We start from the raw sequence: 72,089 nt of genomic DNA, 5'->3' as shown, positions 1-72,089 counted from the left end.
TAAAAAGGATCTCACCATCATGAACAATGAAGAGTTGAACAGGCACATAAGAAGGCCAGGCTGCTAAAATAAGTACATACTTATTGGAGTCTTACAAAATACTATATCACAGAAATATTTTTTAAGTATTCTCAACTAGAAGTATATAATAAAAAAGGAATTGGTTAAAATAATGGAGTAATATATAATGTATAAGAGTATAATAAAACATTAGACATTTGCTTTGCTTCTTATCTGTGAAAGATAATGATTGTTTTTAATTTTTTAAATTTTTATATGAACATATAATGTATTATTAGCCCCAGGGGTATAGGTCTATGAATTGCCAGGTTTACACACTTCACAGCACTCACAATAGCACATACCCTCCCCAACATCCATAACCCCACCACCCTCTCCCCACCCCCCTCCCCCCAGCAACCATCAGTTTGTTTTGTGTGATTAAGAGTCTCTTATGGTTTGTCTCCCTCCAGAACCCATCTTGTTTCATTTATTCTTTTCCTACCACAAAAACCCCCACCTTGCATCTCCACTTCCTCATATCAGGGAGATCTTATGATAGTTGTCTTTCTCTGATTGATTATTTCGCTAAGCATAATGCCCTCTAGTTCCATCCACATCATTGCTAATGGCAAGATTTCATTTCTTTTGATGGCTGCATAATATTCATTATATATATATATATTTTTTTTTTCACTTATTCTTTATCCATTCCTCTGTTAATGGACATATAGGTTCTTTCCCTGGTTTGGCTGTTGTGGACATTGCTGCTATAAACATTTAGGTGCACGTGCCCTTCAGATCACTACGTTTGTATCTTTAGAGTAAATACCCAGTAGTGCAATTGCTGAGTCATAGGGTAGCTCTATTTTCAACTTTTTGGGGAACTTCCATGCTGTTTTCCAGAGTGGTTGTACCAGCGTGCATTCCCACCAACAGCATAGGAGGGTTCCCCTTTCTCCGCATCCTTGCCAGCATCTGTCATTTCCTGACTTGTTAATTTTAGCCATTCTGACTGGTGTGAGATGGTATCTCATTGTGGTTTTGATTTGTATTTGCCTGATGTTGAGTGATGTGCAGCATTTGTTCATGTGACTGTTGGCCATCTGGATGTCTTCTTTACAGAAATGTCTGTTCATGTCCTCTGCCCATTTCTTGACTGGATCATTTATTCTTTGGGTTTTGAGCTTGCTAAGCTCTTTATAGACTTTGGATACTAGCCCTTTATCTGGTATGTCCTTTGTAAATATCTTCTCCCATTCTGTCAGTTGTCCTTTGATTTTGTTAACTGTTTCCTTTGCTGTACAAAAGCTTTTGATCTTGATGAAATCCCAATAGTTCATTTTTGCCCTTGCTTCCCTTGCCTTTGTCGATGTTCCTAGGAAGAATTTGCTGTGGCTGAGGTCGAAGAAGTTGCTGCCTGTGTTCTCCTCAAGGATTTTGATGGACTTCTTTCTCACACTGAGGTCCTTCATCCATTTTGAGTCTGTTTTTGTGTGTGGTGTAAGGAAATGATCCAATTTCATTTTTCTGCATGTGGCTGTCCAATTTTCCCAACACCATTTGTTGAAGAGACTGTCTTTTTTCTGTCACGGCCAGCGCGACGAATCAACCAGGGTAACCATGGGGGCTAAGAGGATAATGAAAAAAAGTTAAGAGACAAAGAGATGGGGGCAGGAGGGACACTGAAGATGATGTCCAACAGTGCCAAATTTATTCCATGTCTTACAAGCATTTATAAGGCAGACCAGAATAGGAGGAGCATTACATCAGTACCTAGTCAGATGACCGCAAGTTCTTATAACAAGTTTACATCAACTATAAGCAAACCTCATGATGTCAGGTAGTTTTGGCTAAAGCCATTAACAATCAACTAGGGAGTGGATCATGGGAGGTACAGAACAACAAGGATTAACTAGGAACTCAGGACTCTGGCCACATTGTTCCCTACTGCAAGGAAAGTGTGTGGGAAGTCACGTAAGCGAGTGCACGACCCTTTCTCAGTGCACTCAACTTTCCCATCCTTAACCTTGTCAAGGTATCTGGATTTTGAAAAAGACACAAGTCAGGGCCTGGTTTGGTCCTCAACTCCGACCATGCCATGGCCTCCAACATTTTTCCATTGGACATTCTTTTCTGCTTTATTAAAGATTAGTTGACCATAGAGATGAAGGTCTATTTCTGGGCTCTCTCTCTATTCTGTTCCATTGATCTGTGTGTCTGTTTTTGTGCCAGTACCATACTATCTTGATGATGACAACTTTGTAACAGAGCTTGAAGTCCGGAATTGTGATGCCACCAACTTTGGCTTTCTTTATCAATATTCCTTTGGTTATTTGAGGTCTTTTCTGATTCATATAAATTTTAAGATTATCTGTTCCATTTCTTTGAAAAAAATGGATGGGATTTTGATAGGGATTGCATTAAATGTGTAACTTGCTCTAGGTAGCATAGACATTCTCACAATATGTGTTCTTCCAATCCAGTAGCATGGAACATTTTTCCATTTCTTTGTGTCTTCCTCAATTTCTTTCATTAGTACTTTATAGTTTTCTGCGTATAGATTCTTAGCCTCTTGGTTAGGTTTATTTCTAGGTATCTTGTGGTTTGGGGTGCAATTATAAATGGGATTGACTCCTTAATTTCTTTTTCTTCTGTCTTGTTATTGGTGTAAAGAAATGCAACTGATTTCTGTGCATTGATTTTATATCCTGGCACTTTACTGAATTTCTGTACAAGTTCTAGAAGTTTTAGAGTGGAGGCTTTTGGGTTTTCCACAAATAGTATATCATCTGCAAAGAGTGGTAGTTTGAGTTCTTTGCTGATATGGATGCCATTAATTTCTTTTTGTTGTCTGATTGCTGAGGCTAGAACTTCCAGTACTATGTTGAATAGCAGTGGTGATAATGGACATCCCTGCCGTGTTCCTGACCTTAGCGGAAAAGCTTTCAGTTTTTCTCCATTGAGAATGATATTTGTGGTGGGTTTTTCATAGATGGCTTTGATAATATTGAGGTATGTGCCCTCTATCCCTCCACTTTGAAGAGTTTTGATCAGGCAGGGATGCTGTACTTTGTCAAATGCTTTTTCAGCATCTAGTGAGAGTATCATATGGTTCTTGTTCTTTCTTTTATTAATGTATTGTATCACATTGATTGGCATATGTTGAACCAAACTTGCAGCCCTGGAATAAATCCCACTTGGTCGTGGTGAACAATCCTTTTAATGTACTGTTGGATCCTATTGGCTAGTATTTTGGTGAGAATTTTCGCATCTGTGTTCATCAAGGATGTTGGTCTATAATTCTTTTTTTTTATGGGATCCTTGTCTGGTTTTGGGATCAAGGTGATGCTGGCCTCATAAAATGAGTTTGGAAGTTTTCCTTCCATTTCTACTTTTTGGAACAGTTTCAGGAGAATAGGAATTAGTTCTTCTTTAAATGTTTGGTAGAATTCCCCTGGGAGGCCATCTGACCCTGGGCTTTTGTTTGTTTGGAGATTTTTGAGGACTGTTTCAATCTCCTTATTGCTTATGGGTCTGTTCAGGTTTTCTATTTCTTCCTGGTTCCGGAAATAATGATTCTTAAACCAAGAACTCCATGTCATTGCAATTATAAAGACACTGAATCTAAGGAGCAGTGAGAAACTAAAATATATCAAATATGTATAAGTCTCTTCTGGAGCCAATGAAATTCCATTTTATGACAACCAAAGTACTTATATATGTAAATTCCAAATCAGTACTGTTAAATGTGGATAAACTGTGCATAATGGTAGAGATTCCAGAGCATGTGTATTGGCAATGTTCAATCTTTCATTCTCCAGCATATACACATACAAATATAATGCACATTTATAATCATACCACATATAGTTTTATAAGTCTTACACTTTTCTTCTTTTAATTTTTTTTAAATTTTATGTCTTTTCAGTGTTCTAGAATTCATCATTTATGTACCACACCCAATGCTTCTTGCAATATGTGCCTGCCATAATACCCACCACCAGGCTCACCCAACTCCCCACTCCCTCCCCTCCAAAACCCTCAGTTTGTTTCTCAGAGTCCAAAGTCTCTCATGGTTTGTCTCCCCCTCCAATTTCCCTTAATTCATTCTCCTCTCCATCTCCCAATGTCCTCTGTGTTATTCCTTATGATCCAGAAGTAAGTGAAACCATATGACAATTGACTCTCTTTGCTTGACTTATTTCACTCAGCATAATCTCTTCCACTCCCATCCATGTTGATACAAAAATTGGGTATTCATCCTTTCTGATGGCTGAATAATATTCCATTGTAAATGTGGACCATATCTTATTTATCCATTCATCCATTGAAGAGCATCTTGGTTCTTTCCACAGTTTTGTGGCTGTAGCCATTGCTACTATGAACATTGGGGTACAGATGGCCCTTCATTTCACTACATCAATATCTTTGGGGTAAATACCCAGTAGTGCAACTGCAGGATCATAGGGAAGTTCTATTTTTAATTTTTTGAGGAATCCCCACACTGTTTTCCAAAGTGGCTGCACCAACTTGCATTCCCGCCAACAGTTTAAGAAGGTTCCCCTTGCTCCACATCCTCTCCAACACATGTTGTTTACTGTCTTGTTCATTTTGGTCATTCTAACTGGTGTAAGGTGGTATCTCATTGTCGTTTTGATTTGAATCTTCCTGATGGCTAACGATGAACATTTTTTTATGTGTCTGTTAGCCATTTGTATGTCTTCTTTGGAGAAATGTCTGTCCATGTCTTCTCCACATTTTTTGATGTGATTATCTGTTTTGGCTGATATCTAAGATCTATAAAGAACTTTCTTTTCATGTGCATTTCTCTATGCCATTCAAATTCTTCAAAAGCATTGCATTAAACTCTGCATTTTTGTATTTGAATATTCACAATTTATTTACCAAAGTGGATCCTGTGGTGTGTCACCCAGATCACTCCTTCAAGCCTAAGTACTTACTTCTCCATATCTGCCCATGTTAATGACTGATTGCTCTGGGCTGTATTACACTCTGGATGGTACCTTCAACCTAAGAGATTTGTTCCATCAAAATTCAACTTTCCCTACATCAACTTTTCTTCATCTAATGACAGTTAATATGGAGTATAATGTACCTGCCCCTTGATATGGGACAATTTAAAGGATTATGCCAGTTTCAGAGTTGAGCATTGAATAATCTCATACCTCTGCTATGACCATCACAGTTCAAAATAACACAAACAAACAAAACAAAAACGTATCAGTTCTGCTTTCCTCACCACTCTACCCACATAGATATTGAAGAAATTGAACCAAAGGTAATATCTAATGAGTTTCTTGTACATAATTCCACCTTTCAAAATCTGTTCCTTAGTCTCAACCAAAGAAAATGACCTTTTCCCATGGAGTAGACATTAAGAGTTGGCAATCAAATATACATGAACACTATGAATCTCTCAAAGTTGGGTGTCTCTACTGTTTCCCAGACATTCTAGGTGTGGATATATGATAAAATACTTTCGCAGAAAGCTTTTGCATTATTAGTAGAAAAAAAAGCTTTTCTTTCTTGCTTTTCTTTTCTTTCCTAGAAAAATAATTCAAACCCTGGAACAATGATTCAACCCCATTAGCAATCACGTGGCAACATAATAATGACAGTCAAGGTGCTAAGGATGGAATTGCAGGAATACACAAATAGCTTGGGTCTCTTGCAAGACTGTTGAAGGGCTTACCTTTGGACCTTTAGTTAAGTTAGAAAAAATAAGTTTCCATTTTCTTAAGGCAATGCAGGAGAGGTATATGTTGCATACAGCTGTACACAATTATAATTGGAAATTAGCTTTTTAGATATTTGTTTTAAGCTTTCTCATGACTAGAATTAAAGTGTTGAATTAATTGTGGACTTGTTTCTGCAAATTTTGTTATTTCCTCATGATATACTATTATGTTTAAAATGACTAAGTTCAGGGGCACCTGGGTGGCTCAGTTGGTTAAGCAACTGCCTTCAGCTCTGGTCATGATCCTGGAGTCCCAGGATCAAGTCCCACATCAGGCTCCCTGCTTGGTAGGGAGTCTGCTTCTCCTGCTTCCCTCTCTCCTCTCATGTTCTCTCTCTCTCATTCTCTCTCTCAAATAAATAAAATCTTAAAAAAAATAATAAAATGACTAAGTGCAAAGCTATAAATGTTTTAATGTTTCCAGATAGGTACAGTAGTCCCTGCCTATGTACAATTTTGCTTTCTGCAGTTTCAGTTCCTCACAGTCAACTGCAGTCTGGAAACAGGTGATCCTCCTTTTTCTGATGCATGGTCAAAAGGTCAATAGTAGCCTAATGCTATGTCACAATGCCTGTATCATTCACCTCACTTCATCTAATCATGTAGGCATTTTATCAGCTCACATCATCATCATAAGAAGAAGGATAAGTGTAATAAGATCATATTTAATTACATATTTCAGAGAGAGCTCACATTTACTTAACTTTTTTAAAGAATATTGTTATAATTGTACTATTTTATTATCTATTGTTCATCTCTTACTATACCTAATTTATAAATTAAATTTTATAATAGGTATTTTGTGTAGGGAAAAAAACATAGTTTAAATAGTGTTTAGTACAACGTACAGTTTCAGGCATCCAGTGGGGGTCTTGGAACATATCCCCTATGAATAGGGGTGGTGGGGGGGCTATTGTACTGCCAGAGTTTCCATTGTAATAATTTATGATCATCCTAAAGTCCATTAGATTTCCCATATCACAAAACTATTGCCAGCACTATTACCATTTATCTTGCCAATTTAACAGAATAAAAAAAAAAATGCCTCAAATTTTCAAATGTGAAAGCCTGCTTGTTACTTGTTACTGAAATTGAGATTTATTTATTTATTTATTTATTTTTGAGAACAAACATTTTGTGCTTCAGAGTTCTTGGGAATGAATAAATGAATGCCACATGCATGTGCTGGGAACTATTTTTGTCTCTGGGGTTATAAAATATACAATACAAACACTGTCCTTTCATCACAAAGTTATATTTTGGTGAGAAAAAACAAACATAAGTAAAGAACACATCATACATCAAATAGACATAATAACTCTAACAATGAATAAGGTAGTTGAAGAGATAAAGAGGGATGAGGAAGCCACTTAAGTACAGCAATCATGGGGAGGTATAACTGAAGAAATGATATTTGGTTAGGGACAAAGGAACAAACAAAGTGAAGATATGGGAATCAAGTATTCCTGGCAAAGTAGGCATCATGTGTAAGATAATGAAATGGAAATGAACCCCCTGTTAGGAGAAACAATAGAGCCAGAAGCAACAAAGTTCATTATATCTAAAACAGAATGAGGAGACAGAAGGAATGTCATAAATTTCATAAGGCAGGCAAGGACTAGGTCATATAAAACCTTATATACATAACATGTGTTATGGGTTGAACTTTTTCTCCCCAAAAATGATATATTGGAGACTTAAACCCTAGTACCACAGAAATTGACCTTATTTGGTGATGGGGTCTTTACAAAGACAATCAAGCTGCAGTTTAGTCGTTAAGTTAGACCTGAATTAATTCAACATGACTGTTGTCCTTATAAAAAAGGAATTTGGATACCGAGGAAAACGTGCATCAAGGGAAGATGTTGGGAAGGGAGATAGGGAGGAGATGGCCATCAATAAGCCAGGGAGAGAGACCTGGAATATCTTCTCTTACAGCTTTCAGAAGGAACCAACCCTTAGCATCTCATTTTTACACTTCTAGCTTCCAGACCTATGAGACAATACTTATCTGTTGCTTAAGGTATGGAGTTTGTGGTGCTTTGTTGTCACAGCCCTAGCAAACTGACATATTACATAAAAACTTCTATTTATTAGATATGCAATAAAAAGCTATTGGATGATTTGAGGAGAGTTATATAATCCAATTTACAAGTTAAGAGTCATTTCTGTTTGCTATATGGAGGACTTTTTCAAAAACAAATCAGGTATCAAAGGAAGGGGATCATTTAAGAGAATTGTGATAATCTAGGTGGAAAATTATGAATTGCAAGAGTAGTAGAGTTGAGAATTTGAGAAATGGACACATTTGAAATCTATTTTTAAAGCTTGTTGATTGAGAGAATGTGAGCTGTGAAATAAAATAAGGATTCAAAAAATAAGAGCTATATTTTGTTCAAAGATGTTACTGGGTTAGGATTTTTTTTTTTTTTTTGAATTTACAAATGGATGGGACAAAAATCATTTTCAACATATTATATTTTTTAATATGTATTAGATGGCCAGTTGGAAATGTCAGGTGGGTAATCAGATAAAGAAGTCTAGAACTCAGTGACAAGGGCAAAGCTATAGAAAAAAATTTCAGAGTCATAACTGTACATAGATTTTAAAAGCCATTAGATTTATATGGAATTACTTAGAGAGTAATTATAGACAGGAAAAAAAATGAGAAAAGGAATGCTGTGAACTACATGTTAAAGCAACAAAACATAAAGATTGGTAGGGGGACAGAATAAAGGAAACTGAGAAGCCAAGTCATGCTTTAGCTCTTTTTTTTTTTTTTTAAAGATTTACTTATTTTATTTGAGAGAGAGAGAGAGAGAACGAGCATTAGCAGGGGGTGCAGAGAGTCTTACACAGATTCCACTGAGTGTGGAGTCCATCATGAGGCTTGATCTCAAGACCCTGAGATCATGACCTGAGATGAAACCAAGAGTCCAACACTTAACCAACTGCACCATCCAGGCGCTCCCATGCTTGAGCTTTTCAGCATATTGAGATGCGAAGTCAGTCCCAACAAGTGGTATGTCAGCAACTTAAAAAAGGTAGTCGTGAAAAAGTAAGAGAAAAAGAAACAATTTTTTATCAAGCAGGAAATGATTCGTGGAGGGTTCCAGAGAGTACAATGCTAGGGAAGTAAGTCAGAGAAAGACAAATACCACATGCTTTCACTCATAAGTGGGATTAAAACAAACAAACAAACAAGCGGGGTTGGGAATGGGTGAAATAGGTGATGGGGATTAAGGAGAGCACTTGTGATGGGCACCAGATGATTAAAATAAAAACTTAAAAAAAAAGGTTTCTGATTTACGGTGTCAGATCCTCAAGAGGTGTCAACAAGAATAAGCGCCAAAACAGACATTGGATTCAGCAATTAGGAAGTCATGTCTCACATAAAATAGAATAAAATCATCCAGATGATCAAGGCAGAAATCAGCCAGAATTCTGTCTACCATAGATTGTGTCAGTTATGAGAGAAGTGAGTGTGATTTATGATCACAAAACTTCCTCAGGAAAGGAAAAGAACAAATTAGAAAATGGGGTGTGTGTGTGTGTGTGTGTGTGTGTGTGTGAGACAATGTGAGCATCTTTGGAGACTGAAGATTTTAACAGAGAAGCACATTTACGTTTGTTTAATCTTGAAGGAAATATGATCTTATCTTTTTCTATGTGACATTCATACCTGGTTCACTTACTGATTGGTCAACAAGCATTTTAGACGCCCTGTTAAATGTCAAATATAGTTTGAGGGGTTGGGGATATAATAAAGGGAGATAACAAGCTTTAATTTCTATTCAAATTTGGTTGGGGGGTTATTTTTGCTTCTGGGTAAGATAGAAAAACATGTACGATATTTATCCTCTGGCACATAAAAAAAGAACTAGAAAAAATTGATATAACAGTTTATCAGGCTTAGGAAAAATGCAGTGAATGACAGTGGTCCATGAAATAGGGGAAACAAATGAAGGAAAGCTCCTTCTGGAGCTGGTATCTCTGTAGGGCCACAGAAGGGGAAACCTGGGTGGAGCCTGAAGTTCTCCCAAAGTTGAGGAGATAAAACTGGATTCCAGAGATGCCTGGGAAGCTAGAACTCACTAGGCAGGGTGCCAGGTAAGACAAAGCTGGAGAAAGGAAAGCTCTGAAATTCTGCACAAAGTTTTCTCCCAAGGCTCCAGCTAAATAAGGCTCCAGCTAAATAGTCTCCAAGAGGAAGAACTACCCCAGGCTAGGGAGAGCACCGCTTGGGAAAAAAAGCGGAGGCAAAAAGCCTCTGAGCTAAGACGCAGCTGGGAATAGTTTGTCTTTCCATCAGATAGAGTGGAAACACTTGTAATTCAAAAGGCATAGATTAGAGAAAAGAGAATGTCATTGCCTAAGTGTGGTGCAAAATCGACCCCTTTGTTGAGACTCTTCTGGTCTACACATTAAATACTAAAGCAAGAATTGGTAAAGAGGACAAAAACCAACCAAACAAACCAAAAAACAGTTATTTTAACTGTATCCCGCATGTTCCTGAAACTAGAGGAGAGACTGAATCTGGTGTCAAAGATCAAGGTGGACATTAGTAAAAGCAGGTGGAACAGATTTTAGTAGTAGAGAAATATATAGTAATACACTGTTGCAAAGGTAACAGGGTTCAGTATGGACTGAACTCAGCTTAGATTTGTAAAGAGGTGACTGGGCACTTTTTTTTTTTTTTTTTTTAGATTTTATTTATTCACTTGACAGACAGAGATCACAAGTATGGCAGAGAGAAAGAGAGAACTGTAGTGTCTCACACTGGGAATTAAATACTTAACCATGAAATGATTCAGCCCTTCCACATGCAACTCTTTTGTTCAAAACTGCCAGTAGAAAAGAACAATACACATTTAGTTACATGTGCAATGGCTGATTATTATTCCATGACCAATATGGTGTAAAGAATGCAGATGGCAGTATCCATAAGTAGGAGGTGGTAGCATTAGTTGTGACAACCTGGGTGATTTTCAATGTTTTCACTTTCCACAAAGTTGCATACATTATTTTTTCTTAAAATAAATCTTAATTACTTTAAAATGAGATTAAAGAACAGTAAACTTTACATCAAGCTGGCACATGTGTGAAAAAATATAAATATTTATATAATCATACTTATTTTTATGTAGACTATCTCTGGAAAGAAAAGAAAGTGTTACTAGTAGTCTTTGAGAGGGAACTCTGGTGTAAGATTTTTGGGGAGGAAATACTTCCTTTATACTGAATACTATTTTTAATGGTTTGAATGTTTTTCTTGAGTATATATTACTGTTATGGGTTGGACTGTGTCCCTCCAAAATTCATATGTTGAATTCCTAATCCCCAGTACCTCAGAATATGACCTTATTTACAAATAAGGTAATAGCAGATGTACACATGTACATATGTCTATGTCCAAATTTCCTCTTTTTTATAAGGATATAATTATTATGAGATTAGGGGCCATCTTGGGGTGTCTGGGTGGCTCAGTTGGTTAAACATCTCCTTTCGGCTCAGGTCATGCTCTCAGGGGCCTGGGATCCAGTCCAGTGTTGGGCTGTGTGGGAAGTCTGCTTCTCCCTCTCTTTCTGCACCTCCCTCCCTACTCATGCTCTCTCTCTCTTAAGTAAATAAATAAAATATCTTTTTTATAAAAAAATTAGATCCATCCTACTCCAGTATGACCTCATTTTGCGGTATTTTGTTATGATGGTCCTAGCAAACTAATACAATTAGTCATTAAAAAAATAAGCACTAAAAATAAAGAAACCAGGTGGATAATTAATGTGCAGTATGCAGCAGTACATTGGAGTGAATAGAACCAAAAGAACTTGTTGAGTTATTCTGGGGAAAGGGGAAGTGCTATAGACTTTCTGAGAGGAGAAGACTAAGAAAGGAGAAAGGCAACAATACAGTTACACCTAATTGAAATAATTTAGAGTTGAAATGAAGATACACATTTGTAGACTATCATATTGTTGTTGGATGTGTGCTTTGTGTTTGGCACGTAACTTGATTTTTTAAAAAAGATTTTCTTTATTTATTTGAGAGAAAGACAGAGCAAGTGAGGATGAGCAGTGGGGAGGAGGCAGAGCAAGAAGAGGCAGGGAGCCCAACAAAGGACTCCATCCTAAGACCCCAAGATCATGACCCAAGCTGAATGCAGAGGCTCAACCAACAGCCACCCAGGTGCCCCTGTAATTTGATTTCTAATTAAGCCTTCACAGAGGCCATCTCTGTTCTCAGAAGTGGCTCCATGCTTGACATTCATAATCTTCCAACAGAGTTCACTTATACAGATCACTCATCAGATTGATGCATGGCTGAAAGTAATGAACACTGGGACAGGAGTTCGAACACCTGGACTGTATCCTGACTTTTATTAGCTGGTTGAATTATTTAAGTGTTGGATAGTGGTAACTCTTTTTCAAACTGTTCAAAGCAATGCAAATACTTCTGCTTGATACAAAGGGATTAATATTTTCTGTATAACAGTCATTTCTTTATTGCTCTGAGTTATTAGCATTTTTAACATTATATCTATTATCTACATCTATGTTTGAAAGCCAGAATATAGGTATGGAGCTATTTGTTTATTTCATGACTCTAATAAAACATGCTCCTCAAATCAACATAAACTGCCTTTTTGTTGTTATATACTATAAAATTGCTAGTGCTTTTTTGGTATTAATACTTTAATATGCTTTGAAATAAAACAAGATATTTCACTTCATAGAGAAGTTGACTACAAGCTCTTTGGCATAATGATAATCTTACTGTCAACTGAATAAATATTCCAAAGCTTGCTTCATCTGTTGTTTGCTTTCCTCGACTGTTTTAAAATTACTTTCATGTCACAAAATTTGTGGCATGTCTCTGTTTTTGCCAAGTTATGCTTATGAAATATTTTTTGCAAAGAAGGAATGAAAGCAAAATACCCATTAATTTGGGGATTACTTCTCCAACTATTTATTATTTTACTAATAAATTACTTAGGTTATACATGGGAAATCACAACTTCATTTAATACAATGTCATAAAACACAGGGAATTGAAGCTCACTTACAGAAAAACTCAATGCAAGTATTGCCAACACTTCCCCCAACTACAGGTTTTAAGAATAATTTGAAGAGAGGAGGAGTCAAGATGGCGGAGAAGTAGCAAGCTGAGACTGCTTCAGCTAGCCGGAGATCAGCTAGATAGCTTATCTAAAGATTGCAAACATCTGAAAATCCATCGGCAGATCGAAGAGAAGAAGAACAGCAATTCTGGAAACAGAAAAACAACCACTTTCTGAAAGGTAGGACCGGCGGAGAAGTGAATCCAAAGCGACGGGAAGATAGACCCCGGGGGGGGGGGGGGCCGGCTCCCGGCAAGCAGCGGAGCAACCGTGCACAAAATCAGGACTTTTAAAAGTCTGTTCCGCTGAGGGACATCGCTCCAGAGGCTAAACCGGGGCGAAACCCACGCGGGGTCAGCGTGGCCTCAGGTCCCGCAGGGTCACAGAAGGATCGGGGGTGTCTGAGTGTCGCAGAGCTTGCGGGTATTGGAACGGGAAAGCCGGCTACAGAGACAGAGCCGACAGTAAGCTCGCAGCTCGGTGTTACCTTGAACCGGTCGCAGGCTCGGTGAGCTCGGAGCGCGGCCGGAGGTCAGGCAGACGGGAGTAACTGGGCGCTGTTCTCTGAGGGTGCACTGAGGAGTGGGGCCCTGGGCTCTCGGCTCCTCCGGGCCGGAGACCAGGAGGCCGCCATTTGTATTCCCGTCCTCCGGAACTCTACGGAAAGCGCTCAGGTAACAAAAGCTCCTGAAAGCAAACCCGAGCGGATTACTCACCCCGGCCCCGGGTAAGGGCGGTATAATTCCGCCTGGGGCAAAGACACTTGAGAATCACTACACCAGGCCCCTCCCCCAGAAGATCAACAAGAAATCCAGCCGAGACCAAGTTCACCTACCAAGGAGTGCGGTTTCAATACCAAGGAGAGCAGCAAAATTCCAGAGGAGGAGAAAGCCAAACACGGAACTCATGGCTTTTTTCCTGGGATTTTTTTTAGTCTTGCAGTTAATTTGATTTTTTCTTTTTCATTTTTTTTTTTTTTTTCTCGCCTTCGGGTAAAATTTTTTTTTTTTTTAACTGTTACCTTTTTCTTTTTTAACGATTTTTTACTAGTTTATCTAATATATATATTTTTCTTTTTTACATTTTTCTTAGGTGTTTTCTTTTTTTAAAAATTCTTTTCTTTTCTTTTCTTTTTTTTTTTCTTTTCTTTTTGTTTTTTTTTTTTTCTTTCTTCCTTTTTGGACCTCTTTTAATCCCCTTTCTCCCCACTCACGATTTTGGATCTCTTCTAATTTGGTTAAAGCATATTTTCCTGGGGTTGTTGCCACCCTTTTAGTATTTTACTTGCCCCTTCATTTACTCTTATCTGGACAATATGACAAGACATAAAAATTCAACACAAAAAAAAGAACAAGAGGCAGTACCGAAGGCTAGGGACCTAATCAATAGAGACATCGGTAATATGTCAGATCTAGAGTTCAGAATGACAATTCTCAAGGTTCTAGCCGGGCTCGAAAAAGGCATGGAAGATATTAGAGAAACCCTCTCGAGAGATATAAAAGCCCTTTCTGGAGAAATAAAAGAACTAAAATCTAACCAAGGTGAAATCAAAAAAGCTATTAATGAGGTGCAATCAAAAATGGAGGCTCTAACTGCTAGGATAAATGAGGCAGAAGAAAGAATTAGTGATATAGAAGACCAAATGACAGAGAATAAAGAAGCTGAGCAAAAGAGGGACAAACAGCTACTGGACCACAAGGGGAGAATTCGAGAGATAAGTGACACCATAAGACGAAACAACATTAGAATAATTGGGATTCCAGAAGAAGAAGAAAGTGAGAGGGGAGCAGAAGGTATACTGGAGAGAATTATTGGGGAGAATTTCCCCAATATGGCAAAGGGAACGAGCATCAAAATTCAGGAGGTTCAGAGAACGCCCCTCAAAATCAATAAGAATAGGCCCACACCCCGTCACCTAATAGTAAAATTTACAAGTCTCAATGACAAAGAGAAAATCCTGAAAGCAGCCCGGGAAAAGAAGTCTGTAACATACAATGGAAAAAATATTAGATTGGCAGCTGACTTATCCACAGAGACCTGGCAGGCCAGAAAGAGCTGGCATGATATTTTCAGAGCACTAAATGAGAAAAACATGCAGCCAAGAATACTATATCCAGCTAGGCTATCATTGAAAATAGAAGGAGAGATTAAAAGCTTCCAGGACAAACAACAACTGAAAGAATTTGCAAATACCAAACCAGCTCTACAGGAAATCTTGAAAGGGGTCCTCTAAGCAAAGAGAGAGCCTACAAGTGGTAGATCAGAAAGGAACAGAGACCATATACAGTAACAGTCACCTTACAGGCAATACAATGGCACTAAATTCATATCTCTCAATAGTTACCCTGAATGTGAATGGGCTAAATGCCCCTGTCAAAAGACACAGGGTATCAGAATGGATAAAAAAACAAAGCCCATCTATATGTTACCTCCAAGAAACACATTTTAAGCCCGAAGACACCTCCAGATTTAAAGTGAGGGGGTGGAAAAGAATTTACCATGCTAATGGACATCAGAAGAAAGCAGGAGTGGCAATCCTTATATCAGATCAATTAGATTTTAAGCCAAAGACTATAATAAGAGATGAGGAAGGACACTATATCATACTCAAAGGATCTGTCCAACAAGAAGATTTAACAATTTTAAATATCTATGCCCCCAATGTGGGAGCAGCCAACTATATAAACCAATTAATAACAAAATCAAAGAAACACATCAACAATAATACAATAATAGTAGGGGACTTTAACACTCCCCTCACTGAAAGGGACAGGTCATCCAAGCAAAAGATCAGCAAGGAAATAAAGGCCTTAAACGACACACTGGACCAGATGGACATCACAGATATATTCAGAACATTTCATCCCAAAGCAACAGAATACACATTCTTCTCTAGTGCACATGGAACATTCTCCAGAATAGATCACATCCTCGGTCCTAAATCAGGACTCAACCGGTATCAAAAGATTGGGATCATTCCCTGCATATTTTCAGACCACAATGCTCTAAAGCTAGAACTCAACCACAAAAGGAAGTTTGGAAAGAACCCAAATGCATGGAGACTAAACAGCATCCTTCTAAAGAATGAATGGGTCAACCGGGAAATTAAAGAAGAATTGAAAAAAATCATGGAAACAAATGATAATGAAAATACAACGGTTCAAAATCTGTGGGACACAACAAAGGCAGTCCTGAGAGGAAAATATATAGCGGTACAAGCCTTTCTCAAGAAACAAGCAAGGTCTCTGGTACACAACCTAACCCTACACCTAAAGGAGCTGGAGAAAGAACAAGAAAGAAACCCTAAGCCCAGCAGGAGAAGAGAAATCATAAAGATCAGAGCAGAAATCAATGAAATAGAAACCAAAAAAACAATAGAACAAATCAACGAAACTAGGAGCTGGTTCTTTGAAAGAATTAATAAAATTGATAAACCCCTGGCCCGACTTATCAAAAAGAAAAGAGAAAGGACCCAAATAAATAAAATCATGAATGAAAGAGGAGAGATCACAACTAACACCAAAGAAATACAAACTATTATAAGAACATACTATGAGCAACTCTACGGCAATAAATTTGACAATCTGGAAGAAATGGATGCATTCCTAGAAACATATAAACTACCACAACTGAGCCAGGAAGAAATAGAAAGCCTGAACAGACCCATAACCAGTAAAGAGATTGAAACAGTCATTAAAAATCTCCAAACAAACAAAAGCCCAGGGCCAGACGGCTTCCCGGGGGAATTCTACCAAACATTTAAAGAAGAACTAATTCCTATTCTCCTGAAACTGTTCCAAAAAATAGAAATGGAAGGAAAACTTCCAAACTCATTTTATGAGGCCAGCATCACCTTGATCCCAAAACCAGACAAGGATCCCACCAAAAAAGAGAGCTATAGACCGATATCCTTGATGAACACAGATGCGAAAATACTCAACAAAATACTAGCCAATAGGATTCAACAGTACATTAAAAGGATTATTCACCACGACCAAGTGGGATTTATTCCAGGGCTGCAAGGTTGGTTCAACATCCGCAAATCAGTCAATGTGATACAACACATCAATAAAAGAAAGAACAAGAACCATATGATACTCTCAATAGATGCTGAAAAAGCATTTGACAAAGTACAACATCCCTTCCTGATCAAAACTCTTCAAAGTGTAGGGATAGAGGGCGCATACCTCAATATCATCAAAGCCATCTATGAAAAACCCACCGCAAATATCATTCTCAATGGAGAAAAACTGAAAGCTTTTCCGCTAAGGTCAGGAACACGGCAGGGATGTCCATTATCACCACTGCTATTCAACATTGTACTAGAGGTCCTAGCCTCAGCAATCAGACAACAAAAGGAAATTAAAGGCATCCAAATCAGCAAAGAAGAAGTCAAATTATCACTCTTCGCATATGATATGATACTATATGTGGAAAACCCAAAAGACTCCACTCCAAAACTGCTAGAACTTATACAGGAATTCAGTAAAGTGTCAGGATATAAAATCAATGCACAGAAATCAGTTGCATTTCTCTACACCAACAGCAAGACAGAAGAAAGAGATATTAAGGAGTCAATCCCATTTACAATTGCATCCAAAACCATAAGATACCTAGGAATAAACCTAACCAAAGAGACACAGAATCTATACTCAGAAAACTATAAAGTACTCATGAAAGAAATTGAGGAAGACACAAAGAAATGGAAAAATGTGCCATGCTCCTGGATTGGAAGAATAAATATTGTGAAAATGTCTATGCTACCTAAAGCAATTTACACATTTAATGCAATTCCTATCAAAGTACCATCCATCTTTTTCAAAGAAATGGAACAAATAATGCTAAAATTTATATGGAACCAGAAAAGACCTCGAACAGCCAAAGGGATATTGAAAAAGAAAGCCAACGTTGGTGGCATCACAATTCCGGACTTCAGGCTCTATTACAAAGCTGTCATCATCAAGACAGCATGGTACTGGCACAAAAACAGACACATAGATCAATGGAACAGAATAGAGAGCCCAGAAATAGACCCTCAAATCTATGGTCAACTAATCTTCGACAAAGCAGGAAAGAATGTCCAATGGAAAAAAGACAGCCTTTTCAATAAATGGTGCTGGGAAAATTGGACAGCCACATGCAGAAAAATGAAATTGGACCATTTCCTTACACCACACACAAAAATAGACTCAAAATGGATGAAGGACCTCAATGTACGAAAGAAATCCATCAAAATCCTTGAGGAGAACACGGGCAGCAACCTCTTCGACCTCTGCCGTAGCAACATCTTCCTAGGAACAACGCAAAAGGCAAGGGAAGCAAGGGAAAAAATGAACTACTGGGATTTCATCAAGATCAAAAGCTTTTGCACAGCAAAGGAAACAGTTAACAAAATCAAAAGACAACTGACAGAATGGGAGAAGATATTTGCAAACGACATATCAGATAAAGGACTAGTGTCCAGAATCTATAAAGAACTTAGCAAACTCAACACCCAAAGAACAAATAATCCAATCAAGAAATGGGCAGAGGACATGAACAGACATTTCTGCAAAGAAGACATCCAGATGGCGAACAGACACATGAAAAAGTGCTCCATATCACTCGGCATCAGGGAAATACAAATCAAAACCACAATGAGATATCACCTCACACCAGTCAGAATGGCTAAAATCAACAAGTCAGGAAATGACAGATGCTGGCGAGGATGCGGAGAAAGGGGAACCCTCCTACACTGTTGGTGGGAATGCAAGCTGGTGCAGCCACTCTGGAAAACAGCATGGAGGTTCCTCAAAATGTTGAAAATAGAACTGCCCTATGACCCAGCAATTGCACTATTGGGTATTTACCCTAAAGATACAAATGTAGTGATCCAAAGGAGCACATGCACCCGAATGTTTATAGCAGCAATGTCCACAATAGCCAAACTATGGAAAGAACCTAGATGTCCATCAACAGATGAATGGATCAAGAAGATGTGGTATATATACACAATGGAATACTATGCAGCCATCAAAAGAAATGAAATCTTGCCATTTGCAACAACATGGATGGAACTAGAGCGTATCATGCTTAGCGAAATAAGTCAAGCAGAGAAAGACAACTATCATATGATCTCCCTGATATGAGGAAGTGGTGATGCAACATGGAGGCTTAAGTGGGTAGAAGAAGAATAAATGAAACAAGATGGGATTGGGAGGGAGACAAACCATAAGTGACTCTTAATCTCACAAAACAAACTGAGGGTTGCCGAGGGGAGGGGGTTTGGGAGAAGGGGTTGGGATTATGGACATTGGGGAGGGTATGTGATTTGGTGAGTGCTGTGAAGTGTGTAAACCTGGTGATTCACAGACCTGTACCCCTGGGGATAAAAATATATGTTTATAAAAAATTAAAAAAGTATAAAAAAAATAAAAAAAAAAATAAAAAATAAATAAAAAAATAAATTAAAAAAAAAAAAAAAAGAATAATTTGAAGAAAGAGAACACATGTTAATTTAGGAGGATACTTCTCTTCAATGAGTAATGACTAAGGTAGTAAGCTTCAAGAGAAAGCAACAAATGGGATGATTCAAAGTTCAGTTCTAATGTATAGATCCATTAAGCCCAGTTATTTAAGACCTATATGTCAGACAAGATTTTAATTCCAAAGATTGATCTTCTTATTTCCTTCAATGTGAATATGTGAAGTCAAGAAAAATGCTTACCTCTCTCAGGAAATGGGCCTTATTTCTGGTTTCTCTTAATATCACTGGAGAATGACCTTTCCCAGATAATTAGTTTTTCCTGTTAACTGAAGTCTAACATTTTACTGCATCTAGATGTTATTATATATAATGAGTTTTGAAGTTTCTTTTCTTAATAAAATATAGATGAAAAAAATAAAATAAAATATAACTGAAGTCAACTAAAATGACAGTCCTCAAAGTCATAAGTTTGAAAATCAGTTTAGTGCGTTGCTCTCTATAAATCAGTAGATGTTGATGCTATGATATAAGGGTGAATGTTACCTAGTTCAAGAAGATAATATGGAATGTCACATCTTTGAATTAATAAATTATTTGTGAGAAATTAAGATTCTGTTCATTATATATTACATTGATGTAATAATAATTATAAGTACTAATAATAATTACTAATTACACATTCGTGTAATAATATTTCTCTGAAAAATATAGGAATTACTATTGGATTAGAAACAAAACTCCATATTGCTAATTTCCACTAGGCACCAATGATGAATGAGACCTATCATTCTAGAATACAGTGAAGACTTCTAGAGCTGTTGAGGCAGGATAGAAAACTCTGATGGGAGGGATCTTTTGTTCACTTATGTATCTAAAATGCATAGAATAGTGCCTAGCACGTGATTAAAGTTGCTCAAACATTTTTTTGGACTGATATCCTCTGGAGCTTTGATTTTAGGTTCAAAATTTTGCTCTGCTACTTTGTAGTATTAGTGTCTACGGTCAGGTATGTAACCTCCCTGTGTATCCCTTTCCTCATCACTAAAGTGACGATCAGGGTAGTTCCTCTCTCAACTGGAATTCTTTGCATTCTACACTCATACATTAGAATAACATGTTGCAGATAGGAAGTGTTAAAATTATTAAATATTGTATTCATTATTGTTGAATAGCTTATGCTGTTCTCTCAAATGCCCTGGCAGAAAGCAGAATGCATCACCCTTCTACCACTAATGTACTTTGGAGATTGTTTATCATGGATAGATGGCTAGAGAGATGTTAGCATCACAGTACTGTGAAGACATTTATCTTCTTTACACTCACTTTGGATCTTTCTGTATTCTGCTTTCATGGTCCTTGTCGCTAACTGGCCTGACTCTGAGCAGTTTTTCCACTCTTCTGGACTACATTTCTCTTGAGCTCCTACGCTTTGTTGTTTTCCTTTGTTTTTCATTTATCTCTCTTTCTGATATTTTTATCACTATTATATGTCAGTCCTGTGAACTCTAAATGCAGCATATTGCCAAAAAGGCAGTCTCCAGATTATTGAGGCCTTTCTATATTTAAGTCCTTTGGGAATTCTTAGATGATGGCTCCTGGCTTTAGTTAGATGAGCTGGTAAATCTTTATAGAGCTATCTTACTGTGGGCTAACACCAGGCTACTAGCATATCATATAATTAAATGGTTTCTCTATATTTTAACAACCAGACATCATAATGAATCTTGAAGATGGTGCATACAGACATACCAATTTATTTCTTAATGCATTTTTTATGGCTGCCATTGCAGGAAGCTGGAACTAGGTCCTGACTGAGTGCATTCGATGTCATTAAAATATAATAGAATTAATGAATAAGCAGTACATAAAAGTCCAAAACCCAACATAACAAATTTGGATAACATAAACATCATAATATATTTGATACATTCTTTCTCTATACTAATAATAACAACAACAGGCAATAGGCAGTATATTGTTTATTCTGCAGAATTATAAGACTAAAAGTTTGAGTAACAAAAGAAAAATTATTTAATGCTTTAGAGGAATTACCTCACACTGAAAATCAGTCTCTCTCTCTTTTTTTTAAGGTTTATTTATTTATATGACAGAAAGAGAGAGGCAGAGAAAGAGAGAGAGAGAAGAGAGTGCAAGCAGGGGGAGCTGCAGAGGGAGAGGGAGAAGCAGACTCTCTGCTGAACAAGGAGCCCAGTGTGGGTCTTGGGGCTCATCCCAGAGCTCTGGGATCATGACCTGAGCCTATAGCAAAACAATTAACCAACTGAGCCACCGGTGCCCCTGAAAATCAGTCTCTTAATCTACTTCTCAATCTCCTTCTCTCTTTCCCCTTACTACCTAAGATTCACCTAAAAATAAAACTAACATAAAATCAATTGTATCATGACATTGATTGATCAATCGATTGATTTTAACTATTTATTTATTTATTTTTAAAGATTTTCTTTATTTATTTGACAGAGAGATCACAAGTAGGCAGAGAGGCAGGCAGAGAAAGAAGGGGAAGCAGGCTCCTTGCCGAGCAGAGAGCCCAATGTGGGACTCAATCTCAGAACCCTGAGATCATGACCTGAAAGCAGAACCTTAACCCACAGAGCCACCCAGGCGCCCCTATTTATTTTCTTTATTTGACAGAATGAGCAGGAGAACACAAGCAGGGGAACTGCAGAGGGAGAAAGAGAAGCAGGCTCCCTGCTGAGCAGAGAGCCCAATGTGGGTCTCCATCCCAGAACTCTGGGATCATGACCTGAGCCAAAGGCAGACACTTAACCAACTGAGCCACCCGGGTGCCCTGTGACCTGAGATTTAAGTGAGGTTTGAGCACTCCAGAAAGTCCAGCACAAAGATCACTTGTGGGTGCACAAAGACAGTATTAGTAAATGTCTTAATTCATTTGAACTAAAATTTGGAGATACTTAACATTAAGTGTTATATTAATACACTGATGTATATATACAGTTTATAAATCAAAACATCTTATGTGTACACTATCAAACAAATTTGGAGGTTAATACAGTGGAAATAGTTAGCAATTACAGTATGTTGTAGATATTCATTAGTTTTTTTAATTCCAAATTCCTTTCTAAGTTTCTATCATCTTTTATATGGTCTTGTTTCTGGGCACAGACTTTTGTAAAAGTAAAAAATAAAAAATCCACAGAAACCACAAGGAAGAAGAAAATGTAATGGCTCATCAAAATAATGAAGTAGCAATTTCTGGATGAAACACAGTCTACCCAGAAATATTGTCACGTCAGGAAAATCAGGTTTTTAAAGCTTAATATTAATGTTTCAGAATGTTCTTACTACATTTACTATAAAACATGGGGATTAAAAGAGCATAATATTGCCTCTTGACAAATTTTTTATAAAGCCTATTTAACATTTTTCACCAAAAATTATTAGATTGTGGAATTCATTCAATCATTTAATATACCAGCTGCTAGTAATAAGGATGATTAAGCCTCACTATTTTCAGTGAGTTTACAAGCTAAATAAAGAGGCAATAGAGTATGATGAATAAAATAATAGCATTTACAAAACAATATAAATATCATTTAAAAAGTGTTTATGAATAGTATTATTTTCTTTTATAAAATGCCAATATATAAGAAATATATATATAATCAGTGGGCATAAAGTTTTAATTATACAAAATGTATTAGGGTTCACCAGAGAAAAAGAACCAATAGTGCATATAGATGATAGATAGATAGATAGGTAGATGATAGATAGATAGATAGATAGATAGATAGATAGATGATAGATATAAAAAAATATATAGAGATATATATGTATATACATATATAGGCAATTGATAAAGATACAAAAATATAGTTGCAGATTTATTATAGGAATCAGCTCACGTACTATAGAAGCTGAGAAGTCCCACAATCTGCCATCTTCAAGCAGGAGGGCTGTAAAACCTGGAGGGATAATTCAGCCTGATTCTGAAGGCCTGGGAATCTGAGGGCCAATAGAGTAAGTCCTGGTTTGAGTCCAAAATCCCAAGAATCAGGAGCATTAACGTTGGAAGCATAAGTTAGATGCCTCAGTGCAAACAGAGTGAATTCTCCCTTCCCTAACTTTGTTCTTTTCAAGCCCTCAACAGATTGGAGATGCCTACCTGCACTGCTGAAGGTCATGTCTACAAACTCAAATGCTGATCTTCTCCAGAGGCACAGTCACAGACACACCCAGAAATAACATTTGTCAGGCTTCTTTGCATTCCTTAGCCTAGTCCAGTCTACACATAAAATTAAAACACACAGGACCGGGTGCCTAGGTGGCTCAGTGGGTTTGGGCCTCTGCCTTTGGCTCAGGTCATGATCCCAGGGTTCTGGGATTGAGCCCCGTGTCACACTCTCTGCTCAGTGGGGAGCCTGCTTCCTCCTCTCTCTCTGCCTGTTTCTCTGCCTACTTGTGATCTCTCTTTCTCTCTCTGTCAAATAAATAAATAAGTTTTTTTTTAAAATAAAAAAACACATAGGATCTAAAGATCTCCTGTACAATATTATGCCTACTATATTGTACATTTAAAAATCTGCTAAAAGAGTAGATTCCATGCTGAGCTTTCTTACTATAGTAAAATAATGTTTGTTTGTTTTTTTTTAATTTTTTATTTTTTATAAACATATATTTTTATAGTAAAATAATGTTTTAAAAGATAATACTCCTACAAATAAAACCAAAACCTCAATGGCTTGTCAAAATTTTTGTTTTTAACAGAAAATTTAGTGATTTTGTCATTATCAAATCAAGTTACTATCAAATCATTATTAAATCAAAAGTTTTAATTTAGTAGAAAAATTGAAATGAGATATTCTGACAATAAGAAGGTCTTCTCTAGGAAAGATTTTGTGAACCCAGACTCCTTTTTTCATCTCATAGATATGTCATTTCCAGCATGTGGGTCTCAAGTTTGCCATAATCATCTATCAGGCCAACAAAGAAGGAAAGATCAGAATGGTTTCTACATGAATTTTAGTGGTTAGTCCTGGGTCTAGAACTTATTACGTGCACACACATTCCAACTAAGCACATTTAGTTGGGCCACATCTAACTTAAAGGTAGGGAAGAAATGCTGTCTACTTATGTGTCGAGGAAATAAATCACCAACAAGTCAATCTCTAACACAAAACTTACTCAGTAAAATTAAATTCAGTGTAGGTTTATATGGAATTGGTTTTGTAAGATTAAACTTACCATGGGACATAAAGATTGTCTAAATAAGAAGTAATTCTTCAAGGCTATCTTAATAGCATTTTTGATATGATAGCATTTTTGTAGTTCGTTAACTTTTACTCTGAGCAAAGCTAGAGCAATCTTGGGATTTTTTGTAATTTCTGGGCGCTGGTACAACAACATATTTATGAGAATATGTTGTGTTATATGAAGAACTGACATTTTTTCAATAATAATAATATTTTGATTTTTTAAAAACAGGAATATAACATTAAGCTGGTGATAAAATCATGGGCTTTTATTTAGGGGAATATTTCCTTGCACAGTTCAAACTTCTTTCTCTGACTTTTCTTGGCTTCCTGCAATATGATGAACATTTCTCTATTTTAGTCACAAGATGGCATTAAAACTCACATTTGATGACTTCATTAGGAAGGAAATGGAATTTAGTCAAAATTGGGAAATTCTCAGGAAAAACAATTATCACTATCAGGAAAAGAAAAAGGGTTAACTACTATTAAATTCAAGCAAATAGTGGTAAATTTCAAACAAAATATAAAGAGTGGACTCTATTATGAAGCAAACAAAGGAGTCACTCAGGGAAGTTAATAGGGGTATATCTGAGTAGTAGAAATGGAATAGGATTTTTTAGACAGCTCAATTAAAAATAAAACCCAGCTAATAATTAGAGTTCACTGAGATCAAATGCAGTTTCTGGATTTATAATCTATTTTTTCCCCCAGAAAATGTTGAACTAGCGATAGTAAAAAATGTTCAGTTCTAACACATAACTCTAAAGCATGCCACGGTAGAAGACAACACATTTACAGGTGGACAGTAAAATAGAGATTATAATATCCCAAATTTATTCAAGAAAATGCAATGGCAAATATCCAAAACATTTATTTTATTCTTTGTTTCTATTACAGAAAAAAACATAATATAGTCACAGCCTACTATTTCAATTATCTATATAGAATATAATACTTTAAATAAAGCCTCACTTGCAGGAGTATTTGGTGGTGCTGTTAAGGATGAAAATAATAAACATTTTAAGATGATCTGGTTTGCTTTTTAAATACAGGAAACTATGAAAAGATGAACAAATACTTGACAGTATGCATTTAGTTTACATTAGCAAAATTATTTTGGATACCTATAATTTAACTCACATAGTGTCTTGAAAACTGTGACTCATGAAATTTATTTTTATTTTAGGATTTCTAGTGACTTAATTCACTAATTAGTGAATTCACTGGTAATTACACAGTTAATCTTTCAGAAATAAGTTATATATAGCAGTTAGATTTTTAGCTCAAATATTTTTTAAGCATAAAATATCCATCATTTCCTTTAAAATTCAACTTAAAATTTACCTCCTTTTAGGACACGTATCAACCAATCCATCTAAAATTTAATCATTTTCTACTTTATTCAGCAATGTTTAAAGTAATCTGATCACTGTTATCAAGGAATCTTGCTTTGCTCTACCTTTCATACCACTCTGTAATGCCTTTTTAAATTAATCTTAGTCACATTTATATATATGGCCTTGAACAATAAGGCTTATAGAATATAGTTGCAATGATCAAAGAATATTTTTATTTTGTTTTATTTTATTTTTATTTTCTTGTGGTATGAATACAACATGGGATCTAGCCTCTTAACAGATTTTTAGGTGTACAATACATTTTTATTTATAGGCACAATGTTGTACAGTAGTTCAGTGATTGATAATTTCCCAAGTTGTACCCATGGGGAGAGAGTGTGAAAATGCCCAACTGTAACAAATGGATACTATGTTCAAGACACTGTTTCATAACTGTCTTCTTTCTTCTTCTTTTTTTTTTTTTAAGATTTTATTTATTTATTTGACAGAGAGAGAGGGATCACAATTAGGGAGACAAAGACAGAGAGGAGAAGCAGGCTCCCTGCTGAGCAGAGAGCCCATGTGGGCCTCGATCCTGGGACCCTGAGATCATGACCTGAGCCAAGGGCAGAGGCTTAAACCACTGAGCCACCCAGACGCCCAACTGTCTTCCTTCTTATAAGAAGAGTATTCTTTGGGATATTAAAAACAAAAAAAAACAAAATTTTTCTCACTTTTCACAGAGGAACATGGGATGTCAAATGATTTCCCCAGTTGTTTCCATCATATCTGGATGTACAGCTCTTTTTGGAAAGTACATTATGACAATTTTCTGCTTCTACCTACTCCTTCCTCCTTAGAGCACAAGATCTTAGTCAAGATCCCTTGACTGCCATAATCCCACAATTTAATGTTTTCTTTGTATGTCTCCAGAGGTTCCTCTTTCTCTCAATCTCTCATTGATGAAGTTTCTCAAAGGTTTGTCTCTTAATTATAATGTCTTTTGCATTGATATGTCATCCACTTCCAGGGATTCAATACTCTCTCTTCTTAATATGTACCCAGATGACTGTTACTCCTCTAATGGCCAGAGTAACAAATCAAATGTCCTACTAAATATCTCCATCTGAATTTCTCACATGCATTTACATAGAAACTTAACCAAAATGGAACTCAAAATCCTTCCTAAAACTTAAAGTCCTCTGTAAATTAGCAGTGATATCCCATCAGCCACATACAACAGTCAGGACTCACAGCGACACCTGCATCACTTACATTCTCTATATCCTGTCAAGCCATCTGACTCTACCAATTCTATCAAATATATCTTGAAATTTTCAACTACTTCCATTTCAACAGCCACCATCATGGCCCAATAGCTTTTTACTGCTTTGGTTTATATGACTCAGTTGATTCAAAATAAACTTAGAATGAAGTAAAAAAAAAATTTTAAAGACCTACCCAACTCTGTAATATGATTCTGTATAATATACCTCTCTTGCATAATCATTTATTTTCCTCCTTTGCTCACTCTGTTGATGATTAATGTATATAATAGCATTCCATTCAATCCTAGGGATAAGTTCTATTTTCTTTAGCTTTGGGCCCTCAGAATGGTCTTTCTACCTACACTTGGAAAACACATCCTTCAAATCCTTATATGTCACTTACTCAAGGAAATCTCCCTCAATCTCTTAATTTAGCTATTTATCCTCAGTGTAGACTCTCATGTCAACCTGCCCTTCTTCATTTGTAGTTTTTAGTGTAATTGCTTAATGACTCATTTTTCCACTCAGGCTCAAATATCTACCCTCACTATCTATTATAGTATCTGATATATAATAGATGCTCCTCACTATCTATTGTAGTGTCTAATATATGAGATACTCAATAAATAGTTATGGGATGAATTAATTGATGAACAACAAATAAATAAATTTGCTAGGCACATACTGAACCCTCATGGTTGTTAAAAAGGTACATTTTTTCCTGCACCACCCAAATCTTTTCCCTTATTCAGGGGCCAAGTTGAGTGACTCTGTAACTGGATGCTGTGAGATTTTGATTGAGATATTTCCCTGTGCCAGAAGTTTCTGAACAGTGCAAAGATTATAACAGAGATAGAGGTCTGATGATAATAATGTAACTAAATCCCCCAGGGATAGTTCACAGAAAGGGTCATTCTAAGCTTGAGAGCTTCTGTGGCATACCTGTGTAAAGATTCTTAAATTGGGCTGCACATTAGAATCACCTTGGGAGCATTGAAAAAATACCACTACCCGGGCTCCACTCCAGATGATTTAATACAAAAATACCTGTGAGTAGGATTTGTCCATCATGTTTTGTTTGCTGCTTTTAATGTTTACAAGTAATACTACTGTGGATCCTATTATAAAAATTATAACAGTGGCTACAAACACAATTTGTCATTAGAATACTTTGCAGTCATTTAAATAAAATAGACAATTCCTAGACCCATCCCTGGAGTTCACTGATTTAGTTGGACTGGAATGAGACTCAATTAATATGTATTTTAAAGCTGTCCTGGTGATTTTGTTATTGAGGGAGATTTATGAAACACTGGCCTATAAAAATGAACCCACTGTTAAATTTTATCAATAAAATCTCCAGAATCCATTACCCTGAAAAAGTAAGGGCAGAAATTCATAGCATAGAGAGTGAAAACTCTTGCTTAAAAAACAAAACAAAACACACATTCTTTATCAAAGATATATCTTTTCAGTAACATTTTATAAGTTCAAAGATCAGTTTTCAAGTTAAAAATAAGTGAAAAAGTTAATTTAGGTTGGGATAGTTTTAAGAATTTTATCTCAAAAATATGTTTATTGAAAGTACTGTTAACTATCTTTGGTTAGCTATACTAGCAACTTATTATATAGGAAAGAAGAAATATAGAATGATAGTCACAGAAGTTCTACCACTTGATTTGACATTACTCTAAAATGTACATTTCATTAAAATCTTAGTTTAAGGTGAACAAAATATTTTACCCAAGAATCATTTGTTGTCAAATACACACACACACACACACACACACACACACACAGAAAATAACTTGGGTGGAACATGGGGTGTGAGGCAGTGATGATTCCAAAAAACAAATGAGACAGTAATTACAGAAATAAAAGGACTGAGAACAAAAAAAGGGTCAAACATAAAGGGGATTACAAATGGAAAGGCAAACATTAAGGTTAATGTTTCAGCCTTCTGGAATCCCTTGGCTTCTCTACCCTCTCTGTCTTTCCCTTTCCTTTTCCTTCTCTCCTCCTGTCTTGATTATCTCTTAATAGTTTTCTTGAACAACTTACTACTGAATATCTGGCCAAATTATTAAGAAAAAGAAACTATTCAGCTTCATTAGGTTCTGAATAGCCAATGGGTTGGCTGGTCTTGCTCTTAGGATCTATTTCAATAAGATATGGCCTAAAGTGGCAGAATGATGGCTCCTAGTTTTTTCAGGAATACCAACTCACCGCTTATATAAGAGTGACCGCCACTCTTCACAAGAGTGAAGCCACTGTCTCTCCTTTTCCTCCAGAGAGAAAAGTGAAAAAACTCTGCTCCTTTGACGTGAGATGGAAAGACTCTGTTCTTACCTAACCTTTTGGGATACAAATAGGCCTTTTTAAGGCCTACATAAACTCTCAATGTCTTCTACTCCTTTGAGCTGGAGATGTATCCAAGTCTGGGCCTTATCTCTTTGGAAATATGGATCCCAGGGGGTGCTCTGGTTTAGGGCTTTGATCTTCCTAATATCTCAGTAAATTAACCAAGTTTAAAAAAAAAAAAAAAAAAAAAAAAACCTTTTTGCAGCAGACATTGTTAAAAATAACAAAACAGGGACACCTGGTGGTTCAGTCAGTTGGGCATCTGTCTTCAGGTCCCGTGATGATCCCAGGGTCCTGGGATGGAGTCCCACATCAGGCTCCTTGTTCCGAAGGGAGCCTGCTTCTCTTTCTGCCTGCTGCTCCCCCTGTTGTGCTCTCTCTCTCACCCTCTGACAAATAAATAGATAAAAATCTTTAAAAATTAGCAAAACAGTCTTATTTAAAGCTACTTCATTAGAAGGAAGAAAATTCAGGCTATAACATACTTCAACTCCGAATTTAGCAAACATAGCAGGCCAACATGCAGAGTGAGGGGGTCACTGGATAGAAAGTTACTAACAGGAACTTGATCAACTATCAGAGGCAGGGTAATTTTTGCTAAAATAACTTAGCAGGATTCTTGCCAAGAGCAGTCCAAGAATTAGATCTCAAGGATGGGGCACAATGAACTTGATCAGATATCAATGGTGGGGATGTTTTTGCTAATCTGGTTTAGCAGAATTCTCCGCTAAAACTGGGCTTGCCAAATGCAGGATAACAAGTCAAGAAGGAGGCTTATCAAGAAGAGAGCTCAGAGGACGCTGACTAAAATCTGGTTAAAGAGAGTCTTTACCACTGGAGAATGATTCTAACTGCAATCATTTAGCTTTATTGGAAGTTAAGAGAAACTTTATTATCCTTTCATGTCATATTAGATAAATGAATAAGGATCTAAATTTTATAATATATGAACACTGAAATGTTTCTAGGAGAAATAAAAATTCCCATAAGTATGTGGTATAATTTTCCAGGTCTAAGAAATACTAAAAAATCTAGAGAGGTTCTGTGTCTCCACAAGGTGGGGATTTGAATTTAGTGAGTTTACCCACAGTGAAACTTAATCTGGTGCCAACTAGAAACAAACAGCTCTTTTAATTTTTTACAACCTACGGAAATAATTACCTATTTTGTGGCTATATTTTTATATAATCAAAATAATACATTATTTCAGAGAGAGAGAGACCTATTAGATTCATTTTTAAACAAAAAATAGTCTTTGTTTTTCATGCTCCATTTCTGGCTTGTAAAAGGAATAAAGGTATTTTTGTCCATTCAGTTTCTAAAAAATTAAAATTTGATGATCCTAAATTAAATCAGTTAAGATGGTTTTGACCACAAGTAACAGATTACCTGCCTGAAGTGACTTAAGCAATAGGTTTTTTTTTTCATTAACTCACATAATAAGAATTTTATTAGTAGATCTATGATTATAAGAATTAGTAGATCTAAGATTATAAGAATCTTATAAGTAGATCTATGATTAATATGATAGTTCAGCAATGTCATCCAGAACCCCCATACTTTCTAATCCTTTCTGTGCTGTCTCCAAGTTGTTGGATTTTTATCCTTAAGCTTGTCAACATACAGTAGCAACATGACTGCTTCAGATCTAATGATCACATTTTTATACCTGATGAAGAGAGCAAAAATCCTTCCTTGGGACTTTCCAGCAGACATCGTCTTTTGAATAACAGTCATAAATCCAGTAAATTTCAAAAGAGAAGAAAATTGAAATTGCCAGTGTAGGCTAGTCATGATTCCTCATCTTGACCTGGGCATGTTGGAATTCTATAAACTAAGGAAAAATGCACAAACACTTTTAGAATAATAAGGCAAACAATAATATCTGCCACACCAGTGTCAGTTACAGTATAGAGAAATAGGTATTCTCATCACCTGTTAGCAGGAAGGTAAAATCTCAGAAGGCTACTTACCAACATTTCTAAAAATTGAAAAAGTAGCAAATGTTATGAGAAATAAACTTAATTATTGGCGAAGCAACAAATAGGGAATAACAAATGATTTTATGAGCTACTATTAGATATTGAAATGAATAAACTGATAGCTTGTATTAAATAGAGCCTGCATGAAGTAGACTGAGGCTCTGAAGAGAAGAGGGCAGGGCTCAGAAAGTCAATGGATCAAAGACAAATCACTTCTGCCACATGAGTGTTGGCAAGGGATTGTTGGCTTGAATTTCATCTAGAAAGAGAAGGAGGCCTCAGCTGAAAAAGGCTGGAGGTTTATAAGCAGATGGCCATGAACAGATAGGAACTAGCTAGAGAAATGCATGCAATTCAACAAGAACGTGGGGAAGAAGTGTCTAGCCATGTGGAGGCCTTTGTAGAACAAAAACAGTTTTACCAGAGTTAATTTCAACATCTGCTAAGCTCACAGAACATAGATGATAATTTATAAAAGTGTCAGTTAAGTAAGACCTTTGCAGCCTCCTTAAGCTTTCCCGTCTCCTAGAGTACTCTGACCGTGTGGGGTTCAGAAACCACACTTGACAGGCTGGGAGAGAAGGAGGAAAAGGACGAGGTGAATGATAAAAACACAAAGAGGATGACTACCCTCTTTTCCACTGTTGGCAACCATTCCGTAGCCAGCCCAAACCAGGGGAAAAGAGATGTTTTCCACTGGAATGAAGTATGACTGACATGAAACTGTTTGGGGGCTGGAAGTTACTGGAAGAGTTTTCTTCATGAGCATGATTAGAAAATTCATAAGGTTTGCACCAGGTTCCAGTGAAAAGAGAGCAATGAGAAGTTTCACAAATAATGTTTAGAAAGACATTCGAAGAAGAGAAATAAAGGAACTTAATGATTGTACCAAGGAATCTTTCTGCTTCTTTATTCTTTCATTTAATGGACATGCTGTATATACTATTTCATATATGAAACTTATATGATACATTCATATATACACACTTAGAAACATATAAATAGGAATTAAATTTTTTTCTGTAGTAATAATAAACTTCTTAACTCTGTTACTTTGAGGGAGTATGGAGATGTTTTGCTTAATTTTGCAACATGATTTTTTACTATATTTGTATATATATGCATACTAATTTGTGTATTATACATATATACTTATGCATATTCATTTTATGTATATGCATAATATATATACATACATATATGTATTGTACATAGGTGTATGAGAGCATATACAAGTGTATACATGCATATTTTCAAGGATTAAGAGGATGAGATATTTGTGGTCCATTTGGGGAATATTTTCCTACTTTGCATTTCTGAATGGAAGGAAAAACTAATAAATGTTTTTAAAAATGAAAAAGGAGAGGGAGATGGAAGACATTCTTCTTGGTTATATTGAGTTTCAGTGATATAGAAAGGAAACAATAATTCTCCCTCACTCATGGAGTAAAAGTTAGACATATTCTGGGTAAGCATCTAAAATATCCATTGGATTTGTTAAAGATAAAACTTAATTACACATATACTACATGTTTGAGAAGGCAAAGATTGTATATTTCTCCAGCATCAGATCTTGAGAGTAGTAGAGATTCAATATAAATATCAGATTATTAAGTTTGCAATATTTTTAAGTAGATGCATTCTTTATTGTTTATATACCAAAAATTTAATTTTTCAATACTTCAATAGATGACTAGTTAAAAAATGGATTAAAAGAATATGCTCTTATTTCTGTGAAAAAATAATGCAAATTAAAATAATAGAGGAAATATAACTTCTGTTCCTGGCATTTGTAGTATATCTGTTTGAAAAACAGAAGGATAATTTTATACATATTGTATAACATATGTGATTTTAATTTTTCAAGCCAGATATATTGCCAATCTGTCTGCAAACACATTTTTAATCCTGAAAAAGAAATGTGTTAAAAATTTTAAATTACATATAAATGGATACAGAAAAGTAAAAGGCATTTCTGGCATTTTATTTTTCCTTTATTTCAAACTTTTATTAAAGAGGTATCCAATCCAATTGTTCTATACATTTTCTCGTTCCATATCATGCCAATAGTTTGCCACTCTACTTATGCCCTGACAATGTTGTATGTAGCAATACATAGCAATTATATTAAATAATACTTTACATGTTAGCTAGACAGACTCAGTCTGATAAGAGGAAAGTTTAAAGCAAGAGAAAAGAAGTGATTGTCACAAAGTCTCAAAGTCCATTGTAGGCAAAGCTACAATGCACAGTGAGATTTCTTTCTGCCATCACGGTGTTTTAAAAAATATGTATATGCATATATCAATATCTCTTTTCTCATTAGCATTTTTCACTTATTCCAGCATTCTAGCTTTCTCTTTTTTTTTTCTGTATTAGAGATTATTGAAGTTTTATGTGGATAGAGAAATTAAAAGTGTACATATAAAAACATTTTCATGAAGGAAATATACCTGTTAACCAGCGGCCACATAAAAAATTAAATTTTACTAATATTTAAGAAGCGCCTTGTTTTTGTCCCATATTCACTAAACCCCTATAGTAAATCACTGACCTGAGTACAAATGGCATAAAATTTTTCTTTGTGTTTTTTAGTTTCATGTAAATGGTATAATTTAGTACACACCCTTTTGTATTTGACTTCTTTAACACAACGCACTTTATTCTTTTTCCACCTTCTTTTCGTGTCTTATTTGGGATTCATGTGTACTTTTAGATTACATTTTACCTTTACTATCATAAAGGTATTACTATGGTAAGATGTTTCTTATGTACATCATTTTTATTGTTTTAATTGTTGCTTGGGTTTGAAATATGACATATCTTTAAATTACCACAGTTAAATTTCCAATTATAGTACAGTAATTCAAGTATAATATAAGAAACTATAATAGTATACACCATTTCCCCATAACTCGATTTTGTGCTATATTTGTTATACATTAATGTGAATTTCATGCATATTATGTGTGTAATTATAGACAATTCATTTTAATATCTATACAGTATTTTATTTTAAGAAAATATCACACTATATTTATCTACTCTACTCTTGAGAGACATTTGAGTTGACTCTAGTGTTTGATTGTTAAACTAATACATGCATTTACACACATATTTTTACTCAGTGTATTTCAAGGAATGAGATTTCTGGATTACGGAGCCAGTATTGAGTTTCACTAGATGCTGCCAGTGTTCCAATTTGGTTGTATAAATTTAACACTTCATTTAGTAGTACACTTTACAGCCTGCTTTAAGCATTTTGGTTATTGGCATCTGGCAGTTAATTGTTCCATCACCTAATAAAAGAAGAGTTTCAAATTTCTAATAATAACTGACTGCCTTTCTAAATTTTCAGTTTTTTCAACTTTTGCTTCTTACTTTGAAGTTCTGATATTAGGTGCATTTACAGGATTTTTAGGTCTTATTGTAAATTGACTCTTTTGTCATAGAAATGCCAATGTCCTGGCAATATTTCTTGTTCTGAAGTCTACTTCTGATTTGTTATAACCACTCATGTTTCTTATGCTTAAAATGTACATATATATCTAGATAGTTACACTTTACCTTAATCCATATGTCTTCTAATTTGTATTTCCTAAGAGTCATATATAGTTGGGTCCTGGTTTTCTATCCCATGTGAAAAATCTCTGCCTTTCAAGAGAGTTATTTAATCATTTATATTTACTCTGATTATTTATTTGATTAAATTTATATCAATCATCTTGATACTTATTTATATTTTTTCATATTTTCTTTATTATTTTTCCTCCTTTCTTTTCCTGCCTCATTTTGGATTCATGTGTACTTTAAAATTCCATTTTACATTTACTATTGGTTCCTATATACATTTTTTTAATTGTTTTAATTGTTGCTTGGATTTGAAATATGCATTATCTTTAAATTATCATAGACAAATTTCAAATTAGAGTATACTACTTCTAGTACAGTATAAGAATCTATAATAGTATAAACCATTTCCCCATAACTTGATTTGGTGCTTTATTTGTTATACATTATACTGCTATATGTGTTATAAATTCAAAATAAATAGTTGTTAATTTTGCTTTGAAAAGATAGAAGAAAGAAGTTAAAGCAAATGGTCTATTATCCATTTATTCTTTTACCTGGAAGAAATCCCTCAGAGGAAGAAAAAATGTCAAGTACCTGAAAAGTCTCTTTGCTAAGTGGACCTCCAACAGATTAATGGTATTATTAGAAATAATAAAAGAGATCTGATGTTCGAAATATCCCTAGCTGGGGATCCCATAGTAAATAGAAGCTAATTTATATGAGAAGTAGTCCCAAAAGATGTCACTTAGATTATATAACCCTCTGAGCTGTTTCATAAATACTCCCTACTTGGTGAAGAACCTCGTGAACCTCACTTAGAGCCCTCTAATATTCAAGGCCAAAGAGGCATGTCTAACTGGTAAGAAAGGACACCCCACTCTCATGTCAGATCTCTCTCTCTTCTTCATCTGAACTTTTCTTAAATTGCCTTTATGTTTTAAAATTATTCAGTAAAACGTGATACAGGGCAGTGTCTCTGATTTTATGAATCTTATTTGACATTCTGATTCTATGTGATGAGTAAAGAGTCAATTACAGCAATTTAACCATTTGTATAGGTCCAACTTCCCATGTTCTTGTTCATATCTTTCTTTTTTTTCCCCCATAGATTTTATTTATTTATTTGTCAGAGACAGAGAAAAAGAGAGAGAGCACAAGCAGGCAGTGCAGCCAACAGAGGCAGAGAGAGAAGCAGGCTCCCTGCTGAGCAAGGAGTCTGATGTGGGACTTGATCCCAGGACACTGGTATCATGACCTGAGCCAAAGGCAGTGGCCTAATTGATTGAGCCACCCAGGCTTTGCTAGTTCATATCTTTCACTGAGAAATTCTCAATTTCAGTTTGTATTTAAAAGTTTTTATTTTGCCTTCATTTTTGCAAAATGTTTTTCCTGTGTATACATTTTTGGGTTATAAAAGGAGGGCATGTGTTGTGATGAGCACTGGGTGTTATACACAACTAATGAATCATTGAACACTACATCAAAAACTTAATGATGTACTATATGTTGGCTAACTAAACATAATAATAAAAAATAAAAAAAAATTAAGTCTGTTTTTTAGCACCTTAAGGATATTTTTCATTGTCTTCTAATGTGCCTAGTTTCTGATGAGATCTGCAGTCATTCTTGTAGTTTTTCTTCTACATTTACCTAATATGTATTTTGTCTCTGGTTGCTTTAATAAATTTTTTAATTTATTAGTTTTCATCAATTTGATTAAACTATTCTTTGGTGTAGTTTTCTTAGTGTTTTTCCTATTTAGATTTGCTTAAGTTTTTTGGATCTGCATTCTTATGGTTTTCATAAGTTCTGGAAAATTTTCAGTCATTTTTTTCTTTATAAATTTTTGCCCTCTCTTCTCCTTCTCAGACTCCAATTATACAAATGGTAGACCACTTGACACTGGTCCAGATATCACTGAATCTTTTAATATTCTTGGTCTGTTTTTCCTTCTTTTTATCTTTTTGTATGTTTTGCTACTCAATTTAGATAGTTTCTGAAAAATTTCTATGTCTTCAAGTTCAATGATCTTTTCCTCTTCCATGTTTAATCTACTCAATTACATCTACTGGATATTTCATTTCATTCATTATACTTTATATTGTACATTTCATTCCAATTGGATCATTATTCTATTTTCAACTTCCCTTCTTATTAATTCCAGTTTTCCTTTAAATACTAAAAAAAATTAAAAATTGCTATTTTAGTGATTATCTCTATTTCTATCATTTATTTTATTTTTGTATATAATTATAGTAACATTACTTTCTTAGTTACGTGTCATATTTTCTGACTTTCCTAATATCTAATTTTTCTTCTTAAACTATTGGTCACTGAATAATATATTTATATTGATGAGAACTAGAATGTATTGTATTCCTTTCAGGAGTGTTGGATTTTTTTCTTCAATAAAATTAGAGATTTGCGGAATAGCTTCATTCTTCCTTCCTTCCTTCCTTCTCCTTCTTTCCTCTTTTTTCTTTCTTCTTTTCTTTCCTCCTTCCCTCTCTCACTCATCTTCTCCTCCACCTCTCTCTTCTCTCTTTCTGTCTCCCTTAATATTTCTATGGCAAATCTAAGGAACTCTTACTACAGAACTAGTTTAAGCCTACTATCAGGGTGTAACCATTCTGTGTCTCTATTAAATATTCTTTGAGATTCTCCAATCTGCTCCCTGGGCATGTGATGATTTTATACCTCTGTGAATTCCTAGGAATTGTTTGGTTTAGAGAACTCTGGTAATTTTTCATTCCCTCACAGTTATTCTTTGCCAGGACTCATACAGTTTCTCCCTACACAGAAACTCAAAAGTGCTATTATGCATAGTTTGGGATTTCTTTTTCTGTGTTATTCCTTTTCTCTAGTAGATTCCACAAATACTGATCTCTCTTTTCTCAATTCAATGAAATCATCAGGGTCTGCTTTGCTTTCCTTTTTCTTTACTGAAATTCAGGAATTACCTTCAAGCAGAAAGTCAGAGTGATCATAGGCCTTACTTTCTCTTTTCTCCTGGGCCACAGTTCTCTGCTGCATTTTCCCCAATGTTTGAAAACAGTTGTTGTTGTTGTTTTTCATATTCTTTATCCATTATTATAGTTGTTAATAATGTGTAAGGAAATCAGATTCCATAATGAGTTCTTATTCATGGATGAACATGGATATATCCTGAAAATTTTTTATATAGAATATATGGTTAAAGGTTTATGTTTTCCCATATAGATGCCCAAATTATCCAGTACCATTTCTTAAAAATCACCATCCACACTCAGTGTACTACCAATGTCTACTTTGTTATAAATGAAACACAGTGTATGCAAGGGTCTATTTCTGTCATCTCTCTTCTGTTTCTCTGAACTATTTATAATTTTGTAATACATATTCATACTTTCTATTATTTCTATTGATGATTTTGTTAAATTTCTAATTTGAAGAAAATTTTCCATCTTATTTGGTATTTTAATTTATTGGCATAATTTTTCCATTATCTTTATAATATCTATAATAATATTCCTTTAATATCTATATCTCTATAGAATGTGGTGATGCCATCTTTCTCATTCCAGTTATTAGTAATTTATGCTTTTTTTCTTTCATTCATAGTCTTGTTATAGATCTATTAATACTAATCAACTTTTTGGACACTTGGGTGGCTCAGTTAGTTAAGCAGCTGCCTTTGGCTTGGGTTAGGATCCCAGGGTTCTAGAATCAAACCCCACTTCAGGCTTCTTGCTCAGTGGGGACCCCGCTTCTCCCTCTGACTGCTGCCACTCTACTTGTGCTTGCTCTCCACTCCCCTCTCCAGAAAATAAACAAATCAATTCTTTTGAAATTTTTTATTAACATATAATGTATTATTAGCCCCAGGGTTACAGGTGTGTGAATAAATAAATTCTTAAAAAATATATACTATTCAACTTTAGGAAAAAACAACAAATTTTGGCTTTGTTAATATTTTTCTATTGTAAGTATCTTTCTACTTCACTAATTTATGCAGCTTATTATACCTTTCACTTTACTTTTTCAGTTCATATTGCTCTATCTTTACTTTATTTTTAAGATCTTATTTTTATTTATTTATTTATTTATTTGGGAGAGAGAGAGAGAAAGAGAGAGCATGACTCAGGAGGAGGGGCTGAGGGTGAGGGATAAGCAGGCTCTCCACTGAGCAGAAAGCTTGACTTGGGGCTCCACTCCCAAGACTACAGGATCATGACCTGAGCCAAAAGCAGTTACTTAACCAACTGAGCCATCCAGGTGTCCTTCTTAACTTTTTTGCGGTAGTTATTTAGATCACTGATTTCCAGACTTTCTTCATTTAAATCTATGCATTTAATTTTATTTTTCTTTAAACATATTTTAGCAGCATAAAAAGTATAAAATTACTGTATTATCATTAAGGTCAAAATAAATTATTTTCAATTCATTGTGATTTCTTTTGCCCAGTGTTTTTATTAAAATCCCATTTTCCATTTTCTCTAAATTTAAAGATTTTCTTTTTTAAAGATTTTATTTATTTATTTATCAGAGAGAAAGAGAGAGAGAAGTAACATGAGAGCACAAGCAGGAGGAGCAGCAGGCAGAGGGAGAAGGAGGATCCCCAATGAGCAAGGAGCCCTATGTGGGACTTGATCCCAGGACCCCAGGATCTTGACCTGAGCTGAAGGCAGCTGCTTAACAAACTTAGCCATCCAGGTGTCCCAGATTTAGAGATTTTCTAATTACCTTTTTATTGATTTCTAATTAAATTTCACCTTTGTTCAAGAACATAATTCGTAGGGTGCATGGGTGGCTCAGTCATTTAAGCATCTGCCTTCGGCTTAGGTCATGATCCTAGGGTCCTGGGATTAAGCCCTATGTCAGGCTCCCAGCTCAGCAGTGAACCTGCACCTCTCTCTCTCCACTGCTTGTGCGCGCTCTCTCTCTCTCTCTCTCAAATAAATAAACTCAAAAAAAGAACATAATCTGTATGAATTCAATTATTTAAAAATTTTTAAAGCTTGTATTATTGACCCAGAATGTAGACATTTTAAATAGTGTATATTCACTTAAATTATGTGTACTTTGTTTCTTTTTTTATAAGGTATTTTAACCATATTGTTGTGTTTGTGAACACATGCATGAGCATCTCAACAAATTTGGGTTTGAGGTTGCAGTTGATATTTACTGTACTCTTGGTAACTTTTTCTCTAATTTTTTTAGTGTTTACTGTAATATATGCATTAGAATCTTTCACTTTGCTTGGGGAGTTTTCTGTCTTTCCATTTAGATTTCACAGTATTTGCTTTATATACTCTGAAGCTAAATTAGTATGTGCATATAAATTAAAACTACAATAATTTCCTAGTGAATAGAACTATCATCGTTAAATGGTGTCTCCTTTCTTGCAATTCTTCTTGCTTTAGAAGTTTACTTTCTCTGATATTAGCATATCTCTGATATTAGAAATTTACTTTCTCTGATATTAGAATTATTTCCTGGTTCCTATTGGTATATCTATCTTTCTCTACCCCATTATAGTTTCCTAATATTTTCAAGTGATGAGTTCTGTTAAATGAATACATTTGTGTGATCCAATAGCAATTACATTATGTAATTAGAATTAAAGAGGAAAGTGATGTTAAGCTAGGATACTAGGTGGATTTCACATAAATTGGCTTCATTTCTTGAATAAAAGATCCCATTTCTTTCAATCATTGACTTTCAGGGAAAACTTTCTAACATCATTTTTAACATTGCAGCCTTCTGAGTGATAAAATGGTCCTTCTATTACAAATCCTGGGATACTCTACCAATATTTGTGTTTTCTTTAAATTTGGTCTATTCCTGTGTTTTACATAGGTATAGTTCTTTCATTAAAGCTTTTACAAACTATCTCCATTTGCTTGTGCCATTTGCGTCTGCAGGTAGATTCAAGTTGCAGTAATTGGTATCAGTTGAAAACTCAAAAACTATGTCCTTAAAATGAGATTATGGCTATAGAATTTAGTTTTTGATACAAAACTCTCCAGAACTAGTAGTTTAAAGCAACTGCTATGTATTTAACTCATGATTCTTTCATGATTTGGGCTTAGTTAAGGTAAACATCTCTTTCATTGCTTTTGATTGGGCTCACACATGCATGTTCAGGATGCTGTTAGTCACTATGTGGCCCTGTTTCTGAAATGCAATTGCCTATCAAGTGGGATCATGAAGGGAACTGAAGGGAACTGAACATTTCATCAAGTGATGAAATCTGGCTCAAGCAGCCAGACTGGCTCAAGCAGCCAGACTGGCTTGAACCTCTTCATCTGAAAGAGGTGTGTTATGAACTATATATTTGTGTACTCCCACCCAAATTCATGATGAAACCCTATCCCCTAAAAAGATGTATTAGAAGGTAGGGCCTTTGGGAAGTAATTAGTATTAGATTAGGTCATGAGAGTAGGTCCCTCATAATGGAATTAGTGCCCTTATAAGGAAATAAAAGGACCAGAGACTAAATTCTCTCTCTTCCCTCCCCTCATCCCAGCATATGAGGACATAATGAGAAGGTGGTCATTTGCAAACCAGAATGTGGAACCTCACCTGACACCAGATCTGTCAGCATCTTGATACTAGACATCACAAACTCCAGAACTGTGAGAAAAAAATGTTTGCTGCCTAAACCACTCAGTCTATGGTATTCTTCTACAGAAGCCTAAACTGACTAAGAGAGGGTGAAAGTAGTCCTGAAAAAAAGAACAAATGCTGGGGCGCCTGGGTGGCTCAGTGGGTTAAGCCGCTGCCTTCGGCTCGGGTCATGATCTCACGGTCCTGGGATCGAGTCCCACATTGGGCTCTCTGCTCGGCAGGGAGCCTGCTTCCCTCTGTCTCTCTCTCTCTGCACCAGCCTCTCTACCTACCTGTGATCTCTCTCTGTCAAATAAATAAATAAAATCTTTAAAAAAAAAAAAAAAAAGAACAAATGCTTTTTAAGAGTCTGTTTACATTGCTTTTGTTATTATTCCACTAACCAAAGCAAGTCACTTAGTCAAGCCTAGAGTCAGAAGGAGAAGGTAAGCGAACACAGTCAATTTAGAAGCCATTACTTCAATTGTCTGTTACATGATGTTTGGATTACTTATCTATTTAAAGAACTCTAAGATACTTTCCCTCTCTTTCTCTCTCAGTGTTCTCTCTCTTTACAGGAAATGGAATTTGAGTAGTCCATAGGATGCAGAGATATAACTGAAATTGGTCAATACAAAGGTTAACCTCAAATTTGTCTTATTTGCAAAAAACAGTAAGTATTTCAACAGAGTTTGTGGGAATTTTTAACTATTTTTTCCTCCCATTATCCTGAAATATGTATAAAGATAACACAATTTCAATAATCATTTAGTTAAATAAAGAAAATTACCAAAAAACCCACTGTTTAAAGGGAGAGTATAACAATGCAGCATTTTCCTAAATAGGAAGATGAGTGGTAGTAAGGAATATGCCATAGGATTTAATAGAAAATTAGAGAAATCACTAGTTCCAAACAACAACAATTTGTTTTAAGAGGTAAGCAGTGGAGTGTGTGTGTGTGTATGTGTGTGATTACAATTACATAGTTTCCTATATAATTCAAACTTGGGTCCATATTTTCTTATATGGATATTTTTAATCTGAAGTTTTTTTGTTTGATGTTTATTTATTTATTTATTTTAGAACTAAGCAAGAATAAATTATTTCAGGGATACTAAAAACCCATGCCAATGGAATGCTCTCCCCTGGAGAATTTATACTTCAAAAATATAATGCTAAGTATTTTTCTCAGACAACTCTTCCTTTTTAAAAAAAGGTAGTAGGCAATTTCCATTATTTAAGGGCAGTATATAAACTTTATAGCTGAAACTTAAGATGAGTAATCTTTAATTATGTCTCGACTCAGAAATGTTCATTCTCATATAATACAGAATAAAGAAAACTTCACATGCCATTCACCTAATCTATCCAGATCCATTTCCCCTTTCCAGTAAAATAAGAGACAAGAATCCTCATCACTCCAGTTGGTAGTTAAGGAATCTGTTGGTAACAGTGCTTTCCACAATAACCAACACACCATTTTATACAGCTTATAACAACAGCAATAGCAGCAACTAACATGTATTGACAAGTTTCTAGGTACTGGGCATTTTCCTAAGTTTTTTTCATTTGTTGTAATTTTTATCCTCATAATGATCCCATAACATAGGAATATTTTCACCTGTTTTAAAAATGATAAGCAAGAGAGACAAAAAATTACATATTTTGCCCAAAAGTTATGTATATCTCTTCTTTAACTCTTCACCTAATTATCATAGTCTGAAGGAGCACTAGGAATATTTTTTATATCTAACTACATGACCTATACAAATCTCTATCTTCTTTGGATTATTGCAATTTATGGCTAAGGTGCTAACATTTATCACACACTGTCCTTTAACCCTTTCATGTCAGATAAACTTCACAAATATACTTTAGGATTAGAGAAAGTTAAAGTTTCTTAGATCAACCTCGAATAATGTAAGGGATGAAGCTGTGTATAGAGGCATAGCTTTCTTTAGTGCTGGGGAGAATCCTTTTGCAGTCTTAATGTGAATGCTTTTATAATGACCTTACCACTATAACAATAATAATTTTTTGCCTGTATTTCTGAATTTGTGTTATACCACTTTTCTCCTGGTTACTAACGATCAACTTTTGAAACTTGCCAAGTCCTTTTCTGAATTAGGGATTTTGCATGTTCTCCTTCTTCTGCCTGAACTTCTGTTCCTCACTCAGTTCATTGCAAGCCCAACTACTTCTAATTCTTTAAGTCTCATCTTGACAATTATCTATACCAAGAATGAAGACTGGGAAATCTATCTCAGAGAAGAATAATGATTTGTTTCTTTTCTGTTCTCCCCAAAGAAAATGAATGTCACTCTATAATTGCTTACTATCATAAAAATTCATTTATTTAATTACAAGAAGGCTGACTGCAAGTTCGAAAACAATGGAATATGGGCTTAGTGAGTGGAGAAAAAAACCAGATTTCATGGAAGCTTCATATTCAGTTAATTTTCTAGCTTTATTGTTTAATTAAATAGAACTACGAAAAATAAAATATATCTGAAAGTAAGTCCAATAAGCATTTGTTAATTTGGCACACCTTGTACATTTACAGAATAATCATGCATTTGTAATTGACCTATGTTCCATTGGTAGATCCTCTTTAATAAAAGCATGAGAGTTAATCAATAATGAGATCATAGATACCAGATAGTAATATATTTGCCTTTTTGAGATAGACTGCTTAAGATGATCTTATTTCTCTCATCAAATCAATGTAAATATATTGTAGTATTTGCCTCTGCTACTTCTCTCTAAAGTTTTTACTGAAGAACAGATTATAAGTGGGCTTGAGAAGTCATAAAACTTACCAAATAAAAGGAATAACTTTATAACCCTTGGGTCCTGCTTAAATTTATACTTTATAAATCTCTTCTACTTTTTGATACATTCTGTGGGAATTACACGTATAGACTAATTTATAATCGGATATAGATGGCTTCTAATGTTCTCCATATCTCTAAGTTTCTCTTTGTCCTATAAATCATATTTCAGCATAAGAAATCAATTTTTAAGAATAAGATTTGAGAAAATTAACAACATTTGGGTAGACCCTATTCAGCAATAAAAAGGAACATACTATTAACATATGAAACAACAGGGTTGGATTTCATGGGCATAGTATTCTCTGGGGGAAATCAAACACAAAATAAGTAAAACTATACTAACTTATATGAAGTCATATAACAAGCAAACTAATTTAAGGTGATTGATATTAGAACAGAAGTTACTTGGGGCAGAAAACTGACTGAGAAGAGGCATGAGGCAGTTTTCTGAGGAGATCAAAAGGTTCTATATCTTGATAGAACTATGGGTTACAAGAATTTATGACCAAAGCCTAATAATATATATAAATCATATCTCAACAAAAAGATAATATAAAAATTAGACAAAAACATTAATGTTCTTTAGGGCTTTAGCTTTGACAATATCTGATTCAGGCAGTTAGTCATCCAGAATGGAAATTTGCTGAAGAGGGACTCTGCATCAATTCTGCATTAACTACAGTGGACATTTTTATCTTTTATTTCCATTTGGCTAAGATTGTCCCCAATTATGTATATTTTCATGATATATTAGGTAATTTTAACTCTCATTCACTCTTGAAGTGTCCCAGTATGGAGGATAAATAATATGGCCACATTAGAATTAATCAGCCACAGAAGGAAGCAAAACCCCAGTTGGACTGACAGAAATAGTCAGCTTGGCATGTTCCTCAGCTAATTTAATGCAATTTGCATAACTATCTTGTTCCCATTTACTAACTCCTAATCCCTAGTCCTCATTATTAGAACATACCTCTTGAGACAGTTTCTCTTACACTTTGCTCTAGTCAATTCTCTATTTGCATTTTTAACATCTACTTATTAATCTTTATCTAATTGAAATGAACTTCCCTGAAAACCTGAACTTGACAATTAAATCATTATAGTAGACTGATCAAGTTGTTTAAACTCATTCAATGTAAAACTATTAATATCTTCCATCATCAACCAGCTTCTCCTATGGCATCTAATATTGTACCAGCTGATAGCGTTTAAAGCAGCTTAACAAGTGGATCAAAAAGGGGCTCAACAACAACAACAAAACTGTGTTTTTTGTTTGTTTCTTGATTCCTAGTTTATGGGGAAAAGGTCTTCTACTCTCCTTCATTTAACCCAGGCCAAAAGTGGGTCTATCAGCCTCAAAATATAAATCCCAGGGATCCCTTGGGCATTACCATACCAGGTAGCCCAAGGGGCGGAACAAACAAGCTTGGAGTAGGACAGGTGGGGATAAGGGTCAATAGAGTTGCAAAGTAGGTATTGACAAGGCATACAGACTAAAAGACTCTAGATCAGTTTTGACCTAACCCCCTCCCATACATTTTATTCCAATGACAACAGCCTTCTGTCTATGCCTTACACTAAACCGGTTGGCTCCCATTGTAAGATTTTCTTTATCCATCAGTTAAAATTATTGTAAGTATTATAACTGTGTTCAATAATGAGTAACCAGAACTTCTCTCATAATGGTCTAAAGGAAAAAGGGGTTAATTTGTCTTCTTCAATAAAAATTTAAGAGTAGGGTTTCTAGAAGTGATCTGATGGTTCAAGCATATTCTAAAAGATTCAGGATCCTTGTATCTCTGCACAACCATATTTTGTCTTCTATCTTTATGAAAGAAATATAGCTTCTTTACCTTCAGGCATCACATCCATGTACAGGTAGGAATAAGTTGAAAAGGTCCAAAGTCTTTTCCTTATAAGAATTTCTCCAGGGGCGCCTGGGTGGCTCAGTGGTTTAAGCCTCTGCCTTTGGCTCGGGTCATGATCTCAGGGTCCTGGGATCGAGCCCCGCATCGTGCTCTCTGCTCGGCAGTGAGCCTGCTTCCCCCTCTCTCTCCGCCTGCCTCTCTGCCTACTTGTGATCTCTCTCTGTCAAATAAATAAATAAAATCTTTAAAAAAAAAAAAAAAAAAAAAAAAAAAAAAAAAAAAAAAAATTTCTCCATACATGTTGGTAGGAAAACTCCATTCTCATATGTGCTACTTCATCACATTGACCAATATGTCACATTGACAGATCTAGATGAAAAGAAGTTGAACTTTTTAGCTTTTGCAGTAGTAGAAGCAGGAACAAGAAGTGTTGTAAATAGTTTTTCAGTCACCAATTCATAGCACTTTCTAAGTCCCAAACCTTACAACCATATTTTCTTTCAGTCATTAAGTTTTAAATCAAATGTCACCTCTTCAAAAAGGCTTTCTTGGGAAGCCTGGGTGACTCAGTCAGTTAAGTGTCTGTCTTCAGCTTGGGTCATGATCCCAGGGTTCTGGGACCATGTCCTGCACTGGGCTCTTTGCATGATGAGAAGCCTGCTTCTCCCTCTGCCTGCCACTCACCCAGCTTGTGTGTACTCTCTCTCTCTAATAAATAAATATTTTTTTAAAAAAAGGTCTTCGGGGCACCTGGGTGGCTCAGTGGGTTAAGCCTTTGCCTTCGGCTCATGTCGTGATCTCAGGGTGCTGGGATCAAGTCCCGCATCGGGCTCTCTGCCTAATTGTGATTTCTCTCTGTCAAATAAATAAATAAAATCTTTAAAAAAAAAAAAAAAAAAAGATCTTCTCTGTTGCGTATTTTCCATGTGCTATGTGAGATTTTTGATTATGTATATACTGTTTACTTCCCCAGTAATAAAAAGTAGGCCTCTTGAGAGTAAGTAGTGTCTGTTTATTCACTGTTTTATTACCAGTACCTAAAATACTGATGGCCACATAATATTTGTTAAGACGTTGTTAAATGAATAGTAAGTGCTTAATTTGTATTTATGGATTGAATATTGCCCGAAGTGCCTACTTCTCCAGTAACCCCACTCTTTCCCCATATTGAACTCATCTTCATGCTCCCAATCATTTCACCAACATCTTTATATACCAAATGTATCTACAGTTGAAGCATATACCTTTCCTGGACTTCCAGATCCCTCCTTATAAAAAAATTTCACGATAGCTTCTGGTTTTTATTTAAATTCTCTTGCAAATATTTCTGAATTAATTCCTTTGGTCCTTACTGTTGTTAGATTGAATTACCTTTGGCCATGTAAACTATCATCAAGCAATATATCTATTCCAGAATCAAGGGAAAAGTCATGTATTAATGTTGTGACTATAGATGATAAATGACACAAAGAATATCTATACCTCTCTCTCTATATGTATATATATATATATATATATATATATATTTACTTGTGGATAAGCTGGTATATATATTTTTTCTCAGTATATATATGCTGATATGGCTTTATATATGTCATAGTTCTAAATAACATGTTAAGGATTGCTTTCTTTCATGTTCAGGAATGAATTAAACATTCCAATCCACTTCAAGGAGTATTAATTAATTCATATTCTGCTCAGAGCAGTTTTTAATAACTACCTATCATTGAAACACTTTCATATCCAGAAATTAAGATTGCATAAAGATTGATTAAACCATGCTCTGAAGAATGAACATTCAAACCAACCAAAAGGTAAGTTTCAGAGTTTAGGTTTAAAGTGTATATATCTTGTTAGAAAAAACATAAACAAAATGTGATCTGACATAGTTAATAACTTTTAGGAGAATCACAACTTAGTTTAATTCTGCCATATGAAGACATATCTATCTTGTCATACTGTTATTATTATATTGTATGTCCTCATGTTATGCATGGAGTGTTTTCCTTCCTGTTAAGAGCTAATAGTGTGAACATATAGTGTTATTTTAAAAATGGATATATATATACACACACATACACACACATACATATATTTAAGAAAATGAATCAGAAACATGAAAATTTGGAATTTTTCCTAGTGTATGACAGGAAGGAAATACATGGAGGGGATCAGTAGAAGAGATATCAGACTCAGCTTAGAAAAAAACAGGCAAGTAAGAAATGAGATGTGAATATGTGTTTGTATTCATAAGGTGATGAACATTAAAGAGAGTGCCAAATAATTTAGATTTACGTTTAAAATAATAAGTGGCTTCTGAGAAGAGCCAACATAGAAGGATAAAGATACAAGTGATTTTTATAAAATATTTAAAGGGTTTGGCCCATCTGTGATCAGTAGCCTCAATGCTTGATATGCCTCATTCTATTTAACTTTTCTCTCCTCCACAATTGCGTTTTATGTTTCAAGGGCATAATTATCATTTATACAAAGAGGTTCAGAGGATCAATGCACTGTCCTGCTCACCCGCAGCTTCACTGCTGCTTGTAGGGAGATAGTCTCTGACTCTGGCCCCATTAGAATTTCAAAATAAGAAACAGAAAATAAGATTAAGAAAAAAAGATTATGGAAAAGTAGTCCAAAGGATATTGAAGAGATAGAAAGAGAAATTAAAGCAAGAGTATAATGTTGATAGGTCTGTTTTTAGATAAGGTGCTTCCCTAGCATATTTAAAACTTTAAATATATTAAAATTTGAGTAAAGAGTAAGTTTCAAATTGACAGAACAATTCCATTCAGTTTAAAATGAAAAAATGGTCTCTCTAGTTGTTGTTTTTTTTTTTAAGATTCTATTTATTTATTTGACAGAGAGAGAGACCACAAGTAGGCAGAGAGGAAGGCAGAGAGAGAGGGGAAAGCAGACTCCCTCCTGAGCAGAGAGCCCAATGCAGGGCTCCACCCAAGGACCCTTGAGACCATGACCTGAGACCATGACCTGAGAGGAAGGCTGAAGCTTAACCCACTAAGCCACACAAGCACTCCTCTCTTTTGTTTTGCTTTTGTTGTTGTTGTTTGTTTGTTTGTGTTTTAATTCTCTCCAGCCATCCTACTATTTCTTGTTTTGTTTTGTCTCTGTTTGCTGATGCCACAAACCTATAGACTGAATGTTTATGGAGTTTCATGGCTCCCTGAGTTTTATACCACATGACTTTGCAGGAGATCATTAGCAATTCTACTGACCAATTTAAGGATATGTTATTTATTTTTCAGGTGGGGTAGATCATCATAGTTCCTTTTCCTTTCTGACTCACTCTGTGTAAAGACTTTGGGATTTTGCAAGTGTGCATTTAGTGTGTTCCAGATAGAAAGCATTTATCTACCCAGCTTCATGTCGTCCAAAGCATGCACCATATCTTGTGGTATGCAAAGTTCAGAAGGGAGAAAGACATAGTATTTCTATGTTCAGGGATCATTACATGTTAAATAAAACATTTTATTTTAAATTAAACTGATGAGGAAATTGAGACTGAAGTTTTGCAGTCTGACTAAGCAGATAAATGACTCCATGTAGGAGAGCCAGTGAACCTAGTAGAAAGTGCAGGACGATATTTCTTCCCAAGTTTCCCATAACATGGAAATTCATATTTTACAAAATAAAGCAGGATCTATGGAGTGGAGAGGGTTTGGGGGGATGGGGTGACTAGGTGAGGGACATTGGGGAAGACATTTGCTATGGTGAGTGCTGTGAATTATGTAAGACTGATGAATCACAGAGCTGTACCCCTGAAATAAATAATATATTATATGTTAATTATATATATATATATATAAACCCTCCGTTAATTTACATATATATATATATATATATATATATATAAAATAACCCCCCAATAAAAAACTATGAGAAAACATTTCCCTCTGCATAACAATTTAAGAAGAGTTTTTAGAGATGCAGAAAACAGGAAATTACCATAAAAAAATAATCCACCAGATTACAGATTATTTATAATATATAATGTGTGTATATGATAGATATAGATTTAAAAGAATTTTTAAGGGACACTTGGGTGGCCCAGTCAGTTAAGCATCTGCCCTCAGCTAAGGTCATGATCCCAGAGTCCTGGGAATGAGCCCCATATAGGGCTCCCTGATCCGCAGGGAGTCTGCTTCTCCCTCTCCCTGATGCATTTCCCCCTCACTGATGTGCTTGCTCTTTCTCTCTCAAAATAATAAAATCTTAAAAAACAAATAAAGTGTTTTTAATATAAAACAACATAAAATAGACAAAAACAACTAAATAAAAACAGTTTATCACCCACATACAATCCTTTTTCATATTTTGGTAAGTATACTTTTTGATCAGTCCCTTATCTATGTTTAGCCACTGATTTATCTCTCAAGTGTGATAGGGCTTTTTCTGCCTTCTGGAAGTATGCCTTGCTAAACTGTGGGTTAGCAGTGGTAACAATCAGAGCTACTGAGCCATAGGTCCATTATATCTGACATAATGCAACTGTATGTCCTGCTTTGCCAGGTCAGTTTTCCCCAACCTAAGGTACCAAATTCTGAGAATAGTGTATTGAGTTTTCTCGTTTGTTTTTGGAGTGTGAAGTACAAAAGGGGGGATGAGATATATAACTGCCGTCTTGACACAGGAGTCTGTATATTCCTAGGAATACAAGTACATTTTCCTGGGGACAGATAGAGAAGCTTTTAACCAATTTAATTTTGGATCCTCACCTTTCATGTGTACTTGTTCCTAAAGTTGTTCTGCCTGATCAGTTTTCCCCTGACTTTTCTCATAATCATTTTTCCTCCTATTTATACCAAAGCATGTTGCTCCAGGAAATACATATACCTAAATGAAAGAGTATTCTCAATATTAGTGGTAGTCCTGAAAATACATGTGATTCTTATGACTTGGTAGTCAATTATGCTGTAGTCAGAAGTTTTCCAATTCTTCACGTTCAAAAAATGTTAGTATTACCTAATAGAATTATTAGTTGATATAACTTGAAAAATAAATGTAGCAATATGTCCCACAGTGATTGTTAGCATATCCCTTGGAAAGAGGATCTCAGAATTTGTATTTGTTTAATAGCACATAAATAATGTTAATACAACTGATAAAATGACTCCTTCTAGATGTGAATTAATAAATTTATTTTAAATCTCCAGTTTTCCAGGGCACCTGAGTGTCTCATTTGGTTGAGCAGCTGACTCTTGTTTTCAGCTCAGGTTGTAATCTCAAGGTCATGGAATGGAGCTGAACATGGACTCTGCTCAACATGGAGTCTGCTTGAGATTCTCTCCCTCTCTCTCCCTCTCCCCACACTGCCCCTGTTCACTCCCTTTCTCTTTCTCAAATAAATACATAAATAAGTATTTTAAAAATAAATAATTCTCTACTTTTCCAATTAAATGGTAAATTTCCAGTTAACATTTTCAACATAGTTTTCTTTATATTTAATTTTAAATTTGTCAGTTTGATTAACTTGTGGTTATTATAATAGCAATGGTAATTCAAATCAGAAGAAAATTTTCACACCTATATAATTATGGTAACGGGAGACTTTTAAGAAAGCAACAGTAACAAATTTTATGTTGTATATATGAGTATGAGTTTATTGCCAATTAATAATTTAAGAATAAAATACATTACCTTAAGGCAAACTTCTTTGAGCACAGTGTAACGGAAATACAAGTTCATGATGATAAAAGATACATCATCAACTTTATTTTATAGAAACCAGCTTGTTCATTGGATTCATTTGTATTTTGTTAATATGATTAAAATATTAATGTGACATATATCTTTAGATTTTATTTCTTTTTTTTTTAAAGATTTATTTATTTATTTGACAGAGAGAAATCGCAAGTAGATGGAGAGGCAGGCAGAGAGAGAGAGGGAAGCAGGCTCCCTCCTGAGCAGAGAGCCCGATGCAGGACTCGATCCCAGGACCCTGAGACCATGACCTGAGCCGAAGGCAGCGGCTTAACCCACTGAGCCACCCAGGTGCCCTATTTCTTTTCTTTTTTTTTTGAAAGAGAGAGGACCAGCAACAGAAGGAGAGGGGAGGTAAACACCTAGCTGAGTAGAAAGGCCCATGTGGGTGGCGCCCATCTCAGCCCCATAAGACCTTGATCTGAGCCAAAGTCAGATGCTTAACTGAGGCACCCAAATGCCCCCATATACACTTTAAACCATCAATATTTGTACTACATTGGAAATAAAATCTATTTCAACCATTTAAATACATAAAATAGTTTGGTTTAGACTTAAAAATGTATGAGAAAAGGTAATGTTTTTTAAAAAGAGCAATTTTTTTTTTTTTTAAATTTGGGCACACAAAATATCTTTTGAAGACTACTGATGAAAAGTCTTACTGAAGTGGGCAGACATGAACAGGAGATAAATTTCTTCCATAAGAATGAAAGTGAAGAAGAGGAGTGGCTGGTTGCAAAATAGAGCAATGGTGAATGTGCAAAGGAAGAAAAAACAATTTTAAGTTTTTTCTTATGTTTTGTTTTTGTTTTCAATAAAATCCACAGTTATAAATAATGGGAGAGCCTTTATTTTAGTAAAATAAATCACACCTTGATCTAGATGTTGGAGAAAAAGACAAGGAAAGTGACTAGTGTTAAAAGAATTAAAGACTATTAGACTCTATTGACAGATTGGGATGTTAGAACAGAGAAATAGCAATGACACCAATGTTTTTTTTTTTACATAATATGTCATTTTCTCAAGCCCTTCTTAAAAAAAAAAATAGGTTAAACCCATGTTCTATTTAGCACACTGCCTGTTATGTTTAGCACACTGCCTGCTGCATAAGACATTCATGATGGAACAGAAAAATGCCAACTCACTCAGGTGAAGGTAGGATTTTGTAGGTCATGTTTTCTGGGATGAAGGATAGATTATGACATGATTTCTATCTCCAAAGAACTCATAAACAAAGTTGTAAATACCTGAGTTGTAAGGACTTTTGGGGAAACTTTTAAAAACTAGCACTGTTTCAGAATCCACAAAAAAAGAGAGACTGCAAAGGCGATGGCATGGTGGCATGAGGGTTCTCACTCCAGTCAATGAGATGAGGGAAATTAAATAAAGGAAAGAAAACCAACACTGCTGAACACCCACTAGATAGCAAATACTACAAAGTATTTAATGTTCATTATCTTACTCAATTCACAAATAAATATACGAGGTGGGTACTATTATTGTACTGCATTTTGAAAGTGAGGAAATGGAGTCTCATAACGGTTTTGTAAAGTATCTAGTGTAATATAGGTAGTATGATACAGGACTAAGTGTTAGGACTTTCTGATACCCTAATCATCATAACTTCTACAATTGCAAATAGAAGAAACCTCACCAGAACAAATGATTTATTAATTCAGGTGGGGCACAGCCCTGTGGAAAATCCAGACATACCTGCATTGTGGTAAACTATCTTCATTAATGCTCCGTAACTGAGCTGTACAGCAAATAGCTGTTACGTGTTTCAACTGATAATGGCTTCTTCTAAGTTTTTTCTCCTCTTGGGTGTTCAGAATTTTAAATTACTAATGCAGAGTTACAGAGAAATAGGGACATTTTTCCTCGCTTGATTATGAGAGATGTATTGCATTATTTTAGTTGCTGTCAATTAAACATAAATGAAGCCATGATTTTTAAAACTGCAAAAATCATATTCTTAATTGAGATACTGGCTTATTTATTCTATTCTCATAGCTGACATTCTTTAGTTGATACATAACAAAATTAAAATATATCTAAGGGACACAGGGAAGTGAGCTGTTAGTTAATTGCAAAAATGAAATATCTTTGTCATTGAGTGTCTCTTATAACAGACTTGATGACAAGTAGAATACTTTATTAACTTCATGGATGTGTACAGACTAAAACTAATAATTAAAACGCTCATTCTAAGAACCAACTTATTTATATACAGTTCTAGCTGTCAAGCTTAACATTCACTAAAATGAGGAAAATACCTATGAGGATTATGACAAGATACACAACATGATCCAAAAACTAGCATGGAATTGCAGAGTCATATTTAGAGGTTGTTAGATAAAATTGGGAGAGGGGTAGATTCTGGTGACATATTTTATATTTAAATTATATCTGAAGAGAAGTATTATCACATTACAACTCTTCCAATAGCAGATATATTTGGGGGGGTTCTATGGAGTAAGGACAGCATATTTTCTAAAGTAATGATATTTAAACATGCTTTATTATTCTTATGGACTTATATTAGTATATGGAACCCAAAACAGAGACTGAATATTTCCCTATATGAAATATACTGTTGTATATTTATGTAGATATGTAAGAGAAAAATCTTTACATATTGAAGAAAATGGAAGATCTATGTTTACTCCTCTAATATTTGACAAGTTGTCTTTCCTTTGGAAATTTATATTCATCTTTGTTTTCATCTTCAGTATTTTCTGGGTATCTTAAGTGATCTCGAAGAAACTATAGGTCACCTCATTATTCTAAGATCACTCAAAGAAGCATCTGTTAATTTCTTCATAATAAAATATGTGTAATTTTATATTCTAGTGAAAGTCACTTTTAATTAATAGAATAACAAACATTTTTAGATTATAAACAAGATAGGTACCCCTTTTCTTCAGAATAACAATCTATAACCTGATTTTCCATAGTAATTCTAGATTCACAAAAAAAGAGATTATATTGCTTGATTGAAAATGCTTAGATGTTGTCATACATATATTTTTCATTCTCTCATTATTGTTCAAAAGTTTTGTAACCAGGAGGCTTACTAGCACAAACTTATTGGTCAAATAATGTGATAAATGGACTAAGGGGGATGAAACTTTACTACCCCAACTGATTTTTTAAATTTTTTTTAATTTATAAACATAGATTTTTATTCCCAGGGGTACAGGTCTGTGAATCGCCAAGTTTACACACTTCACAGCACTCACCATAGCACATACCCTCCCCAATGTCCATAACCCAACCCCCCTTCTCCCAACCCCCCTCCCCCCAGCAACCCTCAGTTTGTTTTGTGAGATTAAGAGTCACTTATGGTTTGTCTTCCTCCCAATCCCATCTTGTTTCATTTATTCTTCTCCTACCCACTTAACACCCCATGTTGCATCTCCACTTACCCCAACTGATTTTTAAATAAAAGTGTTTCAATATAAATTTTAGTATACACACATGAGCAAAAAAAACAAAAACAAAAAAACACACACTAATGTAAAGAATACTACTTGTACTTCTACTCAAAAACTATTGGTTAAATTTTGTGATGTGAAAAATATATGGATTGATATACCTGTAAGATATAATTCAAACTGAAAGGAAGTTTCTCCTAAAAGATCTGAGAAACACTTTTAAGCATGTACTTGCCATATTTCAAAGCCTTTTTGGTGTCTTAAGAATATCTCATAAAGAGAGCATTCGTTTCTTTTTATTTCTTCTATTTTTTAAAGATTTTATTTTATTATTTTTTATTATGTTCAGTTAACCACCATATAGCCCATCATTGGTTTTTAATGTAGTGTTCAATGACTCGTTAGTTACATATAACACCCAGTGCTCATCACAACATGTGCCATTTATTAAAGAATTATATTAATTTTTAGGATGAATGATGTTTGTTTCAACAACCCTTGAATTTGCAGAGCAAATTGTTTACTTTGTAGTATTTTTAAAAATTGGAAAAATAAGTATTATTCACTGATGTCTAAATAGCACCTAAAATTCACAGTTGAGGATGATCTGTGTGGATCATGGATCTAAAAAAGTTCAAAACAGGATTTGAAAAGCAAATGAGAAAACAAAGTATATATACAAAGAGGTGAAAAAATTATCCTTTGGGCAGATAGCTTACTAATCCCATTGCTTGAGAAGGAACCACTGATCCTTCACCTTTCCTCAATCCCAGGACCAAAAGATGAGGACCCTGAGATCATGACCAGAGCTGAAGGCAGATGCTTGACAAACTGAGCCACACAAGTATCCCTGGTGCCCTGGTGGGGTTTTTTAAATCTTTTTTTTTTTTTTTTAATATTTTATTTATCGATTTGACAGGCAGAGAGGCAGGCAGAGAGAGAGGAAGGGAAGCAGGCTCCCCGCTAAGCAGAGAGCCCGATGCGGGGCTCGATCCCAGGACCCTGGTATCATGACCTGAGCCAAAGGCAGAGGTTTTAACACACTGAGCCACCCAGGTGCCCCCCTGGTGGGGTTTTTTAAACACTACTTTTCTATGTAAAAAATTTTTAGTTTCTAAGGACTTGGCTTACTTTGCTTTTTATGACACTCATCTGAAGAATACACAGGCAGCTGTTTAGTAACTTATTTCTGTTAGCAATGCTATTCTTGTTTAGTAAGTTTAGTACTATTTTATTTAAAACTAAATTAAGATTGTTGAGCAATGAGCATACTGCTTGCTAAATTACAATTGCATTAAATTAAACCAAAAACTGATCCTCCTAAAACTCTAGTTCTCGGTGCACACACAGACTAAATCCAGACTTGATAACTTCTAAACTACAGGGAAAAATTTTATTACTCTTTCTAATATCTGCACATGTGCAGATTCAGGGCAGACATTTTATTTATATATTTATTATTATTTTTTAAAAATAATTTTTATGTTTTTTTTAATAAACATATAATGTATTATTAGCCCCAGGGGTACAGGTCTGTGAATTGCCAGGTTTACACACTTCACAGCACTCACCATAGCACATACCCTCCCCAGTGTCCATAACCCCACCCCCCTCTCCCACAACCCCTCCCCGGGCAACCTTCAGTTTGTTTTGTGAGAGTAAGATTCTTTTATGGTTTGTCTCCCTCCAGAACCCATCTTGTTTCATTTATTCTTTTCCTATCCTCTAAAGCCCCCAAGTTGCATCTCTACTTCCTCATATCAGGGAGGTCATATGATAGTTGTTTCTCCGATTGACTTATTTCACTAAGCATAATACCTTCTAGTTCCATCCACGTTGTCACAAATGACAAGATTTCATTTCTTTTGATGGCTGCATAGTATTCCATTGTATATATATACTACTTCTTCTTTATCCATTCATCTGTTGATGGACATCTAGGTTCTTTCCATAGTTTGCTATTGTGGACATTGCTGCTATCAACTTTCGGGTGCACATGCAGGGCAGATACTTTAGAGAGCAAGTAAAGAAGGTAAATAAGCTTCCTTGTCATTTATATATTTCCACTTGGGAGTGAAGATTTGAACTGAGGGCAATTTACAATCCATTGTCACTTTGTTTCTCAAATATTCTTGCCAAATTTACCCAAAGGAGAACGTATAAGCAGTTTATTTTTAGTGTAATATGGAATATTTCCACATGGGCTATTTATCCCTATTACAAATGTTTTTAATTGAAATGTCCAGTTCTATTTTAAAACACATAGCAGTATTCTTGAATTAACCTGAGGTTTTTTTTTTTTTTTTAATTGTTATCTTTAGGTTTAGGTTTTCATTTCAGAAACATGTAACTCAAAAGCATTATGGGGGTGCTGGGGTAGCACAGTTAGTTAAGTGTCCAACTTTTGGCTTTGGTTCAGGTCCTGATCACTGGGTGATCACTCCATAGTGAGTGTGGGGCTCCACACTCACTGTGGAGTCTGCTTAAGACTCTTTCCCCCTCTCCTTGTGCCCCTACCCCCACTCTCTCTCTCTCTTTCTGAAATAAATAAATAAATCTTAAGAAAAAAAAGACAGTATTATATATGTTTTCGAACAGACCAAAAGATTAATTCATTTATAACTTAAATAGGTAAAATTATATTTCATTATTCTGAGATATTCAGGAAATTTTTACAATAAAACATAGTCACTCAAAACAATATACTTAATAATGTAAACTTACTTACCTAGGCAATAAAGCATGATGTGTTTCTATTCTATTATCTTATTCTGTTCTATTCTAATTAGATTGATAAACCACTTTATCTCCTTAAGCTGTAATTTCTCCAAGGGGTGTCACAAGGATATAATGGCTATATTCTAGAAAGTGTTAAAAATAAAAGCATATTACACTTCAGGTATTTGTCTCTCGATCTCTTTTAACTATTTCATGAATTGAACTTGAATGCAAATTTCCAAGGACTATGGGAAAATTTGCTTCGCCATCTAAACCTCTTGATTTAGACTCAACATTCTAAAAATCAGTTTGATTAACCAAAACCATAAAATGATTTTAAGATATTTTGGTTTTTTTGAAAAATGTAGTCAAACATCAAACTAAAATGTTTGCCAACATTGATAATTTTTTAAAAATAAGATTTCACAAACATTGTGGGTTAGAAGTTTGAAAATATATTGATAATTGAGCTTATTCTCCTAAGACACCTACTAGTTTCATTAAAACCCACTTGTAGAAGTATAGATTATATTAATCCATCTCTTAACATGATAATCAACTTTAAGAGAAAAACAAAAATTATATTAAAAACTGATTACTATTTTAGGAAGGTATCAAAGGCCTTTTCATTTTTCTAGCTCTAAGAATCACCATAAAAACAGAAATTGCTGCTAGCATAGGGGAAAAAAGAAAGCATTAGAAAAATTACATATCTATAATCCTTAAATTCTGCTCTCACTTTACCTGGCTAGGGGTTGGGGAAATGGCAGAATTTGCTCTGGGGGAGAAAAGAGCAGGTGACCTGGTTTACTAAATGACCATACTAATGGCAGGCTTCTTTGGAAACTAAACGTTTTCTGTTAGGTGGAGAATGATTTCCGTGAAATGCTCATAGCAGAGTGTTTCTGTCTTATGGTAAATTTTACACACACACACACACACACGCACATATGTGTGTGTATAATTTAAATAATAAAAATCTACGAGTTATGACTTACTGAAAAATGTCCTGTGGCCTATATTATTATATCTAGAAGTGTTGATATGCTTTCTAACTCAAGCAGTGTACTTGCCTAGAAGATGTACGACATGAAAAGAAGCGTGGGAGCTAAGCTATTTCATATATTCATCTTGGTCCAATACCCTTGAAATTCTTAATAGAGCCTGATATTAGAAAAGATCATTCAATTGGTGTGAATCTAATCTGACATCATAATCCTTTGTGTTACATCAGTTTGAAACTATAAGAATTATCTTTCAGACTTTTAAAGCATAGTAGCTAAGACACGTTATCATATGAAAAAAAAAAAAAAGAAAGGAGAGAAAAACAACATTAGGACTAGATGCTAGGACTTCTACTTATCCATCTGTGGTATGAAGTGGCTGCTTTTGGAAATAGCCTTACTAATAACATCTGAAGACAGATTTAGACCTAGTAGATCTAAATGGGTAGAGTAAGAATGCCAGTCTGAAGAGAAATTAATTAAAAAAAAATAGTGACATTTTCTGGCTATTTTTAGCAGGTCTGGTGAGAGCCAGAACCCTGAAATTGTAGGGTAAGCAAGAGAAAAAAAAATCAACTTAATATTTTTTTTCTGGACACTGGAAGAACTTCACATTCCTCTGGTATCACTGGGAGAGATAGCATCTTTTCTGGCAAAGTAACTCCATTAAGACAGTGGATTATCTGAAAAACTGGACTGTAAACTAAAAATGGAACAATGGACTACAAACTCTAAACTGGACTGTAAAACTATAGACTAAAACTATAAACTAAAAACAATTCAAGTTCAGTTGTCTTAGAATCTCATGTGCATTCTGTTGAACATTTAAGACATTTTACTGAGAAATGCCAGCAGAAGTCTGATAAATCTTACTGGCTTAGATTCTTAGAGTTAATGATCGGGGCTATCTCTCACAGATTTTAGGTCTTATTAAATAAATGAGTTTATTTGGGTTGTCCTCAACTGGCCTGCACATTTTTTGTGAGCAGATGTTTAGGATGATATGATATAATCTTGTGTAGTGGAGGAGCCATAGACAGTGCCCTACTCTGAGAAGGGTAACCTGTTCCTAACCAAAAAAGTGAGCACTTCTTAATTACGGATGAAATACTATAAGTACTAGTGGCCTTTGATGAGCTCCGTGATGATTAGAGAGACATACTTAACTCAAAGGTACTGACTTAGATGAGAAGATGTGTGTGTGTGTGTGTGTGTGTGTGTGTGTGTGTGTCCTCAGTCTTGGGTGTCTTACTGTTAGCAAGTAAAGTACTGACAAAACAATAAATAGCCTGCTAACTCTGTTATCATACATGAGCTGCATGAAAGACAAAAATTTCTTTGCAACCAGAAAAACTGGGTACAAAAGGAAGAAATTGAGGGGAGTGATATGAAGAAATAATAACTCGATTGACTTGGCTGAATTGTAGAATTGTCTTTTAAAGAAAGGGATAAAAATGGGGAATTGGTGGGACTTTCATTAAGTAATTATTAATACATTATCACTATTTGGAAGTTGGGAAACAGTTCCAATTCCATACTAAGCTCTTAAAGCAACATATCACATATTTTATGTCTATCTTAGCTTGGGGGAATTCAAGTCCAAGTATTAGGATTTGATTTAAGAACTCTTGAAGAGAAGACTGAATGTAGGCCCTCAGTTAAAGTCACAGACTCTGGAAACTATTGAGTTTTATGTTGATATCTGCTCACTTTACTCAGGGTACATGAAAAATTGGGTGAAAATGACCTTGATGAGAGTATGTAAAACCCCTTCACTGTTATATATGGTAATTCAATACACAGTAATCTTTATAAGAGATAGAAAATGTATTTTAAATAGCTAAAACTGGAATGAATATAGATATGCTACTGTGGAATGCACTAATATAGGGATGAAGTTATTCACAAAGTATAACTGGAGACACCATTTGGTGGTTAAGTCACCTTAATCTGCATGATGATGCATACGTGGTGTAGATATGTGAATAAGGATACAATCTTTACCTTTATTATAAGTAATATTGCTGAAATCACATTTCACATTTCATTTTCTTTCTTGTTTTTCTGTTTTTGTTTTTGTTTTTTCAAAGAGAGAGAGCTGCGGAGGGGCAGAGGGTAAGAACCTTAAGCAGGCTTCATGCCCATTGTGGAGTCCAACATGGGGCTTGCTCGCATTACCTTCAGATCATGACTACAGATGAAATCAAGAGTTGAATGCTTAACTAACTAAGCCACCAAGATGCTCTTCACACTTCATTTTCGAATGGTCATGTTAAATGGAAATGTATAGAATCGTTCGAATTTTTCTCAGTAGTAAATGTGGAGTCATATAGAATTCTAGAGGGGTAATATAAGATCATTGCTCTGATTAGGAGAATAGTTGGATGATAGTTTTGATACTCACTAGCTCATATTTTCATATTCCTACCTAGCCAGTGTACAAAGATGTTTCTGTAGAAGTTAACTATAAATTATGAAATATTAACCAAAGTGTTTCCTCCAAATATTCAATTGTGATATGTTGATAAAGACCATATAGGAAGGAGAGCTTGAATAACATTATAGATCTATCTACTACCTCTTTTGATCACAGTTTTGAAAGCCAGTGAGGCAAAATTTGTATTCTTATGAAATGGAAATCCCAGTATACATTTACTAAGTGACAAAGGTATATCAAATTTCCATGATAGTTTGCACAAACTAGTGGAGCAGGATTTGACTTGCATTGGAGATGTAAATCATTGAGGGCAAGTCAGTATACCGCATAGATTATATCATAGTAAGTATCTTCTCAGAAGAAGAATTTTAGGAGGAGGCAAAAACCATCATCATCCTTCTGATAGTGTCTAGTTAATAAATTCTGCTGAAATTTAAGGACCAAATGAATCTGTAAAGTTCCAGGGAATTAAATGGGTTAGATCAACTCAATATAAGGATCAAGTTATGAGAAAATAATTATAATTTCTGAAGACATTGTTAATAAAATATTTAAGAAAGTGGCAAATCTAGTTGCTTTTGGCAAAATTAGCACCCTCACTTGGGAATCTTACTGTTTTCTATTCCCCAAATCACTGTAAGGACATCTGAATATACATGCATATACATAACATTCTACGGAGGTTAAACTAAGCACTATGTTCTAACTGCTCAGATGATAGACAATATATGGAGTCTGGAGTCTTTGGTTTAAATAGAAAAATGCTACCAAGTAGAAACTCTTTGGATTGGGACTTTAACTACATAAGAAAGCTATTATACCTCATTCAAAAAGAAATTGTTGGCATATTACTTGACATTAGTCAAGATTCCTTTCATTCTGAAAGGACATTAGATAATTCTGGGTCAGAAAATTCCATCATGTCTGAGATGATGTCAGAGAATCATTTGAATATGGAAGGGGCAGTGTGACAGAGTTTAATTAGGAATAGAAGTACTATGTTCAAGAACACATTATAAGGCATAAGTTGTGGGGAACAGTTTCATCTTATATACAAAGGTGATTGCTTCATTGTACATTAGACCAATACTAGAGCACTGAGGAAATTTTTCTCCACCCATATTGCTGTATAGTCTGTCAGAACCCTGTAAATCTCTCCCAGTGGTGCCAAAGTAAGTTCCCTGATTCAGATAGAATCCATGGATTAGGTCCATGTCATTTAAAAATCAGCAGTAGATCATGCAAATGCTAAAAACTTGACTTAGAAGACAAGGGAAAATCTGGAGAGTAGGTATAGTCTGGATTGCTTAAGTTGATGATGAGTTGGGTGTCAACACTCAGGAAAGCATTTAGACATTTATAGGCCCCTTGAGCTGGAGCCAATGGCTTCGCTATGTGGTCAGGCACATGGACATCAGATAAACTAGATAATTCAGAACACCCCTGTTTGAGGCTGGACAGGATGCAATTACACAGTTTATATTTTTCCCAACAGTAGATTTTAAGTGCTCTCACCGCACACTCACAAAAGATAACAAAGAGGAAATGGAAATGTTAACTAGCTTAACTGTATTAATCATTTAACTGTGTATGTGTATATCAAAGCATCATATTGCACACTTTAAATATGTGCTTTTATTTAAAATTTTTTCAAATATGGGAAATTAAAAAAAAAAGATTATTTTTCTAATGAGACATCCCTTAGAGATTCTTTGCCTATTTACTGAAAATAATCTTTAACGAAGAACACTCTGATAAAGACATTCAATAGATAAGATCTCTTTGACCTGAGAAATACCACTAGTCTATTTACTTGGAAGACCACATAAGGAAGTGATCAGATCCAACACTTTTTTTTTTTTTTTTTTTTGGTCCCTTTGCCAGGGGCATATCCGCCAGCAAGATGAGTGAATGGATCACAGACCAGGTGTTTTAACTCTGTCCATTATCTCATGCAATTTTTCTTTAATTTTGCCTGGTCCAATGTACTAGGCCAACATTCAAATATATGTGTATGCCAGAGATGTGACACAAATGCCCAATAAATGACATTTAAACAGTCAAAATGATTTATTTATAAGAGTTCTTCAGGGCTTATTTTAACTTTTCTTAAGTAGCTAAATTTAGTTAGCTCTGAATATGGCTCCATTACCTAGTGTGAAGAAAAAACCTAATTCCTTTCATATCGAAATTTATGATGCTGCCTTCAAGTGGGGCTGGGAAATAGTATGAGTTTCCTATTATTATAATTTTTGTGTGTAAATAGTATTTCTGCCAAGCTACAAAGCCCAACTATCACAAGGGTAAAGGCTAAAAGAAGTAGTGAATGGAAAAAATAGGTGACCATAACATAGGGAAAAGAGGCTCTTAGAAATCTATTATAATCACAGGGCGAGGCAATCATTCCATTTCCACCAAGTGCATGAAACACTATAATCATACTCCTACCTGACTCAGATTTGTGACTGACTAATGACCATTGGTGGGAAAAAAACTTCTGGAACAGTTCTCTCTCAAGAGGGGGAAAAATAGACTACTGCTGAATTTCAAGTCCTGCATAAAGAGTTCATCTTAATAATTTTTAGTGAAGTCATGACAAAACACCCTCTGATGCTGCAACTTGCAGGAGTCAAATACATCCATCAATGGGTTCACACTGCATAGCCATACTTATTAGTCTGGTTAAATATCAGATGATCTGGGCACCTGGCTTGTTCAGTGGGTTAAGCCTCTGCTTTAGGCTCAGGTCATGATCTCAGGGTCCTAGGATCAAGTGCCCCATCAGGCTCTCTGCTCAGCAGGGACCCTGCTTCCCCCTCTCTCTCTGCCTGCCTCTCTGCCTACTTGTGATCTCTCTTTCAAATAAATAAATAAAATCTTAAAAAAGAAAAAAAAAATATATATATATATATCAGATGATCTGAAAGAATACCATCAATAAAGTGAATAGAGGAGAAGAGGCAGAACAACAGAGTTTCTACACTCTGAGTGGCCATAAATAAAGATGAAACATTGCTGAGACAGCAGTCTCAATAGGATGAAAAGTAGAATGAAGCTGCTCGACCAGCATGTCACCATTGTTCTATAAAAGTGAACAAAACTCATATTAAGACAGTGGAAATGAGACATAAATAGTTTCAAAAGAGATAGCTTTGGTGTGATTTGGTGATTCAAAATTACAGATAACTCCAGTCCATAAGGATGCAAAGAGTATTATGGAAAGATTTATGACCCTCCCCACTAGAGCTGTTCTAGGGATCAAGATATAACCAAGTGACAGTCCCATGGGACATACAATATTTTTCAGTGTATGCTATTATTTCAAACAGTATGAAATCCATTATGCAGTGGCAATGGCACAGGTGATGTCTTGATCGCCACTGATCCCACTGTGACATAGGTATATTAGAGTACTAATCAGTTATTTTAGGCTTCTCATCATGACATAAAAGATTTGCAGTCTCATAACGACACAGGAAGAAGGTTTCTTCTAGGAAACAGACCACAGATGGAAATTGATCTGGAGGAACAACAAAGATCTAATTGAATGGATAAATAGGATAATGACTCTAATGGAACACTGCATCTATCAACAACACTGAAATTAGGCTTGTAATATCATCTGGGAAAGACTACTGAGAATTCTAATCACTATGGGATGGAATGTATTTAAAATGGCTGGGAATTGGGCGCCTGGGTGGCTCAGTTGGTTGGACGACTGCCTTTGGATCAGGTCATGATCCTGGAGTCCCGGGATCGAGTCCCACATCAGGCTCCCAGCTCCATGGGGAGTCTGCTTCTCCCTCTGACCTTCTCCTCGCTCATGTTCTCTCTCACTGTCTCTCTCTCAAATAAATAAATAAAAAATCTTTAAAAAAAAAAAAAAATGGCTGGGAATTTTAGAAAGCCTGGAGGTCAGTGGTAAACCAACATTATGGCAGGTTGTCATTGGACTGTACAGTTTTGTTGTTCTCTGGTTGAAAATAAAATTTGAGGGGCACCTGGATGGCTCAGTGGGTTAAAGCCCCTGCCTTTGGCTTAGGTCATGATCTCAGGGTCCTGGGATCAAGCCCCGCATTGGGCTCTCTGCTCAGCAGGGAGCCTGCTTCCTCCTCTCTTTCTTCTGCCTGCTTCTCTGCCTACTTGTGATCTCTGTCTGTCAAATAAATAAATAAAATCTTTAAAAAAAATTAAAAAAAAATTTGCTTTGGCATAACTGGTTCTGATTGGATAAAGGGGGAAAAAATCCCTTAAAGATATTAAGGGACATAAATAGTTGGTGTTGTTACATAATGAGAACTGAAAGTTGCTGTTTGTAAAAACTTATTTTATAAGGTAAGTTAAAACCACAAACCAGATGGAATATAGAATTGATAAAATAACAACTTCCTGTCACAACTTCCTTCCTGTTGATAAAATAACAACCATTGTAGTCACTGGGCAGATGTAATATTATGGGAAAGTTTCTTCTGTTGGAAGGAGGTGGAAAAAAGACACTAATTATACTGATGTATGGAATGGCAAATACTTTTAATATCTCTGATACAGGTATGTACTATAACAAAAGACTTATACATTTATCAATAGAATTAAATAAAAATCAGATTTTTGTAGATGAGAAGCCAATAACTTACAGGCTTTAGGCTATATTTGCTGTGTGGCATATTTTTCTAAGACCCATGAGCTAAGCATTGTTTTAACATTTGTAAAGGCTTTTAAACTGTTGGAGTTGGCCATCCAGAGGACATTACTGTTGGCTGAATTGTAAACTGGACCCAGGCATTCACAGGTTCCTCACCCCTTCCCTATCCTTGGATGTACATCCCACTCATCATTCCCACACTAGTAGCTGTTTCAAGGACATAGCCTTGAGAATGTAAGGTATTGTTGAAACCATCAAGACTGAACTCATGACTGAACCTAGGTAAGGCCTCTATATAAGCTTTTAAGCATTTGGTGCTAAGTGAAATAAGTCAGTCAGAGAAAGAAAAATATCATATGATTTCACTCATATGTGGAATTTACAAAACAAAACAAACAAGCAAAGGGGAAAAAAGAAAGGGAGGCAAACCGAGAAACAGACTCTTAACTATGGAGAAGAGACTGATGGCTACCAGAAGGGAGGTGGGTGGGGGATAGATGAAATAGGTGACCGGGATTAAGGAGTGCGGTTGATATGATTGGCACTGGCTGTTGTATGTTAAGTGTTGAGTCACTATGCCATACAGCTGAAACTAATATTACACTGTAAGTTAACTAAGTGGAATTTAAATCAAAACCTAAACAAACAAAAGAGCCTGGTGTTAAATTCTACTTATCTTGCAGCACCCAAAATAAGCTCCATATGTCTTTTTTTTTTTTTTAAGATTTTATTTATTTATTTGACAGACAGAGATCACGAGTAAGCAGAGAGGCAGGCAGAGAGAGAGAGAGAGAGAGAGAGAGGAGGAAGCAGGCTCCCTGCTGAGCAGAGAGCCTGATGTGGGACTCTATCCCAGGACCCTGAGATCATGACCTGAGCAGAAGGCAGAGGCTTTAACCCACTGAGCCACCCAGGTGCCCCAAGCCCCATATGTCTTAATAAGCTCTTGCTTATTAAACCTGCCACCTACTAATCTAGAGTGGCCTGCCTCTTTCTTCTCTCCCTGCCCTCTGTGTATCAGAACTCATTTCCGATTTCCCCTAGAAGCTCCTGGGATTTTGAACCAACATAAACAAATAAATGAAAGAAAGAATTTGTGATAAAGAATGTTTGTTGTCTGTAAAACTTCAGCACAAAACAGGAATAAGACCAATTTTATGGTAAAACCAGTTTTATTTCTTCTAGCAGCATCCTTCCTAATAGTAATATAAGGGTTAACAAATCAATTTAACGTTTCTAAATTAATTTGTTATATTACTTTCTATTGATCTATTCTAATGCAAATATATTGCTGGCAAAATACATTGGAGATTTGTTTGACCTCTTTATTGTTATAGGATCTGGCAATTAATTTTTTTATTGAGATTCCAATTAGCTTTCTGCTCTTACAATGTTTTCCCTAAATCTTCCTTTAAAGTTCCCCTAAGGTTACTAGAAAAAGATCATCTAAGCATGACTGTATTAAAAGGTAGAAGTAAATAAAACATTACTTATGTTGTGTACAAAATTGAGGTTACTCTAGGTTAACTGAATCAGATTCCTTGACGAGATAAACATGCTCTAAATCATGAAGAATTAATCAGAAAATTCTAATTGAAAAACAGGACCACAGTAGTCTATTATGAAAGGGAAGAAAGTACCAAATTAGCACTACAGAGTAGGGACATCTGAAAGAAATTTTATAGACCATTGCCATCATGACCCTTGTAAAAGTGTTCTTACACAGAAAAAAACAAAGAAGAAAGCCCTAAGGAGTAGGGCTTCATGATTAGGACCACCCAAGGAGAGTTTTCAACAAAAGAAAATTGAGTTCTGTATTGGAGGTGGTCTGCATGTAAAATTTTCAGATGTCCCTGCAGACACCAATACAGGGGGTAAAGTTTCAGTAATTACTGAAGGGCAGCTTTGAGCAAGGTTATGGGATGATATTACAGACTCAACAATGGAAAGAGAAGAGCTTTAATGTACAGATCTGTAACAATCTCAGCTAGTACCAACCATTCAGGTTAAGAATTAAAAAGTACATTAAAAAACCAACCTCTTTCTACTGTTGATATACCTGGCATTTACTGACCTTGAATAAAAGGATGAGAAAATGGCTGAAAAATAAGAAAAGGTAGGACAATCTGGAACTGTCCCTGCCATGCACAAATAAATCCTTAAAACTTCCACTGAAAGGGAGCACTACTGAATTCACCTAGGCACTTTAGCTCAATATAGTACCTCTGAATCCAATCAAGTTTTCATTAATTTAATATTTCTAAATATACAAACACTGGCTGAGTTTTGTTTGAAGTTAAAGGCATTAACAGTTTATTACTTAGATGTTGACTTTTGAAAAGGAAAAAAAATCTCATATAACTTAGTTTTTATATTGCCAATATGTCTTTGACTATCCCTTTATATCTGTTTTTCTTATACCAGGCATATTGAGGCTGTTGGAATATAAAAATTGTGTGCTTTGGACCAGACTACATATTAATCTTAGATATGATTCAAACATCAAAATTTATTGTACAAAAGCAGTAATAATTTCATAGCAGTTAGGCATTTGCCATTGTCACTGAGGCATTAAGGTAACACTGAATTACTACATTCTATCACTACATTAAGCTACCTTTTGGCATATTCCTAATTCATGCCAGTTTTTTTTTTAATCCAATTAGCTATATCCTTGAGATAATTTTGAAGTCTTCAGATTCTCCCATTTCTGAGTACAAGTCAACAGATAGGCTAATTTAACATATTATAAGATTGCTGTGTAATTCATGACAATATTTTTATTTCTTGAACACTGTCAAGCCAAATTTAATGAAAAAAAATATTTACTTTATTGGGAAAAGGGAATTCAAAGCAATATGATTAGTTTATATTTCCCCAGAGAAAGAGAATTTTGATTTACATACATTATTAGACAGTATTGGAAGAGGATTTAAATAGAAAATGTCATGATCTAGCAAATGACATAACCCCTCTTTCTCTTCTTCAGTCCACGCTAACAACACACAATTCACTTAGAGCATATAGAATATAGTCTAGCAGAGAGATTTGTCTTATACGGTACTGTGGATTTACTACTAAATCCTAAGTTTCTTATATTTAGGGTTTGTAGCAAGAGGCCTTTATAAATTCTAGCATGTAAGGCAAAAACAACAACAATAAACCCTCAAATTTAAGCTTTTTATTTTATTTAAGCTTTTTATTTTATTTTTTGAATATTTCATAATAGTTATTGGAACTGGAACTCTAATTCACGGGGATACTCCAGGAGAGAGTAACAAAATTTATCATGAAGTGTGGAGAAGTGTAAATTTTAAATGGTTAGACAGAAGTGTCTTAAGAAAACAAAAACAATTTTATGTGGAAAAACAAAAATATCATTAAAAAGAGATGATCATTCTCTGGTGGGTTAGATTATTTATTGGTTATTCAAAAGTTGATCTAGTATAATTCCAAATTATTTAAAAAGTAGTTAACACCACTCTCATTAACATAAGAAATTGGTGTTTAAAAAATTACTTCTTTCACTGTTTATTCTTATAGGAATTTTGTTTGTTTGTTTCTTGGATTTTTTTTTCATTTTATTTTATTTCTTTTGAGGATTCCAGAATTCATTGCTTATGCACCACACCCAGTGTTCCATGTAATACGTGTCCTCCATAATACCCACCACCAGGCTCACTGAACTCCTACCTTCCTCCCCTCCAAAACCCTCAGTTTGTTTCTCAGAGTCCACAGTCTCTTATGGTTTGTCTCCCCCTCAGATTTCCCCCAACTCACTTCTCCTCTTTATCTCCCAATGTCCTCTGTGTTATTCCTTATGCTCCACTAGTAAGTGAAACCATGTGATAATTGACTCTCTCTGCTTAATTTATTTCACTCAGCATAATCTCCTCCAGTCCCATTAAGGTTAATACAAAAGTTAGGTATTTATCCTTTCTGATGGCTGAGTAATATTCCATTGTATATATGGACCATATCTTCTTTATCTATTCATCCTTTGAAGGGTATCTTGGTTCTTTAAACAGTTTGGCAACTGTGACCATTGCTGCTATGAACATTGGGGTACAGATGACCCTTCTTTTCACTACATCTGTATCTAAATATCCAGTAGTGCAATTGCAGGGTCATAGGGAAGCTCTATTTTTAATTTTTTGAGGAAACTCCACACTGTTTTCCAAAGTGGCTGCACCAATTTGCATTCCCACCAACAGTGTAAGACGGTTCCCCTTTCTCCACATCCTCTCTAACACATGTTGTTTACTGTCTTGTTAATTTTGGTCATTCTAATTTATATAAGGTGGTATCTCAGTGTGGTTTTGATTTGAATCTCCCCGATGGCTAATGATTATGAACATTTTTTTCATGCGTCTGTTAGCCCTTTGTATGTTTTCTTTGGAGAAGTGTCTGTTCATGTCTTCTGTCCATTTTTTGACATTATTATCTGTTTTGTGTGTGTTGAGTTTAAGGAGTTGTTTCTAGATCTTGTTTATCAGCCCTTTCTCTGTAGTGTCATTTGCAAATATCTTCTCCCATTCTGTGGTTTACCTCTATGTTTTGTTGACTGTTTTGTTTGCTGTGCAGAAGCTTCTGATCTTGATGAAGTCCCAAAAGTTCATTTTCTCTTTTGTTTCCTTTGCCTTTGGAGACATATCTTGAAAAAGGTGCTATAGGATGAGATGACACATTTCTCCACTTGGGAACCTTGAGATTTAGAAATAAGCCTACATGCAAGCACAAAATACAAACAGATGGAAGCAAATTTAAATTAGAGTGTAGATTTAAATGTAATGCAATTTAGGGGTGCCTGTGTGGCTTAGTTGGTTAAGCACCTGCCTTTCGCTCAGGTCACCATCTCGGGGTGCTGGGGTTAACTTGAATCAGGCTCCCTGCCCAGTGGGGAGCCTGCTTCTCCCTCTCCTTCTGCCCTTCAACTCCTTTGTGCTCACTTGCGCTGTCTCTCTCTCTTTCTCAAATAAATAAATAAATCTTTAAAAATACTTAACTAAATAAATAATGCAATTTTAAAAACAAGAATAATTGGGTGTAAATATTTCTATATCAATCAAAAAACTACTTTCTGCTGGAACTTATCTGAACAGTTACTTGGCAACATAGAGATATTTCAAAAAGTGCACAGAAATTATTTGAAACATAATTATCCACTAAGGAAAATAATAATAATCATATTCAGATTATAGTAGAGGACAAAGAGAACTTTATCTGCTTAAAATTCAATGTCTATTGGACTGTTAGGGCAAATAGGTTTTTTAAAAAGTAAGCTGACTAACAGGAAATGACAGATGCTGGTGAGGATGCGGAGAAAGGGGAACCCTCCTATACTGTTGGTGGGAATGCAAGCTGGTGCAACCTCTCTGGAAAACAACATGGAGGTTCCTCAAAATGTTGAAAATAGAACTACCCTATGACCCAGCAATAGCACTACTGGGTATTTACCCTAAAGATACAAATGTAGTGATCTGAAGGGGCACATGCACCCAAATGTTTATAGAAGCAATATCTACAATAGCCAAACTATGGAAAGAACCTAGATGTCCATCAACAGATGAATGGATCAAGAAGATGTGGTGTATATACACAATGGAATACTATGCAGCCATCAAAAGAAATGAAATCTTGCTATTTGCGATGACATGGATGGAATTAGAGGGTATCATGCTTAGCGAAATAAGTCAAGCCGAGAAACACAACTATCATATGATCTCCCTGATATG

The sequence above is a fragment of the Mustela lutreola genome, chromosome 1 (assembly GCF_030435805.1).
Source record: "Mustela lutreola isolate mMusLut2 chromosome 1, mMusLut2.pri, whole genome shotgun sequence".
Classification (NCBI taxonomy): Eukaryota; Metazoa; Chordata; class Mammalia; order Carnivora; family Mustelidae; genus Mustela; species Mustela lutreola.
The sequence above is the reverse complement of the archived record's forward strand: the minus strand, read 5'-3'. Positions refer to the sequence as shown.